General features: G+C 35.2%; 1 protein-coding gene across 2 annotated transcripts; it reads left to right on the top strand.

Annotated features, from left to right (window-relative positions):
* Positions 1–859: 859 nt before the first annotated feature.
* On the top strand, positions 860–59,730 carry LOC121422709 (rhomboid-related protein 3-like). 2 transcript variants are annotated; one of them, XM_041617879.1, is made up of 12 exons: positions 860–1,239; positions 5,574–5,721; positions 6,586–6,740; positions 8,517–8,633; positions 35,781–35,804; positions 47,310–47,474; positions 48,602–48,853; positions 50,878–51,050; positions 51,940–52,052; positions 54,958–55,058; positions 56,061–56,115; positions 57,985–59,730. In XM_041617879.1, exons 2-12 carry the CDS (start codon positions 5,637–5,639, stop codon positions 58,224–58,226), a joined length of 1,482 nt encoding a protein of 493 aa, XP_041473813.1. In that variant the 5' UTR covers positions 860–1,239; positions 5,574–5,636; the 3' UTR covers positions 58,227–59,730. The 2 variants fall into 2 exon arrangements, with proteins under 2 accessions (XP_041473813.1, XP_041473814.1); XM_041617880.1 differs by lacking the exon at positions 860–1,239 and adding an exon at positions 1,247–1,345.
* The last annotated feature ends 301 nt before the right edge of the window (positions 59,731–60,031 follow it).

Raw genomic sequence — 60,031 nt, 5'->3', positions numbered from 1 at the left:
TCGAATGGTTATTAGTGTGTATGTTAGTATCAAGCATTAAAGCGCCTATTCTGCCTTTAAGTATTTGAAATTTGTTTAATGAAAGGGGCAAGAGATGCAGAATAATATGTCTGAAGTTCTTTCTTGAATAACATATTTTTCCCGATATTTTTTTAATCTCCCTCTTGAAAAATATTTACATAAAACTAAATATAGGCATAAAATGAAGTCCCAATTGCTTCAAAATGGGTTTGAACGACACTGCTTCGCATAATCTAAGGGACAGAGTTCATAAGTATAATGAAAGTAATAGTTTACCCCCAAATGCGAAGGTTGAGATACGCAACACGAAACAAATATAGGCGGTTTCAAACCGCCTCGATCACAAGAATCCCCGTTAAATTACGAGAACTTTTTAAGGCTAAAAAATACCCGTTAATTATTCCTGCATTCACACCGCCCCGAAACACATCCTTCGGGATAAGTTCCCGAAGTTACGAGCATGCGCAGTGTGGTCTGATAAGCAGGCAAGGCGGGAGATTCAAAATCTCTAGCCCAGCAGCCACCCACGCCGCCGCGCCCAACGACACGCTGGGATAAAAGTTCCCGTAATTTGCTTTCACATCGCCAAAATACCTGCGACCTTGGAAAAATCCCCACGAAAGTTCTCGTAATTTCGCCAAGTACCTACTATTTAGCGGGTATTTTCTTTCGGGGAGATTACGCGTAGTTTGCTTTCACATTACCAAAATACCTGGTATTTTCTGATCGGGGTAAATTTCCCGATCAGAGAATACCTGGAACTGGCGAACTTCGAGGCGGTCTGAAACCACCTATTGAAACATATTCGAAGTGTCGCATTCGAAATCACTTCGAAACAAGCTGGACGAGTCCATTTCATCGCTAGTAACGGTGATGATGCGAGTGGCAGAATAGGCGTTTGGTGTTCGATGGAGGAATGATGATCAGGTGCCTATTTTCGGTTCAAGTTGACCCGCAAGTTGCCGAAAACTATCGTAACGCTTAATTTTTGCTCTACGCCTGCATACTCAATAACATGTGATTTCGTGTTACTCAGTTTGGACTTGTACTTTTGTTTATTCGCAGATGGTTTTGATATTACATGGTAGTCTTTTTATAAGTTACTAATCGATAAAACATCTGCGTGGACCAATATTTGAGCATGAGTCGTCTGCATCCGTGTGTTTTGTACGAGATCGTGTATCCAGTGGAATAAACCTGGAGGAAGGAGAGAATCAGGTGAGCACGTACCTGGCTTGGTAGACTTAACGCCCGGGAAAGTCCCCCGTGGGGACCATCGCGGTGCATGGGTCGATTTGGCTGGCAGGAGCTCGGGCCACTTGGGGTGAGGGATTCTCGATTGCTATTTGATGGATTTATGCAATATGCATGATTTCTCTTTACCCATTCTCCCTTTTTAGCTACTGTGATGCTGCTACTGCCATGTGTGTGTCTGTACTTGAACAATCTGCTGATGTGGGAATATCTAGGCATAAATAGCGCTGTAGTGCATAGTGCAAAATATTACTGAGAAAGTTTATGGACAAGATTATAAACCTTCAAGGAGTTATCAATTTTATTTTCATTTCATTCTTCATTTCCTCTTATTCTGTTAGATGAAAGCTGTTTGGTTTGTTTTGCTGGCTTATTGATGCATTGTTTTGTGGATTATGAGAACATTGAACAGTCAACAGTTCTAAAAAAATCCCAGAAAGTAAGAAACACATTGAGGGTGTGCATGCATATAGTAGACGGCCTATATAATATACCCAAAATAATTATTGATTTCAGATCTCATTGTGTGATCAGGCTGCATAAATTGACCAACTGTTTCTTTCTCATGACTTGATACCAAAATGATTTGAGAAGATTTAGTTCAGTTAGGGTTTCATATTAATTATCTGTTCTTGGTCTGAAAAATAAGATTTAATTGATTGTACAATCTATTTTTTATTAGTAAACCAACAAAAATATAAGTTTTTATAAATTTGCAATACTGCATCTACAATCAATCAATTTTGAAATCTTTTTATCTGTCATATAATTATGAAAAATATATACTTCATTTTAACAATTCATTTTGTAATTGATTGTCATATCTTTGATTGTAGAGTCTACGAATATCCTGTTACATTGAGAAACACTCGGTCAATAGATAACCCATTGTCCTATATTTCACTTTATTGGTCAACATGGTTTAATATTAACATTGATACATGTGCAAATTGATTGATTGTATAGCCTATATATGCTACTTGTTGCAGTATGTTCTCATAATGGAGACTATTTTTTTAAAAAGAAAATATAGATAACACCGTCTACAGCCTAGGCCTACTAAGCTTTCTCAATATTTAATGTTTTTGAAAATTCAGATGGCAAAGGAAGTTCAGAGCTGAAACAGAGACCTGCTGATAAAATCATGAAATCAATAATTCACAAATTTGGTGATGTTCAGATTCCAACTAGATATCAGAAGAGCAAAATAATTTGGTCGTAGAATAATGGTATGTGTCTTGATACTAATGTTATTTTGATTGCCCCCTTCTCATTATGTGGGCATATATTTGATACGGTATATTAATGGTTGAATAACTCCTTGACTGAGGTAGCAAAAATATATATAACAAAGGCTATTCAATAATTTATATGAATCACAGCTTGAAGTAACATGTTTGAAAATTTTTGCTTATATTATAATGATCTACTTGACTTAGTACCTCAATGAATACACATGGGCAGAATTTATGACTTTGTACATTCTATGTTTGGTATATTTGTACATTATTCCAATAAAGATAAAGATCTTTAACCTCTTCACATTAAATCACTTCTGAATTCTCTATTTCCCATGAACTTTTTGCAGGGATCACCAAGTTCCAGAAGGCTAGGGTTAAACATTCAGTAACAAAAGTGAAAAAAATATTGTCACACTCTCATTGCCATTCATTCCTGATTTTTTAATTTTTTTTGGTGCTTTTTTGAATGAATTCTAATATTTCATACATTTCTGAACCAATGTTTCCCTCATGAATGTCTGTATTTGAAGATTGGAATTGAAGATTATCTGATCTGTTTTATAAATGCTGAAAAAATGTTAATTAGTTGGAACACTTCTATATTGCTCATGGTGTATAGAAGCTTGGAGTATTTATTTCCAATTCGTCTTATGCCTATTCGTCCAAATGCCAACTTGTCTACTATCATTTGATCCAGCCGTTTGATCTATCATCAGTTCGTCTACTCACCACATGGTCTACTTTCATTTAGTCTAATGCCATTTTGTCTAATAACCAGTTGGTCCAATACCCGGTCCAATAGCCATTTAGTCCATATACCTTTTGGTCTAATGAAACTAAAGTGTTAATTGTGTGAAATGAATTAAAAGAAAAGGGGTATTAGACCAACTGGTTTTGAGACGAAATGGTCATAGACAAATGATGATTAGACAAAGTGATGATTGGACCAAATGGTTATTGGACCAATTGGTTGTTACATGAAATGTTGATGGATGGAATAGCATTAGACTAAATGAAGGTAGACCATGTGGTGAGTGGACAAGTTGGCAGTGGACAAATTGGCAATTTACCGCTTGGAGAGAACATGCACTGTAAAAAATGATGTGCTAACTTAGCACTTACAGTGCTTGTGTAGTGACTGCACTACGAGTGCTGATTTTCTAGTTTACACTCGTAGTGTAGTCACTATACAAGCACTGTAAGTGCTAAATTAGCACATTACATTGTTGGAGTGTTTCATGGAGCATCTCATCCAGTCATGTTTCACAGACTTAATTTGTTCTGCACCAGTCCGATGCAGAGATTTCAGTAGCTTATAACAGATGGCTGACTTTTGTGTTTCATGAACTGCTCCCCTGTGATGTATGCCTTGCTCAAAGAAGGTTGAACACATACTCCTTGCAATGGAAAGTGATTTATTGGCAATTATATTATGCAAACAGTGGATAAACAGATCCATCATCAGCTTCTTCACTGGATCATGTTGCCATGGTTCAACTGGGAGTCATATTTCAGAAGATTTGAGGGAGAGAGAGAAACAGAATATATAAACATTGCAGGAAATATATACAGTTAATGTTGATTGTTTTCTTTGTATGTCAGTAAGCAATGAAGGGCAAATGAATCATTGTATTTCTTTTGTTCACTTAAAAAAAGGAGAGAAGATAGGAGAAGAGAAGAGAAGAGAAGAGAAGAGGAAAAGAGAAGAGAGACAAAGAGACAGAGAGCCTTGAGCATGTTGCCGGTATTTTTATTCAATTAAATTCAGTTTCATTCAAACCTCTTTCTGCAAAGGGGCTAGACACTTTCTAAAAAAAAAATTTAAAAAATACTTTCATAATTCAAAAAAATAAAAGATCAACATTAAAATTGCTTTTAAGTTATAAATGGAGAAACAATCTTCCAAGAAATGCCAATGAGTTCAATGATTGCAAGTGGCAAAACAGGGTGAACCCAAATATGGATGGAATACTGCTTGTGGATACAGCTCACACAAGCCTTATATTTCATTATATACATCTCTTTAAACTTTAAAGAGAGAATTCTGAATTTGTATTCATGCAATGTGCACATTTTGAATGCCAGAGCTTTATCCTTTGAAAAAAAGTCTGTGTAGTCTGATATTGTTTCATGAGCCATGACACTGGAGTATTATTTATCTGAGACAATCTCATGCAGTCGCTCCCCACACTTTGAAAATTTACATTTTTTTACTGATTTTTTTTTACAAATTTCACCAAAAGTATGCACCAAATCCTACTATTTCTTTTGCTCCCTTGATTTCAATTTTTTTTTGAAAAAGTTTATTTGTGCTGTCTCCCAGCGAAAAATTTCTGCCCTGATCTTATAGACATAAAGTTCTATTAAAGACAGAAATATAATGAGGTAAATAGATGATATAGACAGATATATATACATGAAGCCCATAGTTGGATAGATACACATAGATGTATTCTTTCGCGCAGATATTAAAGGAGAGAGGATGGGGTATGGTTTCTTAAGCTTCATATTTTATGAAAAAATGTAAGAAAAAATAAAATTCAAACACATTCATAATCAAAACATTTCTGTTGTACTGACTTTGGAGAGGGGAAAAGAAGGCAGAAAGTACATGTATAGGGAAGAAAATAGAAAGAAGGATATGGAATATGAACGAGATAAAAAAATAACTTGTAAGGCATGAGAATAATGATAATAATAATAACGTAGTCTTGTATAGCGCATATCACATTTTGTCATGACGTCCCTATGCGCTTCAAAAGGACTTGGATATTGTCCTGGCTTTAGCCCTGCAGCCTTATACAGCGCGGTGGCATTTCAAGGAATAAATTCCTGCCAGGTACCCATTCACCTCACCTGGGTTGAGTGCAGCACAAGGTGGATGAATTCCTTGCTGAAGGAAATTACGCCATGGCTGGGATTCGAACCCACGACCCTCTGTTTCAAAGTCAGAAGACTAATCCACTGGGCCACAATGCTCCAAAAAGAAGATGAAGTTGTAAGATTAAGTTTGATTATTGGGGTAAGGTTTCGTGAATTTCTTTTTTTTTTTTTCAGATCACATTTTGAGCGGAGACTTACCTCATCCATGACAATGTCAGCATCTGGCTGCAAGTTGGTATGAAGTTAATTGATAAGATGGCCAGCTGCAGCGTCACTCTGGAACAAAACCATCCAAGAAGCCCTTGCATTAAAATAACAAAAGGTACCCCAGTATTCTTTTATTTCTTCTGATGGTTGTTTGATAAGTTGTAAATATTGTTATTGTTTTGGATTTGTTATTTTCTGTTTATATGTTGCTTAAGGTCAACAGTCTTTTTTTTGCATGGAGAGTAAACCCTGTGGACTAGATTAAATTAATGAATTAGACCTTTATATTGTATTTGAGTATTTTACTGGATGAATCAAAATGTGCATCATTTATTAAATTTTACAAATGAAGTATTTGGTTAAGTGATTCTGACTTGCCTATGAGTTACAATGTCAGGGAACAGTTGTGCTGCTCTTGGCCCATATAAAATAAATAGATACTAAGAAATAGCTGTATAAAGGTTGTTGGAGCAACATTTGATATTGAGTGATAAGAAAATCAAGCACTTCTGAATATGATGCACAAAGAGATTTGATATCATAATGTAATGCATCATATATTCAACAATTGCATTTCATTTAGTTTACTTACAACACTGTAACATTGACAAGGCTACTTATTATATAGAGAAATCAAGAGATTCCTTTCTGCTGGTACCAATTCATACCTTGGTTTGAATTCCTTGAGACTGATAGGATGTAAATTATATTCTAATTTTTTTGGGTTTTGCTACCAACTTTCCTGAGGATGATTAAGGGGCAGCAATGAGCATGTTTGGAAAATATGCTGGTTTTCAGACAGTGTGATGTGAACAGAGAATAAATATTCTCAGAAATAGATGTAGGTTTGGAGTGAAAGAGATTACAAAATATACAAACATGTTGCATTCTGGGTAAAGAACTGTGAACTGAAGATGCTAGCTGATATGTTGTTCAATGTAGCCGTCACGTAATGCCTTTTATCGTTTAATCATTCCAGCACCGAATAAGCCATCCTCACCTATACGCCATATCTGTGATCAGTCTCATTGTACTCCCCCTGATGCGATACGAACAGAGACGATAGAAACCATGGTTTGTCAGAAAACAGAGTCTGATCAGCTCCTGGATACCATCCCAGAAGAAACAACAGAGGTAAGCCTTAATGATAGTAATGATCATAATAGGCATTTATTAAGCGCCATCTATCTAGAAATATTCTATTCTGAGGCGCGATGTTATTGTTATTATTATTAATACCCCGGCTTTAGCTTGAGCTGCCTTTCAGCGCTCATGCATTCAAGGAATAAATCCTGCTGGGTACCCATTCACCTCACCTGTGTTGAGTGCAGCACAATGTGGATAAATTTCTTGCTGAAGGAAATTACGCCATATTTTTATGATTAGATCAGTTTGAAATCATTTGAAACTGAGCCTTGATAAAGCTTTGGAAAAGGGATAGTGATGTGAATTAAATAGTCAAATGGCATCCACCATGCCAATCCTATAGAAGCATAGTAGCATCAAATATTTTTTGAATTCTGAAAATCAAAATTACAAAATATATAAAATAAAATAAATTTTTCATTTCATATTCTTCACATCTCAACTGTTTAGGGCATCACATTAATGAAATCTATAATAATAGAAGTTGAATTGCAACATTCACTTTTCTTTTGTATTTGGGGGGGGGTGTACCAAAACTAAAATTGGGCTTCAAAGATGCTTTCACACCAATCCAATTATAAAATTTATAACCTGGTATTTGCCTGAAGGTGAGCCAACATCATTACCTTGTATTTTGCTAGTGTTGTTTCAAGAAAAATTCTCATAGCATTGAAAAACAAAATATCAGCGATTTAGTAAGTGCACAAATTTTCAAAAGTATTATCAAATTGCAGATGTTTCTCTTAAGTTACAGGGATTTTTATTGTGGGAGAGCAAATTGCAAGAACTTTTGGTTTAATGTGATGCAAGCAGAATATTCATCCTGCTTTAAGGAATGGAAGAGTCTTGTTGGCTTGAAACAACAGGAAATTTGTTTGGTTGAGAACAGAAGTAATGAGGTAGTAAGGGCCTGAATAAGTTCGTTTGTTAACGAGCTGGTGAGAAATCACCAATTGATGAGTAATATATGGCTCCAGAGGTGCATGACCAAATAATTTTAGGCTTCGATCCATTTTAGGATATCATGAATATCAATAAACTGTGATTGGCGTTATGACTAAAAAACATTACTTTGGTCCTTATCAATCGTAGCCATGTGAATTGTGATATGATAATAATAATTTTCAGGCTTTTCCCTTTCCTTGTTCATATTGACACACTATTTTATCTGAATTATCCCATTATATCAATATGTAAGTGCAAAATCTTAACTCTTTACCAGTTTAATTTTGATATATTATTATTATAAGCTGCAAAAGATTAAAACAAATATGTTGCCAATAATTACTGCTTCAGTTCTTGTACCCATACGATATCAATTATTTACTTGTGAAATGAAATCAAAGTTGATTTAATCTAATTATCATTTCAATTGTGATTTGTGAAGATTTTTCAAAGAGCTCAAGTAGAAGAGAATCTGAAAAAGTTAGTTTAATTGGATTTTAAACAGTAGTGGATCTTTTGCTGTATTAAAGAGTAAAAGATGCCTGTATATGGACCTGTTAGAGTTCTTTATTGCTGTAAATTGTCAGAACTATTTAGTTGAAATCTTCCATACCAGTATCTCTTAAATTTTGTTTGCGAAAACCTGTGATGTTTCAGCATCAAAAATAATTTTTTCATTTTTTCATTATTTTAGTATACTTTGTAGCCCTTAGCCTTCAGTAGTATGAGTTGAGATTGACAACATTTGAGCTTCTTTTACAGTGTTGCAGCATTGTTTTCAATATTTGTTTCATCATTGTATTTTTTTTCTAATTCCAGTCATCTGCAGCAAAAGAAGGCAATGATAATCAGAGCCTTGTGGTCTCCGATGCTGTTATTTGTACCAAAACAGAATCAGATCACCTTCTTGATCCACTCCCAGAAGGCATTGCAGATGTAAGTTATCTAGTTTTCTTTAATTTTTAGCATATTCACCACCTTTGCATGTTAAAGGGATGGTCTGAGCTGAGAATATTTATAGCTAAATAAATAGAGTAAAATTCACAGAGCAAAATGCTGAAAATTTGATCAAAATCGGGTAACAAATAACAAAGTTATTGAGTTTTAAATATTTGCATTATTCCGGTGAAAAAGTTCTAGGCATGTCTTCATGAATATTCATTAAGTGGACTGATGATGTCATATCCCCACTTGTTCTTTTGTATTTTATTATATGATATTAGGTTAATTATTAGTTTTTTTTTAACAAGAACGAAAACCAGTTGATTGACAACTGATTAAGTGCATTAGTTATTTATTGCTGCAATTTATTTCATCATAATGGAGACACATCATTTACACATGTATGAAAAAACGAAACAATTATGATTTCATGTAATAAAATAAGAAAAGGAATGTGGGGATGTGACATCAACAGCCCACCTAATGAATATTCATGACATGCATAAAACTGTTTTCACAAAATATTGCTCAATAACTTTGTTATTTGTTACCCGATTTTGATCAAATTTTCAGCATTTTGCTCTATGAATTTTATTCTATTTATTTAGATACAAATATTTTCAGCCTGGACCATCCCTTTAAGAACCCACTTCAGGATTCATAATAGAGTAGGGGGAGACCCTGGTGTAGTGGTGCTCCTGTACTATCTGGTATACATGTATCTTGAGGAGAGACCTGTAGGTCATAGCGATTCAGTTCGCTTTCACCTCTCAAGCAAAGGTGACGGCAAACAAAAAGATAATAATAATATTAATAATGATATTTTCATTCCCATTATTTCCTTACAGATATATAATGGTATGCTATTTCTATATAAAATGAAAATAATGATGAATAAAATCCTTGAATAAATCTGTCTTAAAAATTAAGATTACCTATCACTAGCCTTCCAAAGGCCCCATTTTTATCATGGAGTAAAATATCCTTATTTCTCATTGGTACTGCAGTTGCTTGAGCAGGCAAAAGATAATGAAAAGACAGGTTTAAAAAAAGAGTAGATAACAAGACATTAAAAAGAAAAACTGACCATACTTACACTTAATGCTGTTACATAGTTGAGAAATACTGCTAGTTAATTTTTTTTGGCACAATTTAATTATTTTTTTACCTGAACAAACTATTTTTAATTGAAATAATTTATTTTACAAATCTTAATGCACTACGTGTATGAGTAAGACCATGATTTTCTTTCATGTATATGTCCACTGCCCATTTCCGTGATGTTATTTTTCACCTAGTAATTGTTAGACCTATTAATGTGTACTAATATTGCACTCACTGGTGATGATTCAGAATGGGGAATTAAAGAAAAGTGGTGTTTGAAATGATTCCCGTGGTCTCATCTTCCGGTGTTAGTCATCAAATAAACCCTTAATAATAAATCAATTATAACTTTGTTTCTTGGAAGCCAAGGTCTTACAACAGCAAAAGAAAAACAAAATCAAGAAAAATATAAAAGAAAGAGAAAAAAATGCAAGGAAGATGAAGAGGATGGTTCATGAATGAAATTCAATTTCCTCGAACAGAATACTCCTACTGCAATGTGAGAAGTTGTATCATCAGTTCAGAAGTAGAAAGACGATAAGTTTTTTATTCATTACTAGAAACATAACCCCTTCTGCTTCTCAGCAAAGAAGATATTGAATTCTAAACAAATCAGTAAGCCAGGATCTGTCTATTAGATTCTACATCATGGCCTGGTAACACAAAGTTTAGTGATCAGTTGTGGGTGAATTTCTGCAACTGATTGCATTGGTTATTGTGGATGATTTTCCTAAAAATCGTCTCTACGATCGATTGCTAAGCTCTGTGTTGCAGGGGTCGTGGTGATTCAAGGAGGTAGAGGTGTGATATATTACAAACTTAGCACCTAGGAGGAAGCGTGCTGGAAAATGAGAAATGTGCAGGCAGCGTGTAGACCAGTCATCCCCAGTATTCATCCCTAGAATCTGGGAGCTTAGGATTTGTTCACATTGACATACACATAGTAGGCCTATTCAAGTTCACCAGCTCAGCATTTGGAAGTTAGATTGCTTTTCTTTAATAATGCAAGGAGTATGTGTACATGTAGGCATCCTGGTTTTGAAAGTCAAAGGGCCACGTTTGAGCCCCCTTCTCCCATCCGAAAAATCAGAGTTGGAATGTCAGGTTTTCGGCTGGATTCCTCCAGGTCAGATTGAGATTAAAGAATGGCTATTAAAGCTCTTAGTTGTAAAGTTGTAGAATAGGTGTTATTTCTTCTCATGTGATTTAGGCCTACTGTATTAAGCATCTCAACAACTTATTTTCATTGCTTAGACAGCATGTGAACACAGCATAAATCTTGATGAATTGTGAGGTCAAGGTCTTGGTTGGCTATTACTCTCAAGGAAAACACGTTCTTAGACATGTTCACACAGAACAGTTGAGTATTTAATTCACAAGATCTCCGAAGTCAAACATCTAGAAAATATATTTCATATTTCAAAAGGTTTATAATTAACCTGAACCTGACATCACACAACACAGTGGAGTAAAATTGTGTGAACCTAGCACATGCATCAACTATGAATGTCATTTTGAACTATTGCCTTCCCCAAGACTATATTATTGCAAACATAGTATTTGTGAATTGCAAGATATTTTATCTTATAATCTAAAATTGCAAGATCTAAAAATGAGAAATTGGCATCAACTTGTTTCTCACATGTATGCTAGGGTGACTGAACAGTATCATTGTTACCCTACACCTTCATGACCATAAAATGCATACAAAGGGTAGCTTTTCCTGGTGTTTGGGTTGTCAAAAACACCAGAAAAGGGGAAAAAGGAATATTTTGAAAATTGATGTAATGAAAACATTCTTTTTTCAATATTTATTGCTGTCTTTAAAGGACAAGTCTACCCCAACAAAAACTTTATTTGAATAAAAAGAGAAAAAATCAACAGCATAACACTGAAAATTTCATCAAAATCGGATGTAAAATTAAAAAGGTATGGCATTTTAAAGTTTCGCTTATTTTCAACAAAATAGTTATATGAACGAGCCAGTTACATCCAAATGAGAGAGATGATGACATCACTCACTCACTATTTCTTTTGTATTTTATTATATGAAATATGAAATATTTTTATTTTCTCGTCATTGTCATGGGAAATGAAGTTTCATTCCTCCCTGAACACGTGGAATTCCATTATTTTAGCATTTTGTGCTTCAGGCAAGGAGGTCCTAATCATCAAATTCGTAAAAATTGAAATATTGTATAATTCAAACAATAAAAAACAAAAGAAATAGTGAGTGACGTCATCGACTCATTTGGATGTAACTGGCTCATTCATATAACTATTTTGTTAAAAATAAGCGAAACTTTGAAATGTCATAACTTTCTTATTTTACATCCGATTTTGATGAAATTTTCAGCATTGTGCTTGTCTGATTTTTCTTTATTGATTTAAATGAACATTTTTCTGAGGTGGACTTGACCTTTAATGTATAATTCCCTGATAATGTGCAAGATATTCAGAGTTTACAATTACCTTATGTTTTAGGGGTATTTTTGAAAACATAAGGTCACATTTGTGTACAGCAGTAGAGTTCAGTAGTCTCCCTGGTTGCTTGTGTGAACCTTGCTATTGGAAACTAATGTAAGCTCACTCTTGAAATATTTACCCAAATTGTTTAACAATTTACAGCATAAAATTGCTCTTCAAATTTTTGGAGCCCTGCATGGATGGGGGATGGTATATAATTGATGTTCTGAGGAAGGTCACTGTACACATGAGCATTGAATTTCTAAATGTTGAAAGGCTGTCTGACATGCAAGCTAATATAATTGCCCTTTCCATGTTTCTTTTTTAATCAGATCTTTTCATACTTACCTTATCCCATGTAATATCTTAAATTGTCTTTGTATTTCACATCAAGATTGTTTGCATCTCTCCTGTGACAGTCTCTTGAGTTTTCCTTTCTATTTTCTCTCACATTCTTCCACATCAAGTCTTGACATTACCTTTAGGATGTAGGGTATCCCCAATATCCATTTTCCTGTACTTGTGCAGGCCTAAACCTTACTCTTTATACATCACAGTAAATCCTTAGAAAATATACTCCAAATGAAGGTCACACAAAGACATGACAGAAAGGGATAGTAATATCTCCATCGATCCCACTGCTGTCACCATAAGTTATGGATCATGACCCAAAACAAATAATTTAGGCATATCATGATAAATTCTTAATATATAGAGCTATATAGAGCTCGATAAATATAACACTTTCTTAATATTTGAGATTTGGATTTATTGGCATGTAATCATCTAACTTTAACATAAAAAACACCAATTTGGGTAGCAATTTATACAGCAATGTAGTTGAGTCCACCACCCCTATTATATAAATTTATTTATCAAATTATTAACTAGTTTCTGCCTGTCCATCAGGTTTTGATTTCAATTATCTTCAATAATTTTTGTTTGATTGTTTTTTGGTCAGCCTGAAAGACATTTCTGTTGCACTTCTTATTTCAGTTAGAAGCTCTATGGTATAAGAATGGGCCGATATGTGTTTTGATTTTGCATGTCTGGAGGTAGTTGGCTCATCTGTTTGGTGTTAAAGGTCTCAGCCATTTTGCACGACACCCAGGTACAACAAAATATTTCTAAAGTCAGGCTTATGTCTGAATTGATTTTGTTCTCAGCAGCAAAAAGGTCTTATCACAGGGTTTCTTTGATGAACAATCCCGACCGGAGGCAAGCCTTTGTCATTGATTGGCCTAGTGATTGACTTCGTTCTTTCCCTTGAAGGCTTCTATGATGTGTGGTTCCAATATCATGCATACACAAAAATCAATAGCTTGGACTGCTGGGGCTGCTCGCCTCATAGACCGACAGATGAACTGTGTAATTGGCTGCAGGAGGACCTATTAATCAATAACAATCATGCTTTTAACATTCAAGTGCCACAACATTGGATAATGTTCAAGTTTGATACAGAGTGAAATCTGAGAGACCTGAAGTAATGTCCAGCTTTGGCAGAGCAGCTAGATTTCAAAATTGAGAAACCCAAAATTCCCAGAATATTTTGGTTCATTCTAAATCTAACACCAAATTTGTGTGAAATTTTTATTATAAGTAAGGAAATTCAGTTCTTAAACCAGTTTAGGGTTCACATTCATTTTTTCATGATTACACCTGGTCCTGATTGGAGCAGTGCCCTCACACCTCGACTTGGTATGCAAAACAGACAGTGATGACGGAGGATTTATTTGAAACTGAAAACTTATGAAAAGTGATTAGAGGCCATTCTGTTTCATGATTGCAGATGCATTCAGACATGCAATATCATGTCTACTACAAACACAATATTATTGGTATATTTGTCAACGACAATAAGATCGAGATATTGGTCTAACCTTTATAAATGCACCATATCATTTTTTTTCACAGCATTTTGTGATAACCCCTTTAACTTAGGTTAATTGGTTTACCCCAAATTCTTACAAGAATACTAAGAAATGTAGGGATTGGAGCCTGGATTAGGAATTGTGTTTTTGCAGTCTATTCAATGATGAGAGATGGATTTGAGAGTTAAAGCTGATCCAGGTAATGAGAGGTTATTACAAGCAACAATACTCAATTACATTGTTATTTCCAGGACTGTTTACATAGGCTATCATGATTAGAATCTTAACCTTCTCTTTTATTCCTGTTTTCACGCCCATGGTGTATACTGATCCTCATTGGGTCCCCTTGCCCCCTTCTTTTGTCACCCCTCCTTTGTCTCCCTCTCTTTGCTCTCCCTGTCCTTCTGTGTTTCCTTATTTGTAAGTTTTCCTATTCCTGCAGCCCTCCTGCGACGAGTGAGTCACTTTTCTATCCACATGTTATTCTTTCTCACATTCCTCCTATTTCTTTCTCTTTCTTTCCTGTTTTGTCATTCCTTCTCTATTTGATTTTCCCTTTTGTCAATAAAGTCCCTGTCTGCTCTCCAGATAGTGTCAACTTGATGTCTCTACTATTTTTTTTTATCTTTGCCACCTCTTTTCTCTTTTAAAAATGTATTTTGCATTTTCTGAATCAGACTGATTGAAATTTAGATTCTGTTGATGAAAATATGAGATTATCTTTGCTCAAGTTTCCCTCTGATGGACTAAAGTGGTTCTTTTTTGGAAAATCACTTTATTTAAAGAATTTAAAGATGCACACTAAAGGAATAGATACAATCTCCAAGGATATATCAGTTTTAAAGGACACACTGGGTATCATGTAAAAATGAAACAAACAATGCAACATGAGGCAAAGTAGCCTCAAATCTAAGAGGTTGCAGCTTTTGTCTTTGCCTTGATGAGTCTGATGCAGTTATGTGAAAGGTCAGTCATACATCTGATTCGGACGATTGTAGCACAGCCTCTGCCTATACACCATGATTCGGCGGCGTTAGTTTTTTCACTGGCAGCGGACATTTTTTCACAATGATAATGACAACAGACTACCAAATTTGTTATTACGACAAATTAGAATCTAGTTATTATTATTGTTGCTACTATCATTATGTTAGTAATAATTCTGTTGTTGTTGGTATTATTATTTATCTTTTCAATGTGTACTACTTGATCAATATTGAGGAAATATGTTTCAAGTGGCAAGTTTTTACTGTAAGATACGTTCAAACATGACTAATTGCCACATCCAATGAGAGAGAGAGAGAGAGAGAGTGTGCATAAGGAAGATAAAGAGTGAGTGTGTGAGCTAGTAAAAAGGGATGGGGATAAAGCCTATTGTCCAGGTCAGTGGTTTTGGGGTCCCTGCTGATCGTTGAACCCTAGGCCTACTGAATAAGTACAGGCACTGGGGACCGTGCAACCCATCAAATATTTATCTCCTCTTTAAAAGCTGCTCGCCTGCCATCATAATGGACACTCGCCAGCAATAACACAGAGCTTCTAAAAGAATTATCAACTTCCTCTTCATGGTGCTTTATCATTGCTGGCTTGCCAGTGAAGTGAGTAATGGTAAACACACGCTGAGTGTAGTCAAGAATAACAGAGTGGAGGTAACTTCTAGAAGGCATAGAAGAGCCATGGATTCTGGAAAAACACTTAAAATGCATTTATTATCTAAACTATTAAAATAATCACATTTTATTAATCCTGACCTTTACCTAAAAGGCATAATTAATTCAACCAGAACATCGTTATCTCACATTGTAGTGTAATTATTTAGTTGGTGGCTGTATCAGTATGTAATGGTTATGTTAAATCTGTAGATTTATGAGCATACTTTTGTAAATAAACTGCAAAGTTGCATCCATACTATTTCAAAAATTAATGTGTGTGTGTGTGTATTTGAGTTTTGTCAGACGTGTATCAATCAGATGTGATTATTTATGTCTGGGACCAACCTTTAACGTCACCATCCGAAAGACGTGACCAGGGCTCGAACCTCGAACCCCAATTTGTAACTTCCCCACATAGCTTGGATTACAGACGCACGTCACAACGCCCAGTTAATTAATATTACCCCCCTCCCCCACTTATTTGTCTGGATTGGTCTTAACATTAGAGTTAACAATGGACCTGCATGTACTAGAGATGACTTTTAAAGCAAAATGATATGTTGCGTTAGCTGAAAGAAGAGCACTCATAGAGCTGTAGGCGTGTACACATGATGATATCCCTACAAATGCTACACCGAAAAAAAGTGAGATATCTGGTATTGTCATAAAGCATGCGTAATGGGAGCATTAAAAGTCGTATTCAAACATGGACCTTCACGATTTCATGAAGGCTTAAATACAATAATCTTGCTTTTTACAATCACCACCTGGTTGTCATGGTAACACCACAGCTCTTCATGCATCAAATTGAAGTAAGGGATCCATTTCTTATGACTTAATGACAACAGAAGACTGCCAGATGATGTTCATATACCCTTTTTCCTCATTTAATTCTTGTAGCTACAGTAATAACAGTATGTTATAAGTTTTAAAAAATGCATTATAGGTGTTGAGAGAGATTTTGAAAGCATTTTAGGTTATGTTTTTGTTATTGAATTTTATTTTTGTTTTTTTGTTTAGGGAAGGTTTTTTAGGCCCTAATTGAATTGTATGTTGTCATAGATGAATATCTAAAGTGATTGAGTAACTTTGCAAAATATGAGTTGCATGTCTACAATATGCTATTAGCATGACATGTTTTCATCATACACTCTCAAATAGTCTAAAGGGGTGTTGCAAGAAAATATTGTGCAATCAATCGCAAATATTCTGTTGCAATTTTACAATTGATTGATCACTTTTAACTTCAGCAAATCAGATTACAGTCCTTGTTTCAAGAACACAGCAAAAACTGTAGTGTTAACCGGTGTACATAGAGGACCACATCAGTTATTTTACACCGGTGTTAAATTGGTGGTGTTAGTTTTACACCTATAGGTGTTATTACAACACCTTTGGTTGTTACATTTACACTCTTTGGTGTTATGTTCAATCTTTAGGGCGTAATTTTAACACCTCAGGGTGTGGTCCTCTATTAACAACAATTGGTGTCAGTTTTGATACCACAGTTTTTACCGTGAAGCAGATTAGCAGTCAAACACAAATTTATAATTAATTGCATGGCACATGCTTGATTTCGGGAAGAAATATAGACTTGCAATTGATTGTAAGTTTCTTGCAATGCCCCATTAGAGTATTGTCTGGGGGGGTCAGTCTGCAGGTTCAGACCCTGATTAAGACTTTAATCAACAAGACATGAGACAAGTCTACTACAACTACAATAGCGAGAGGGTACTACAGTTTACAAGTACAAGTAATGGCCTGTAGTGTAGGCTGCAAATTCAGACCACCTTCGTCACATGGTTAGGTTTTCGCTGCAAGCTATGCCCAGAAATAATCGAAAAGGGCAAATGTTCGGGAGAGTGAAAGCAAAGCTGCTGTATCACCATACTCAATGGATATTCTTTCTTCATCTTTTCTTAAAGAGATTCTAAATTTAGATGGAAACTCAGAGCGACTAATTCATTGCAATTTATGTTGATGATTTTCATTGTTAAGGGGAGAATATCATAAGAAAGATGGTCCACTTCATAAAGGCTGCACTTCAAGTTCAAATATCTTACATTAATACATGATTAAAAATCTGCTATAACATTAGGGCAGACTACTTTTGTGGGTATTCCCATGCTTTCATTTCAGTGCAGAGTTTGTTGCTTACTGCAAAATGTTATCATTATGCTGACTTAATTTCTTAAAAAAACAACAACATTGCTTTATTGCAATATATAGGCCTACATTATTTCAAATTCCTTTCTTTAACAACTCAAACCAATGGACAGAACCTATCAATGTTTTTAAAACAACAAACAATTATTCCACGACATTTGAGATTTGGGTTGTTAGTGTTACTGTGTATCATCGTACCCTTGCCATGGGATGCTTCTGATGCATAAATGTCCACCAGTATGGAAGTAAATCTGAGTATATACTGCTTGCTTTTCATCCAAGCCATTTGTATTCTGGTTGGATAGATCCAGGTCATCATTAAATCTTACCATCTCATCTCTCTGAGTTGGATGATATGGTGTCCCATATGATCGGCAAGACACATCAAATATTCAGCATTCTCTTAGCCCTCTTTTGTATACAGAGCAGATTGCTGCTCTCAGTATCAAGTAATTTATTATGGCACCCTCTAATCATTATCAAGTTCTAATATAGTTTATTAGCAGGACGAAATTGTCTGCATGAAGTCTATTTCATTTCATTTATTTACCATGTATCTCTTACATTTTGTGTTGAATCTGAAATTTTGTTTTGCAAGATATATTTTTTGGACATTTTCCTTAGCTTGAATCACAAATCATAATGCAAATATATCGGGTTATTGTATCTCATCAAGTCAACAGCTGAAACGATGACATAAGACTAATAGATTAAGATTACTCAACTTGCCATTATCATCCATGTACCTTTTCATAAGTCAACTTGTCAATGAGCACTAGCATAACGTATCTCACAATGTCAACAAATATTGCGTTTTTGCGCCTCAACACAAAATAAATCCTTCAATGCAGCAAATGCATTGAAAAGGCAAGTCAAATCACAATGAAGTCTTTGTCCAGGGTCGATGAGTTTGAACAGCAGTTTCGTCCAATGTTCCAGAGCTGACAAAAATGGCAAATATGTTGTTTGTTTAGATTCACAAATTGTCTTCTCATGTTTGCATGAGACTTGTGCCTTCATGTCAAGGAGATGGCACTTTTAAGCTTCTGTAGATATCACCTACGATCTTACAATAAGAGTCCAATGTGACCGGTTTTCACATTATCGCATCTTTATAAAAAACTTGGGGTTTAAGGAACTCAAAGACTGAAATTTCATATTCAAGTGAGAGATGTAGTCGGACAACATATAAGAAAAGTAAGGAAAGGCTAATCTTTTGCTTTCAACGCAGACAAAAAATCTGAAGGATTACCTTGAAATTTTTGGCTGCTAACTGGAGCCTTCCTCAGCGATGACCGAAGTTACCCGATTTGACGTAGCGATGGAAAAGTGTTTAGTAGATGACCGTCAAAAGGAATAAAATATTTGATTTTGAGCTGAGGATTAATTGCTTGTTAAGGTGCCTGATGAATCATTGATTTTAATGATGCCGTCCATGCTTTAAAGAATTGCCCTGTCCAGTGTGCTAAAGTATTAAAGGTCCCAGGGAGCGATATTCAACACCCAGATATTTTATCAACAAACACCAGCTGATAAATCAATTGGTCCAATCATACTCTACTGATTGAGAGTTTGAATCTGAGCACATCGTGAAGTGTCATATTTGAAAGGGATGGGGCAAATAGGCAAGTTAGTTCACTTGACACCACTTTCAGGAGGGGGTTGGTGTGTAGAAAAGGCAAATGTAACCTTAAAATGTCAATAATTAGCAAATGCACTGACCTGAAAAGATTCAATGGGCATGATTGTAGTGCAGTAAAGTACGCAGGATTTTTGAAAGGGGGGGGGGTTCAAGCTGAATGAAATGTTTCATACCTTAAAAATAATTGACAAGCAAAACAAGTCTTCCCCGCAAATTTTACATTGTTTCGTACCCTAAAAAAATTGACAAGCCCCCCCCAAAAAAGGTCTTTAACTTTTTTTTTTTTTTGGGGGGGGTGTTTGAACACCTGTAACATCCCCCCTGTGTACACTACTGTTGTTGTGCATCTCAGCATCAGAATGTTGAAGAGGAATTTCAGCTTTGTCCAAGGTGCAGAGCGAGACTGGAGCTGCTTTAAGACGGCATCGTCAACATTGAAGTCCTTAAAAAAAGGTTAAGTTTTTGAAATCTTATCATAACTAAGAAAGTATATGAACCGAGTTCATGAAACTTGGACATAAGAGTAATCAAGTATCACTGAACATCCTTGCGAGTTTCAGGTCACATGACCAAGGTAAATGGTCATTTAACGTCAATGAACTTTGGCCATGTTGGGAACTTGAGGTATTTGTTGGATTACCATCATAACTTTGAGTTTTATGAACTCTAGTTCATAAAACTTGAACATAGGAGTAAGCAGATATCACTGAACATCCTGTGCGAGTTTCAACTTTCAAGTCACATGACCAAGATCACAGGCCATTTTAGGTCAATGAACTTGGGCCATGTTTGGGGTATTTGTTGAATTATCATCATAACTTTGAAAGTTTATGGATCTAGTTCATAAAATGAGGATATAAGAGTAATCAAGTATCACTGAACATCTCGTGCGAGTTTTGGGTCACATGACCAAGGTCAAAAGTCATTTTAAGTCCAATGAACATCGGCCATGTTGGGGGTTATTGTTGAATTTCCATCATAACTTTGAAAGTTTATGGATATAGTTCATGAAATGTTAACATTGGGGTAATCAAGTGTAGTATCACTGATCATCTTGCACAAGTCATGGTAAAATGTCATTTAGGGTCAATTAATGTGTATTATATATGAATAGTGTTTTCTGTGAATAATTATTTCATAGTCATTTTCAAAGTCATTGCGTAATGCAGGCGAGACTGCCAGAGGCACTCCACTTGTGTAAGATTGTCATTACATCACACTGGCAAATCCTTATCTTTTTCATCATCTGTATGTTGTCAGGTATCAATATTTTGTCATTTTCATTGAAAAGAATATAAGGAATAACAATGATTTCAAACAGAACTCAGGAAAGTTGTAATAAAAATGTTTTTGTTCTAAGAAGATGATATAAAGAAATGAAATGAAACAAAACAAAAACCCAAAGTGCAATTAGATGAAAATGAAATAATGAGAAAAAAGGAATAATGAAAAAAATGAACAAAATAGAATAGAAGAATGAAGTGCAGTGCATTAGAATAACAGGAAACAAAACAAAGAAACAAAATAAAATGATAAAAAGTGATATAAAGTAAACTTGAAAATTGTGACAGATATAAATAGTTTTATCAGACATCTAGAGATGTTGTTCAGACAGTAAATTAAATTGAAACTCTCATTTAAATGTCCAAATTTGGATTTTGGACATTGCCTGGAACAGTTATACCCAGTATTTTCAACATCTCAAACAATGAAAATATGCCTAATTGAACATGAGATTGATTGTTGATGAAAACATCATATGATATTCTGAAATTGGGCATCGATCAACAAAACTTGAAAGCACCTCTTTCGTCTTCTTTTCCTTGCCATTATCACCCAGGGAATTCAATAATATTTGAATATCGTTGTAATCTTTCAGGAGGAAAGAAATATGAAGGATCATTTCCTGACACCTTAATCTCCACACCAGCTCCAAATTGATAGTGTATCAACATAATACTGAAGATATATCATAAAAAACTCAAATGATATACATCACATTTGCCTGCAGTCATTGTCTAAGGTATTACCTATGGACCACAGTGCGACATGAAAGATCAGTTGCTTTCATGTTTTGACATTTTGAATGCTAGCTTGATGTTTTCTGAACATTCCATGAGATTAAGTGAAGAAAATCCAATGTGCGTTTGGTCTGAAGGACTACGTCTACATCTAAGGAAGATAAAAATCCCATTTTAACAGACAAATCAGTGTTTGTCCATTTAGCTTTTATTCATTGATAGACATTTTACTATAATATATTTAACAACAAACATGCATTGTAATAACACTAGTAGAATTTTTTAGATGTATAAAATAAATTTCTGTTGGTGTGTGGTCCTCTGTTATAATGAAGATGAATTCTTAACAGTCATCATGATGAGTGAAAACTTAACATATATAAAAAATAGGTTTGTTTGAAAATATGTATGTATTTAAATATGTATATATATGTATTTCATTCTTCCAAATAATTTCAGATCTATCACAAAAACTTCCATATCAACTGTCAAAGCCGTTCTTGAGCAACATAATGAGTGTTATTATGATGATGTTTGTTATTCCTGTGGAAGCGTGCAGGCATGGTGGCTCGCTGTTCCCTCCTCTCATACAATATTCACATCATCTCACACTTCCAGATGAACCTATATGTCTGTGGTCTATTCAAGAATGGACGAGTTCAATCAAATACCTAAACTAGAATAACAAACAAATATCATAAATCAAAACGCCCTAAGCATGGTCATTTCGGGAGAGTATGCAATAGCACTGTCTTCCCTCCTTTTAAAGCCCACCCACCATTCATCACACAACAGATTAGTGAGTGTTTGATCCAGGAAGTACACAGTTAAAATGCCGTTCGAACTGTTTATATGAATTTAACAGTAGTTGTATAACAACTTAAACAAGTGATCAAAATCATAAACAACAAAAAATTTTCAATATGTAATCTTCAATTAATTAACCTCCTATAAAAATTCTCTTAATTTACTAATTAACTGTGGTTTGTTAAAAGTACTGAAGGTCAGTACTAAACAGCATTCTATGGGAGGATGTTTATTCTACAGCCAATGAAAATTCCATTGAATGCCTCTGTGGTTTGAAGTCAATGTTATTGGAAACCGTTTTTAAATGTCGCTTGAACACAGATGAAGTCAATATCCTCACTCAGAATTGACAGATCTGGAGCTTCCTCATGTACCCAATTATGTTTTCTAATTTGACACCATTTTCCAACGAAGTTGCCGATTGTCATTTGTCTTTTTCCTCATTCAGGTTATCCATGTTTGATAACATTGGTAGTTTATCTTTTGACCATTAAGCTTGCCTGATCATTTCTGAATATGGGAATCCATTATTGGTCTTTGGAAAATGAATTTTGCCTTTTCCCTCAGTATCCCATTTTACATGTAATAGAATTCCCCATAACAGCCTTTTACGTAGAATGTAGGCCTACCTATCAAAATTTATATATATATATATCAAGTTACCCCCTAAACTACTAGCTCTGCATCTCATAACCAGTTTCAAAATAAATGTGATTTGTTAGTACCTGTCTTTCTAGCATTTCCATCAGTTTCTCTTTGCAACCGCTGAAGATTTTTGCTCTTCCATATTGCAAATTTGTCGCTAATTCATGGATATGAAATTTGTTATTCGTGTTGAGAAAGTGAAATTTATCTCTTATTCATGAATATGCATTTCTCACATGTCTTTTCATCTTTCAGTAATTTTATCAGTTGTAGGGGAGAGGGGGGCTAATCCGCCCCCGGGGCAAGTCCGCCCACCTCTTGATTTTCCACTTTGCTGTGACTGGATGTAGGTTTTGTTGATGGTGTAATGTTAACCTGCCCAAGGTAGCAACATACCTTGGCAAGAGGTCATCTGCTCAGAATTCTAGAAAATTACGGTGACTTGTCCATTTCGAGGCCATTTTGTACAAAATAAATTGTTCAAATTTCTTGTATTTTTTTTATAGACACTCATGAATGCAGTTATAATATTTTTATGTAAGAAAGAAAATTTTATTTTTGGCTCGTTTTTGTCAAAACCATGTGCATGTCTTCGCGAAAATAAGATATTAGGTAGATATTACCTTGACCTTTAGATATCCTAAAACACAAGATTCTTGCTACAGAAATGACGATTCTAGAAGAGCGTGAAAAATGGAGCGGAGTCGCCCTGCTCTCCCTATTCCTGAAATTAGCGATTTTATTTTATCAACTTTTAGGAAGTCCTCTTGTTATTCAAATTCCTATGCATGGAATACTTGATTTAATGTGGAATACTATAAGTATTCGTCCAATCTTTTAGTTTTTCGAACCATATTTTCTGTGATGGAACAGGGTTTTTTTGTGAATAGTGTAAATGTCAATTTATTCATATATTGAAAATTGTTGAATCTATTTATGCTAAATACAAAATATGAACAAATACTGGCAAGTTCTATGTGGCAAGGGAATAAGAGGAAAGTATTTTTTCTTGTTTGTTCAGACACCATTTTGATTAGAGCATTTTGATTAGAGTGATACAGTGATACAGACTCTCGCCTTGTAACAGAGGGTCGTGTGTTCGAATCCCACCGCGGTCTAGCATCCTTTGGCAAGGCGTTAATCCTGACTTTGCCACTCTCGACCCAGGTGTTAAATGGGTACCCGGTAGGATGCAAAAGCTATTGTATGTTTATACATTATACATTATGAGGCTGCGATGAATGCAAGGAATGCTCCTCAGGGAGTGGAAATTGTGCACTTTTCATGCGGGAATGAATGCAATTACCGGGGTAATAATATGATGTACCGCGCTTTGAGCCATTCTTGGAAAAGCACTTTATAAAAATTGGCTATTATTATTATTAATACACTTGTGTAAATAATCAGAATTTGTCAGAAGGAGCAGACAACTGAGAAAGCATATTGTATCCTTGATGAAAATTTGTTGCTCTTTGATTGGTCAAGAGCTCTTCATTTGGCTGATAATTATTTCACCAGTAAACTCCAAAATTCAATCACTTCAAATCACTTTGTTATTTGTAGTCTGATTGTGATTAATTTTTCAAATTTTTTTCTATGTATAATTTTGTGCTCATTGTGTTCTTTTTAATGAATCTGAAAATGAATACTTGAATTAAAATATTGAATTAAATTTCTTGGGTGAGTTTTACCCTATTTCTGATTTTATTATATTTATTTAGACATAATTATCTTCAGCCCGGCATACCCTTTAAAGGGAATATTCACCCTGACAAAATTTGGTCAAAGCAAAAAAAAAAGGTTTAAAGCGTGAAAATTCAAATATCGGTGGAGGTTTGACAGAAATCCATTGCGGGGAGCAAAGTTTTCGTAGAAACATCTGTTCCAGAAAAATCAATTTCCTTTATTAGTATGGATGAGGTTAAAGCCTGCAGGTAAATAATTGGTGATACCCTTCAGTCTCTCTGTAGTATTTGGAATGAGCCCCATAATGCCTGAAAGGTTGAGAAAATTGGTGTATAATTAGATTTTTGGATGCATAATTGAGTGGAATATGTTAAAAACACGCTTTCTACCTACCTGAATGACTAACCAATGGTGTATATATTTTTCAGTCATTTTGTGGTGATTTTCGAAATGTATCTACTGTGGTACTGTGGAGTCGATTATGTCACGCACTCACTCTTTTTTTTGCATAGGAATAAAAGAAAATTAATTGGTTATATTCATGATGATGTTAAGGGACACCATGTTCTGCAGTTCATTTAAGATGCTTCATCATTGTAATGATTCAATTTAGTTGAGTTTTTATTATGAAATCCAATAAAGTTGACATGTTTATATTTCTTACCAAAATGCAAGATATTAGCCTGTAGAGTAGACTGTGCCATGTAATTCTTGAGAAAAAAATAATGTACTTTTCACTATTTACTTCTAATTTTGATGAAAGTTTCATTGTTGTGATTGTTTTAGTTTCTTATCTTCAAATGAACTTTTCACAGGGGGGGGGGTAGATTTGATCTTTAAGGTGGATTAAGATGATTCACTTTTTAATGTTTACTTTATTGTATACATTAATTCTAAAACTGTACTATAAATCACTGATTGATTGCCAAGAGTAAATCTGTTTAGAAGAGCACCTACAATGCTCAGGTATTTTAATGCAGTATGACCTATGGATGGAATTATTTGACAGAGGCTCTTTTCATTTACATTTTCTATTTGAAGAATTTCAGGGTCTAATTGCCCTGAGAACCCATTCTTGTGTTTGATGTGATACCTATTTCTAACAATTCAATTAGGATGACATACCACTTCTAGATTTTTGAATTTGTGCAGTTCTTCCTGCATGCTTGAATTGATAAAATCTATGGATTTTTTGCCATGTTTTGATTTTATGTTTTTTGGGTGAGCTTACCAACTCTATCTGCATTCAGAGTTAGATTATTTATCATTTCCTGACAGAGCAATGTAGGCCAAATAAGAGCGATCAGAGAAATTACAAAAAAAACTTACTTGAGGAGTTGTAGGTCTTTATCTACTTAAGCTCTGAATAATTGTCATTGCCATTTTCCTCTAATTTGAAAAAAGAGGAAAATCTTTTGTATGGAAAAACCCCTTTACATCACAACCCTCCTGACAGGATGTGTCATTAAGCAATCCTGGGGTGGTATTCTGGAACTTTTTCATAACTTTTGTCATAAATTTTGTCATTTCTCTCTGAGATATGACACCGCTATGATTGTCACAAATCGGTATTCTGAACATTGTCTTTTCCCTGTCATATCTCTCAAAGTTCCCACCCATCTTTTCGGAAGCGAACCAATCAAAATCATTGTTAGTTCCCAGTTGGAGCCCTTCTAGCCAATAGGAAAGCCCCGTGGCAGGTAGGGCGTATCCCCAAAACAGTTTCTGGCATTGCGCAACTACGCGTATATTGATGCGCTTAATTACAAAGAGAGACAAGGAGCTGTGAAGGATTTTAGAGGAGAAGTAGAAAGTAAGGAAAACAGAGAAAAAAGGAGGAATAAATATGTAGGGCCTAACTAATTGTAGCATGAAAAAATAATTTTGAAAATTGTCATGGAAGGAGAGTGAAATTAATACCACAATCTAATCTAAATAATATAATTATTTGCTTGACATTCAGTCGGCAGGGTATCGGGATATTTGGTACTAAAGATATGACAAAATTTATGACTGCTACCCCCTGTCATAACTTTTGTCATATCTTTTGCTTGTATAAAAGGATTACGTGCATTTAAAGCCGCGTTTGGTGCGCGCTAAAAAGAGACAAATTTTATGACAATTTTTGTGACAAAAGTTATGACAATGACATCCACCAGAATACCGATGTTGTCATATCTCTGAGATAAGATAAAATACGAAGAAAAGACAATGTTCAGAATACCGCCCCAGGCCATTAAGAATGTCAACAAGGCCTATTGTCAACACCTGAGAGTTTTTTGTAAAAAGATAAGTTATCAGTCAAGCACAAAACTTGCACTGTTGTACTATATACATAGCTTATTTGTGAACTTTCCCTTTTAGCTTCAGTCTGGATCTTTTCTTAAAAAATAAACTTTTGTATGTTGGTTCCTATCCGAGTGACCATCTGTGGATGAACTGTATGAACAGCTTTGGATAGGGAGTATATCAAATAGATAGGTTCTTCATCTTGGCCACTTCATTATAGATTTGTGTTTCTAGTTGCAAAGATGGAAATGACATGTGACTAACCGTAGGTTGGCATGGCAATGCATACATGTATCTGTCTGTGGTATTTTCTCATCTTTATATTGATATTGTGAGACTTTCAGGTACCCAGGCCATATGCAGTTGAATACTTTTCAGTTATTTGTAACTTATGTACTCCTCACCATCATGTTTTCTTATTTACATACTTGTATGGGTGTTATCACTCATAGTTTTATGATAGATTTTTAATTATCCAATAAGTCTGTAAAAATCTAGAAAACCAGCCGATCAAAATATTTCCATCTAAAATTGAAAAAATATAAAAAAACCCCACATTTTCATATTTTGTATCCTCGACATCGCAATTGTATTAAGGGATACATTTATGTAAAGAATTTTAATGTTTACATTCACTTTTGGGCAATAAATAAAATGTAATATGTTTAAAAGTAAGTAAAGTTGAATCCTTTGTAAGCAGGAAGGATTATATTGATGGACCAAAACAATAAAAATGCACAAATTTATTTAGAGGACTTGATGTGAAAAGGCATAGATGTCTACTCAAAGGCCTTCCATAGTTGAGATTAATGGTATCAATCAAACCTTTGTAAGACTGCCCTACTGGAAAGAACACAGTGTTCCACAGTGTGGAACATGATGTGAAATCACCTTCACAGTGTTGAATTTGAGCATTGCAACAGCCAGTGTGAATCACATATTCACATAGTGTATCATGTGAACATGTTGAACAGTCATACTGTTGAGGTGTCCACAGTGTGAAAATATCTTCACTGTTGAATTCGACCATTTTGATAGTGTGAATGATATTTTCGCCTGACTACTATGTGAACACACTGTGCACACTCACAGTGACGAGGTGTCCAAAGTGTTAAAAATATCCCCACACTGTTCATTTTGAGCATTTTAACATTGTGAATAATATTTAAACATAGACTACTATTTGAAGACACTGTGTTCACTCACACTGTTGAGTTGTCCAAAGTGGAAAAATATCCCCACACTGTTCATTTTGAGCATTTTAACATTGTGAATAATATCTTCACATAGACTGTTATGTGAACACACACTAACATCTGTGACACATACCATTAAGGTGTCCAAAGTGTAAAAATATCTTCACACTGTTGAATTTGAGCATTTTAACAGTGTGAATGATATTTTCACATAGACTACTATGTGAACACACTGTAACCACTGTGACACACACCATCAATGTGTCTAAAGTGTAAATACATCCTCACACTGTTCATTTTGAGCATTTTAACAGTGTGACCAATATTTTCACATAGACTACTATGTGAACACACTGTAACCACTGTGACACACACCATCAATGTGTCCAAAGTGTAAATACATCCTCACACTGTTCATTTTGAGCATTTTAACAGTGTGAATAATATTTTCACATAGACTACTATGTGAACACACTGTGTTCACTCACACCATCAATGTGCCCAAAGTGTAAAAATGTCCTCACACTGTTCATTTTGAGCATTTTAACAGGGTGAATAATATTTTCACATAGACTACTATGTGAACACACTGTGTTCACCCACACTGTTGAGTTGTCCAAAGCGTAAAAATATCTTCACACTGTTTAATATAAGCATTTTAACTGTGTGAATAATATTTTCACATTGACTACTATGTGAACACACTGTGACCACACTGTGTCACACTTTGCTCTTCCCAGTAGGGTTGGCCAAATAGACACCTTGTAAACCTTTCATATTAATCATATATCATAAAAATGCATTGTATTCCATACTAATTGAAATATTATTACTCAGTATTCTCATTTTCCTGTGTGCATTGCGGGAGATGGGGACCTGGGAATTCCATGATGCTTGGATTCCATGGAAATAGGTACAAACGTTTTCACCCGCATTCTTTGCGACCTTTTTAGGAAGTATAGTAGTAGATTACATTGAATGCATGTTTAATCGCAGTTCTTCTGGGAAACGGAATACCATTAATACTTTAGGTTATAGAAAATAGGCTGCGCAGATGATAGTGCCTTAACATCTGACAAAAAGTATAGGTATTCACATTGTCAGCCTTTCTTTGCAATAAGATGCTTTTAATTTGAGAATTCTGCATGCATGCATTTATTGATGCAGATTTCTCAGATGTCTCTGAGCAGGAGGCTTAATCAATATATCCTCATTGATGAATGCTTATCAAATATATTCACCCATTTATATTTTCTCCACGCGTTTGGATTTTCAACCCATTCTATTATGTTTAAACTAATTTTTAATCCAGTGGCCCTACCATCAATACAATCAGGGGTAGTGAATGCCACTTACTAGGCCTTGTGAAGAGGTGTTAAAATACATGATATAAATGTATTTATATATTCATTAATTGCTTAATTCATTATTTTTTATTAATTTATTTTTCAAGATTTATGATAGCAAATTTAGAACCCCTGCTCCAGGAATTGTACTGGTTGATGTCCTCTAACATTCTATGATATCCTATACCGTTAGTGATCACATTGAATTATTAGTTATACATGCTATATCAACCAGAAGCCAGTCTCTTTAATACATGCACAAATTATATCCATATCCATCCTTGTATTAAAAACATCCTGAAGTGGATGATATTGTTGTGTGTTATTGGCTAAAGGTACGTTGAACCAACCAGGCCGAGAAGCTCCTGCTTCAAGTCGAACAATATCCACCTCCTTGCAGCTGAAATGCGATTAAGTCTGGAGTACTGCTGCGAGGCACAGCTGTAATCAAGCGTTTATTAGGCTCAACTGCTGCAGGAGGTGGACTGTGATTCACCCAATTTACCTTGCTCAAAATGTAATCTAGCCGACTCTTACGAGAGGCATTTTTTTCCAAATATATACCCTGGAAGAGAGGGGGAGATGAATGTATTAAGTGGAGAAGAAAGATAAGCAATAAATCAATAGACATACAGAAGACAGAGTAAGAGATTTCAGGTCCTTTTTGTAATTTGGAGTGCTTTGATTGTAATTATGGAGAACGTGATTTAAGGATTTCGGAGGAAATGTTTTACTGGGGTTAATCAAGTTGAGCTTGTCAAAATATGATGATGGGAAAATTGCTCAAGTATAATGTACTTAGCTGAAATTTATGTAGTGAAATATATTTTAGTCAAAATGGCATGGATCTGAATAATCTTTTGATATAGATTTTATTTGAATAATAAATGGACCTTAAATCTTCCTCATTCATCTTTTTAATACATTTTGAGACTTGTAGTTTTATTTGAATATTGTTTATTTCTTCGTGAAGAGAAAACTACAAGATGAAAATGGAGAATGATCAATTTCCAGATGATAACAAATGAGCGATTTGTGATACCTTGGCTGTTGTCTCATAGAACCTTGCGATGATGCTTGGCACCACCCTTTTTGAGACCCTTTCTTGTATCAAGATAGATGCAGTTATGTAGAGCAGAATATGCTTTAAAAGAGCGTAATACCTAACAGCAATAATTTTTTTTTAATCCAGTCTTTATGTCTACAATCAATCCATTTCCATGATATTTGCTTCGGTGATTATTTTTCTGATGGAAAAACTGTACGTTTTGCCAAATGTAAAACATAACCTCCAAAACTGAATAAACCCTAATCTTTACATTATTCTGAACCTAAAGCTCTATTTCAATCCTATACCCTCTGAGATATTAGACCAGAGCAAATGTTGTGTCACCTATAATCCATGTATACCACACAGAATCCATCGTCTTGCAAACAATTCTCTCTGACCAGCAATTGTTTTCTCATATTTTTTTAAAATAAAGGTTTTTAATAATATATAAAAAACACTGCTCACATTCCTACCTAAAAGAGACACTGTTATAGATCTCCATGTTTAATGGTGAATTCTCCTTGTGTGAATGGGTTGTTATATTTTACTGATTCATTTGAATACCTCAGGAAAGTCAAGGAATGGAAGAAAGTGGAACAGCAAATCTTTTTTTTTCCCGGAAATTATTTTTCATTACCTTCACCTGAAAGAGATTTGATGCTGAGTCTTCAAATTGGCAACATAATCAATGAGAAATTGATTTTAATCTATTGTATTATCTTTGAGATTTTGACTCAATAAATTTACCCTGGGAACTATTGATGAAATGATATTGTTTCCATGAAGAACATACCCTACAGCTTTTGAACTAATCTAAAAACTGAAATCAATTGAGAAGGAAATCAATGTTCTTTATTTGTTAATATGACTTTCTTTGACTAAAGGGCATGCTGCCTCAAACTAATAATGTGCCAAAAATAGTTTGTATTTTTGCGTAGATTTTCCCCTGAACAAATGTTGAAGTTAACGTAATCTATTACGAGAATTGTCCTGGATATGACATTAAATGATCTCATTTTAGTTAAGGATGCCTGGTAATCAATATTGTTTATTTAATTCATGAAGGCATCTGATAACTGAAATAGATTGAGTGTGTTTGTGTGTGGGGGGGGGGGGATTTTATCATAAGAGCATGTTTTATGATCAAAGTGAGAGCATTGTGTAGTGAATTGTTAGATGAAAGAACCTATTACACTTGAAGGTGTTTCAGATTTAGATAATTGAGACACAATTAAGGGACATTATTTGTTGCCCTTGAATAGTGATGATGATGGAACAAATGCTTCTGTGAAGCAAGAATATTCACTTTTTAAAAGTTTACTGTTAATTAGAAATAGCTTCAATTATATAAACTAATTTATTTTAGTGTACAATATGACATTCAATAAAAATGGAAAAGACGCTATATAAATCATATGTATTATTATTTATATTATTATCATTTATTTATCCAATATCATTTTTTTTAAAGTGCATAGTTTATTGTGTTAGTCTTTTCTTTCAGTTATCAATTTCCCCATAAATAAAGAATGATAGAAAGATTTTTGCTTTTATTTTCAAATTATTTTGCTCTTTGCTCCAGGCCTGCTTTGCTCTAATGCACAAATTTTGACCAACGCGAGTATGTGACATCGCTATATTGCTTAAAAAATGCTTATTGATTATGTTCTTTTGTTGATAGTTATCGAGATATTTTTAGCATGATATCGACAGAGAATTTTCTCTACGATAACAGCCCCAGTCAGTACACAATGATAATGAAGTCAATATCATTTCTACAAAGCTTTACAGATCACACAGTTGCTTCAAAAGGTATCTATGATGTAGATCAAATATGTAAGATGAAACAGGTTAATGTGATTGTTTTTGTTCTGGTACTTTGAAGTTTTGCCAAAATGGAAGTCAGATCTATTGACACAATCATGAGGTTGTGTCTCAATTACACTTCTTTGAGATCACATCGTTGGGTTTAAAATTTGGTCCCTTTTTTTCTGTCACAACAAGAAAGGGTAAATCACAAATTTATAAAAAACAGATTTAATTGGCTAGTGCTTAGTCTTGTGGTTGACATGAATATGAAGCTGACTGCTTTAAACTCTTGAAGAGAAACTGAATAAAAATTATTTCATTAATATCTATTAAATTCATTCAGTTGAAATTATAAAAGCAATATAACACAAAGCACAGTGTATCATTATGAGTTAACAAAGTAATGAAGGCAGATCATCATTAGACAGTGTATACCCCAAATATACAATAACCATTGGTATCAAATTAAATTTTAGAAAGACATGTATGTAAAATTATTCATGGTATGCAGAAGGTTGTACAATAATAATTTTGATATAAGATGCTGAATGAATAAATTGGTAGAAAGTAAAAGAAGAGGAGAATCAATACTAGGATTCCCCTCCGCCCACAGGCATAAAACAAAACGAAAAACAAATCAATATAGGACACATGCACAGATACAAACACAAAACGGATAGGCAATATGAACACCCAATTCACAAGAGAGGAAAAGAGAGTAAATGAAAAAAAGTATAGATAACATTACAATGAATCAATAAAGTGTTCTTCTCTGTATGATCTTTCAGTATGCCTGTTATAGGTATATTAAAGGTATTATTTAACTTTGTGAGCAGCCGATTTAAAAAATTCTCAAACCAAGATGAAACATGTGTACAAGTGCATGTATTTGAACTAATAAACCCTGAAAACAACCATTATTGAGAATGAAAAGCTAAAACTACAAGGCAAACCCCGATTTTGTAAATAGGCGTCTTATAGACACCTAAATAGTAGACATAAGTGTATGGGATGAAATTAAGATGGTGTTTCCGGTCACTTTATATTTCAATTTTTGAAGCACTAAGTAATCATTTTCGAACGCAATTTTTTCTGGGCTTCATTTTTGGAACATATCACAGACACAGGTGACAAGAGTGACCTTCTAGCTCAGATTTTTTAAAAGTCAAACCAATGTTAACCAATCACTTTAATGGTATTTTTTATCTTTATTGTATACAAGCTATCTAGTATCTACTTTTGATGTGAATATGTTATTGAGTAACTTCTTTTTTAATTGAATATTGGAAAAAAAGACATGTCATATGTTTGAAGAAGATCTCACATTGATGAGCACTGGCATTAGAATTTCCATAGGAGGGAGAGGGGCGATTTTAGAGCTATCACACACTCATGCCGAATGTAATTATCAAAATGCACCATGAAAATAAAATGCCAGTGAAACAGGTCTGTACCAAACATATCATCTATAAACAGAACAAGGGGGTCTGGTTTCATTTGCTGATAATATCTGATCTGACGATTGCCTGAATTTCCTGAAATTACTGGGACAGATGTAGTAAAGACATCATTTTAAATTTAATTTGATTATTCCCCATTTTCCATGTACATCAGTAAATGAAAAGACAGTATGGGCAATTACTTAACAAATTCTAGGATAATGTGACGTCAAAGCAGATTATCTTACAGCTGTTACCTTACTTAATGAATCTATTCTCAAGAAATGATGATAACTATTGTATGATTGTGTGCTTAAGCAATATCCCACGTTCTGACTTCAAGACAGGGGAAAAAAGTTTTCTGTATTTCTTTTTGACCGATTGTTGACAGAATCACCTAATGTCGCAGGTTGTTTTGTTTGCCTTTCGTTCAACAGATGTGCGACAAGAAGCCAAAGTCATATTCTCCCGAATCCTTCCTCTATGCAAATAAGTATGATCCCAAGATAATAAGCTATTATAATATCATTATCCTCCCTACCATCTTCCCTTTATTTAACGACCCTGCGTATCACATCACTGCCCATCCCTACAGATTGCAGAGCTGATGTACTGAACATCCGCCACTAAGTCGTCATCTACATAAGACAGCACAGCCCTGAGCTGCCGTATTACTTTGAAAATTGCTGTTTGGTATTCCTCCCTCAAAACTTGACACTCGCCTGCTCCGGTTTCATATTGCAACCCATCTCTCTACTTGTGGTCGCTCTCCGCAGCTTCACGCCTGGCAGGGCAGTGCTGGTTTTGAGCATCCGAGTTTGCATTTTAAGTGCCCTCCTCGAGCCATCGCTGATTGGGTCGTAATTCTTTCCGTCCACGTCCTCTTAACCCAAAGCTCTTCCCCTCTGCGGTCATTTGTCCGAATTCAGATTGACTTATTAGGATTAGCGTGGACATTCGGATGAAGATTGGGTAAAGACTATCCAGTCTGTTGATGTTGTTGACAAAACCGATGGAAACACTTCTCTTAATCTGAAAGCCTCGCTTATCTAAGATAGGGTACTTCTTTAAGTATCAAGCAGAATTTGTGCATTCATCATACCATTTCCCTGTGGTTCTATGCCATTTCTATCATGGATGAATTGGGATTAATGTGATTTTGGATCTTCCACGTCTGGAGGGTAGTAACGGAGCATGATGTCATGCACTGTTTCAAGATGCATTTCTCACATGATAGCAGCCGGCCACGATGTTGCTGATCCAAACTACTGTCTGAATCATCACACTTCTGATATATAAACCAAAATAAAATTGGTCTTTCTCACATTTTGCATCTTTGTCTGCTGCACTACAGATCAAATGAAAATTAAAGAAATATCTTCAAATGTTGAGAACTCAATTGTAAGACTGCTGTATCCAAGTTGATTAAAAATGAGCTTGAGCTTTGAATGTCATTTAACATTTTGCAGCTGTGGATGATATATAAAATGTTCTTTCTATTTAATTTATTCATCAATAACTATTTGACTGCTCTGAATTTTTGGAAAGTGTAAACACTTGAATATGACATTTGCAACTGGAGTGATTGACAAACAAAATATGGATGTAAGAACTGACTGAGAAAGTTTAACAAGCCAAGACACAGAGTAACTTTTGCTACTGGAGATTTGAAGTGTTTCTTTCCATCTTCTACCTGTAGATATACACCACCTCTTGCTGCCAAATGTAAAAATTAACCAAGGGACTTATTGTATTTCTCTCCTTTTATTTGTATCTTTCTCCATCGACTTACATTCTGTGAACTGGACATTCATTCACTGGATCATTGATGACACGCTTGACCATCATGCCCGCCCACGATTCCTTTGCGATGCATGACACTCGGACACGGCTCCTGGACGCCACATCCAACCACATTGACCACACCGATGAAACGCTCTTGTGTTTACAGAAATGGAAGCCGCTCTTCGATAAGGTAAGATTAGAAAGGAAATAGCTAAATCCTCATGGAAAAACAATTTTGATAAAAATAGAATATTCAGAGAAGCATGTAAAAATATTTAATAAAAATCAGTTACCAAATAAGAGAGTATGAATATTTAAAAATCTTTGATTTGCTTTTATATAGTTAAAAATGTGCCCATTTTTCGTACCAATAAAACCAAAAGCGTTCTCATTAATATGATGTAGACCCATGTCCATAAAGCATTGGCTTACTCAAGGGCATGAGTTCCATGCTGGGAATTGAACCCTTGACTGCCATGTGTATAATCAGGTGTCTAGCTAGACTATTTGACCACAGTGCCTCCGTGAGTTCATTTTATACTTCATGTTGCTTTTATTTTGCATTCTAAATTTCAAAATAAATGCTTGTGGACAGGTCATCACATTAGTTACATTATACAATATTAAGAGATAATTGATAAAATCTGAAGCTTAATGCACAAAATGAACACCTTTTAGAGACTTTTCCACTATATTGTTCACTATATTTACATGAAATTCAAATATTTGCAATAGAAGTATAAAAAGATTTTCTTTCACAATTATTTCATTTGGTAAAATATCAAATTATAACTATCTCCTCTGATAGAAATTGATCACCTACACTATAGGTTTGGTGTTACTCAAAGATGTTTTCTTCAGTATCAGACTTTTCTGCCAAGAAGAACAGTGTCACACAGTATTTCCAATATCGTGCTCACAGTGTGGAACACATTGCAAAATCATCTTCACACTGATTGAGTATTTGAACAGTGTCAATCACATCGTTTACTATGTGAACACACTTTACTATGTGAACACACTTTGAGCAACAACATTATAGAGGTGTCCACAGTCTTAAGCGATATTTACACTGAGAAATTAGAGCATTTAATGGGGGAGATTCCGCACACCACACATATGGTGCAAACTCACTTGGAAACCACGGAAATGACTGCACATAAACCGCTGCTGAGCATGCCAGTTTGAAAGGAGGTGAAATGTCGGTCCGCTGTAGAAACTTGTCAACTCAATTTGTAGTTACTCCGGAGTAACTCCACTTCGCCTTTAGTGTGAAAACACCCTATGTGGACACACTGTGGACCCTCATGCTCTAGAACTAAACACAGTGTGGAATTGTATGGGTAGGTTAGGGAAGCAAGGTAGTGCATTTTGAACAGTGTTTTATGCTTGTTATTAGACCTTAAGACCAAAGTTTCATCCATGCTATAATTTTGAAGTCCATCAATATGTACAATACATATTTCAAGAGTGGTGCATAATCTCTGCAGGATATTCATAAAATCCAGATGTGAATGGCAAGGGAATCAAGTTCACAGACAGGATTTTTAAAAATTCTATGAATTAGTTTTCCTTGCATGCTGGTGTCATGCTGTGGGGATCTGGATCATGCTGTTAGTAGAAATCTTCAATTTCCTACTTTCTCTAATCACTTCCTACTTGTCATATAACCTCATTATTAAAATGATTTGATATAACCAAGTAGATGAGTTTGAATTCATTCGTAGAAATGTAGGAAAAGTCATAAATCAGGGCATTTTTAGGGAGTTAAGGCATTCAAAATATGGTAATCAACAGTGATGGTGATAGTTACTGTTTGATGCTTCATGCGATTCTTGTCACTTCATAGTATTCCCTAAGAATTACCTTGTTGTTTTGTAGCCAGATGCAAGTTCAGGATTTCATAGTCTGAGAGGATTCACAGAAACTCTGAAAATTAGTAGTCTTGTTTTTAACTGCATTATATTCACTCAAATTTTCTTACTGAAAGGAAATAAGGAGACAATTACTTTAAAAATGATATAATTAAAAGATAAAATAGTCATCACTTTATTAGGTGGGATGGAGGGGGGGGGGGGGAGGGGGCAGGGGATTATGTCAACTTTGGGGCCAGATGGGGGGATGTGCCTTTTTTACCTCACATGGATCTGGACCTGTTTATTCCTACACCCAGGTGTAAATTAAAGCAGCCAAAACTACATTTTTTGGCTGTCAGAGCCACAGTTGAGAGCTCTCTATTTTCATGTCTTACTGCCTTTGTTAGTCAGAAAATTATTTCTTGATGGGGGGGGGGGGTAATTCCAAATGTATGGAAACACCGATCAGTAGCAGACCTGCTATTTCATAATTCATGTTTGTCTCGCCTGCATAGCAGAGTGAGACGATAGGCGCCAACATTGAAATCTTTACTAAGGTTAAGTTTTTGAAATGTCATCATAACTTAGAGAGTATATTGACCTATTTCATGAAACTTAGACATATGGGTAATCCAGTATTATTGCACATCCTGCATGAGTTTCAAGTCACATGACCAAGGTCAAAGGTCATTTAGGGTCAATGAACTTAGACCATGTTGGCGGAATCAATATTGAAATCTTAACCAATGTAAATTTCTGAAATGTCATCATATGTTAGAAAGTATATGGACCTAGTTCATGAAATAGAGACATAAGGTAATAGTGTATCACTGAAGATCCTGCCTGAGTTTCAGGTCACATGACCAAGGTCAAATGTCACCTAGGGTCAACAAACTTTGGCCATGTTGGTTTTTGTGTGGAATTGTCATCATAACTTTGAAATTTTATGGATCTAGTTCATGAAACTTAGACATAGGAGCAATCAAGTATTCCTGAATATCTTTTGCAAGCTTCAGGTCATATGACCGAGGTCAAAGGTCATTTAGGGTCAACAAACATTAATAATTCTAGGGGTGTTTGTGTGGAATTGTCATAACTTTAAAAGTTTATGTATCTAGTTCATGACATAGGATAGCCCTGTATCCCTGAATATCCTTTGTGCATTTTAGGTCACATGACTAAGATCAAAGGTCATTTAAAGTCAATGAACTTTGGCTGTGTTGAGGGTATTTGTTGTATTGGCATCATAACCTAGAAAATTACTAATCTACACATGTAGTTCATGAAACATATAAGGGTAATCAAGTATAAATGACTGTTTTGCACAGGTCACATGATCATGGTCAGAGGTCATTTTGGGTCAGTGGATATATCATGTGTTTTCTTTTGTTAAGAATTAATCAATAACTGTTTTGAAAGTCAGCACTGCTGCAGTATCTAATCGGGTAATGCAGGCGAGACAGCCAGAGGCGTTCCACTTGTTACACTTTATTTTTAACCTTTTTATTCTCAACCCCGGGATATTGGTGGGGTTAAGTGGAGGGGGGGGTCTTAGCCCCACCAATTTCCCAGGGTTAAGCTTAGCCCACTTCAATTTCACACTATGTTTTAGCAAAGCGGGCTAGCACGGTAAATAGTATGGTACTATCTGGCCCTGCAAAAAAGCAGGGTTAGCCGGCTTATTGTTTTGCTAGCACCACAATTGCGGTGCCACGAGATGCATTGTGAAACGAAACCAGGCTAAGGAAAAGTGGGGCTAAATATTAGCCAATCACAGAAGTCAAAATTGCATGTTAATCACGCTCTGTGTGGCAATATCTTCAATGAGCTGTACGATAGTCTGGGGTTTAAGGCATTGACCCTTGGTAAGCAAATAGTATGGGGTTAAGAAAGATGGTGTGAAACCGAAAAAAAGATAGTATGGGGTTAAGGATAGTCAGGGGTTAAGGAAATGTAGTGTGAAGAGCATATATGTGAACAAACCCATGAGTAGTGTGGGTGTCCCTGTAAAGTGTGACTCGCATAACAATATCATACACCTTCTATTGGGTGATACCTTAACACGTGGGAGTGAAAAATCCATCGCATTTAGTGTCTTGATTTGGTAGTGAATTATATTTCATAGATTTCAATTGTACTGTCTAAATAGCAATTAATTCAGTGTCAAATGAAGAACAATCATTGAATGAAGGTCTTTTCAAGATTTATATTGGTTTTTGGTTAAATGAGTGACCTCGTAACATCTCCATAATGTTAAATTTCAGATTTTCACTTTTTCATATAAATGATATACAAGAGGTAGTACAGTATGTCACTTTACCCTTTAAAATGCCTTGTAACAAGTTTGCACTTTTTATAGAGTGTCCTACTTGGCAGATGGAAGCTGTAATTAAAACCCATTTGAAAGTCAATCATCATCCCCATTTGTAAGATCTCTAGAGATACGAGCACTATCTTTTTCAAGATACAGTCTTAGCATATCAGAATAGGTAATGGTGTGTCTTTATCATGGCTCCTCATCATCCTCATGTATGCCATTTGGTAAATTGCCAAAATTTGGTCTACAGTTGCTTCACCTACTTTTGTTTGGTGCCATTCCATAAAGTCTAATCTTAGCAGGTTTGGCAATTTTTTTTTAATTTAAAAACAAAATTAAAAAAAAAATAGGATTTATTTGATTTGGATCATATTTTAAAACTCAAATGAGATTTTTAGCTCAAAGAAAATATGAACATCACGAAGATCCTGCTCCTTGTTCTTTGAGCAAAAGTTGGAACTCTCTGACTCACTGTTCAAAGCATTGACTTGCAAAGTTCTGACCAATTAGGAATTAAAGAAGCAAGTTGATTTTAATTTTTACCAGCTTTGCTAAAAATTACTAGAGTGTATGCATTTAAACTAGGGGTTACCAGGGACAAAGCAGATTTTACGTATTATTGCACTAAATTTAACACATTCATTGAGAAATGTACAAAAACAATGCTCACTTTTGGCATCGGGCACCTAATGTAGGGTTGTTGTCATGATCTAGTGTTATGCATTTACTAAGACCATGCATACATTTCTTTATACACCCATCTAGATGGGACGAATTATGGTGTCCGTCCGTCTGTCTGTCCATCCATCCGACTGTCCGTTAACTTTTCCTTGTAAACGTGATAACTTCAGTTTAACTTAACCTAGGCTCATATAATTTGGTGTGTATGATAGGCCCTACTAGCGTGTATCCCAGGAAGCCTATCTATTTTTAGGTCAAAGGTTAAGTTGCCACTTTTCACTTTTCTTGCTTGACAAATAACCCTATTTTCTGTGTTACCGGCAGGCAGGCGTATTATGTGCTTGCCCTAGCAACACTTGTGCTCTGTTCTGGAATCCGCTGGTGTTGTGCCAGTCAGTATGAATTCATGAACGGGAATTACAGAGAAATCTTTGATTATACAATATTGATTTCATTATTAAACGAGCATTCATAAAAAAAACAAGAAAAATATTACAAGACTAGAAAAGCTAAGCTACGAGATGCATATTGAGTCTGCCGCCCTCTATATGTATCTCATAGCTTAGCTTAGCTACTGACAAAGGGATCAGGATGGCCACAAAAACATCAACAAGTTTTTTTCCGCCGTCTCTTCAACATATTTTTCTGGGTGGTCACATGGTCACATTTGTTATGTAATACATTGTTTTTTGGGAATACCGGAATGGAAAAAAAACAACTGAATCTCCACACATCAGACGGATTCCGTCCATTCCCACCCGGTCCTATCAGAAACAAACCTAAATATTTGAACTATCTCATGGTATTACTTTCATAGAAAAAAACTGTTGATTATCCAAAAATCTTCACTCTCCTCATCTTCTTCAATGGCACACTGTACTGTATAGTGTTATCAGGGTGTGATGGAGACTTGAGTAAATGAAATCTCCCAGATGTGACTCCCACAGGACAACACCCACAGAAAGAAGGATGTAGGTTTTTCATTCACAAGAAAAAACTCACAAGATTCCAGACCCATTGACCTCATTTGAGTGCTGAGGAATTGGTGTCACATCAGCTTTACCCAGCTTCCATCCCCTGGTGTGGATGCCATCTTTGTTTGATTAATGAGATGACCAACTTCAGCAGCTTGGCAGGTGATGGAACACACGTAGACCCTGTTCATATTTCAATTATAACCGGACCAGATCTGGGTTGGTTGGTTTTTTAAAGAGAAGTACATGTATCCCAGGTGTTGATAGTATAGATCATGATCATACAAAATGTGTTGGCCTATATAGAGGTAAGGCACTTTATCACTGTATAGAATCATGGCTACCCTTTTCAAAATCATCCAAAGCGCATATTTTTCATTTGTAAAATGTTTTGTTTGAAGGTAAAGTCCAACCTAGAAAAATGTTGCTTTGAATAAATATTGAAAAATCAAACAAGCATAATGCTGAAAATCTTATCTAAATTAGATTAAGAATAAAAAAGTAATTACATTTTTAAGTTGGTGTTATGCAAGCGAGAGAGTCGATGTTGTCCCTTACTTTTTCTTTTGATTTTTAATGTTTGAAATATACAATATTTAATATTTTTTTTGACAGATTTTGCCAATGAGTACAGCTTGTCTGAACTAAAAACTTAAAGTTGGTGAAAATCGTCAGTCCTCTCATTTGCATACCGACAAGGATGTGGATATAAGTGATTTGTGAAATAAAGCAAAACTTCAATTGTTTTAACTTTCTTATTTTACATCCAATTTTGATGAAATTTTCAGTGTTTTCCTTGTTGGATTTGTCTCTTTTTACTCAAATCAACATTTTGTTGGGAATTTGGGATGCACTTGTCCTTTAATTAAACTCTTCCTTGCAAAACTTTATTCATCCAATTTTAACATTTTCGACACCCTAAAATAGTCACACCCATATCATATAAAAAAAAAAAGGCTAGGCCTACCCTTTTTGGTTATGTATATGCATACTGTATGTATAATGATATTGTTGAGTGGCCCCTCCAGTCCCTTGATAATACAGATAATGTTGCAATATCTCTGTTATTCATTTAAAGTAAATCATGATTGTTGACATTGTTCGGATCTGATAAGATACACAGATTGATTCATTGATAAGTCACCATTATCGTTAGAAACTATTAATGACAGAGTTCAGAATTCAGAGTTTCTCTTGTTCTTTTTGGCTCTTATTCAAACCAAGAATGTTGAGGGTTTACCCATTGTGCGATATCATTTTTGTCTCACCTGCGAAGCAAAGTGAGACTACAGGCGCCGCTTTTCCGACGGCGGCGGCGGCGTCAACATCAAATCTTAACCTGAGGTTAAGTTTTTGAAATGATGTCATAACTTACAAAATATATGGACCTAGTTCATGAAACTTGGACATAAGGTTAATCAAGTATCACTGAACATCCTGCATGAGTTTCACGTCACATGACCAAGGTCAAAGGTCATTTAGGGTCAATGAACTTTGGCCGAATTGGGGATATCTGTTGAATTCCCATCATAACTTTGAAAGTTTATGGATCTGATTCATGAAACTTGGACATAATAGTAATCAAGCATCACTGAAAATTTTGTGCAAGTTTCAGGTCTCATGATTAAGGTCAAAGGTCATTTAAGGTCAAAGGTCATTTAGGGTCAATGAACTTTGGCCGAATCGGGGGTATCTGTTGAATTACCATCATAACTTTGAAAGTTTATTGGTCTAGTTCATTAAACTTGGACATTAGAGTAATCAAGTATCACTGAATATCCTGTGCGCGTTTCAGGTCACACGACCAGGGTCAAAGGTCAATGAACTTTGGCCGAATTGGGTGTATCTGTTGAATTACCATCATAACTTTGCAAGTTTATTGATCTGACTTTTGAAACTTGGACATAAGAGTAATCAAGTATCACTGAATATCCTGTGCAAGTTTCAGGTCACGTGATCAAGGTCAAAGGTCATGTGAGGTCAATGAATTTTGGCCACATTGGGAGTATTTGTTGAATTACCATCCTATCTCTGTAAATGTATTGGTCTAGTTCATAAAACGTGGAAATAAGAGTAACCAAGTATCACTGAATATCTTGTGCGAGTTATAGAAGTTTTCAAAGTCAGCACTGCTGCTATTTTGAATCGCGTGATGCAGGTGAGACGGCCAGAGGCATTCCACTTGTCATGGTAAGGTTTCTCCTTTCATCGCACTTAAAGGTAAATGCCAGTTGTGGTAACGATATCAAAATGAGTTCATACAGAATCCAATGAAATGACCAACAAAGTGTCTGTTTGTATAAATAAAACATATGTGCCAAAGGATTCGGGAAGAAATTGCTGAGAAATCAGCAAATAAGCACAGGATTCGGGTGAAGCGTCGGGGCCCGACATTCAAAGCAATAATTGTACACTGTCCCACGTGCGCTTATCTGTGTTCGTGATCTTCAGTGTGAACATTTTTCAGTGTAGATTTCAAGATTTCAGGAAGTTCAGTTTATGTAACTGTACCAGATCTAGATCCTCAATGATATACTGACAATTAAGCCTGGTTTTACAGACTTTCTCATGAAATCAGTGTTTACTGCAACTACTAGCATTTCTCTTTAACCTGTTAAATACTACGTGTATGTTCTGAAATTCCCAAGAACTTTCTACATGGACTACATAGTTCTAGTAGGCAATGAAGTTACTACTACATCAGTAAGACATTGATTTACAAGACAGGTTTATATTATGAATGTGAATGGGTTCTTGTAGAACGGAAGACATAGCATGCAAGAGTAATGAAAGAGAAGGCAGATCGGACAGGGAAAGCCAAGCTAAGGTGACGAAACTCAAGTGCAGAGAGAATGTGATAGATAGGTAGGAGAGGATAGGTGCCCAATTACCAATCAATTAATAATCACTATACCACTTGTGGGTATAGGCTACTGAAGATAGAGATGACAGGCATGGGGACGAGTGATGGGAAGATGGGTATGATGGCAGAATACAGGGGACAAGCATATTATAGGAAAGAATACGGTAATTGGTATGGTATAAATCATAAAATCATGCATCGCAGTTACAATACTGAATTGCATGTGAATATAGAATATAATATTGAAAAGTGTAGAGTTTCATAACAGTTGTATGTACATAATTAAAAAGGTATGTATAGATATCACGTTTAACTGAAAGCAATAAATGCTCAATATGTTTAAAGAAATGAATGTTGTAAATTAAGTTATTTCAAATTTTCTATGATCTCTCAGGAATCACACAGTCGCCATATCCAACCCCATCCAGGAGGACCGTTCTTTAAAATTATTTTTTATAGAACTTTTGCATGACATTACAAGCTACTGTTCAGCGGCATTTAGAATCTTTGTCTTGTAGAAAAATTGAATATCAAAGCATTATGAAGATTTTATCCAGAAATTTATTTTATCATCCATGAAAAAAATAGACAATCAAAGTTTCAAAATGAATGTTAGATTGACAAAACTTAAAGACAAGCTTCAACCCAACCCTATCAGCCAATAGGCTCTGCCAAGAAAGGGAATTACGCTAAATTTTGTTTATATCAGATACATGTAGTCATTTGATCTTCTAGAACCAGTAGGTTTAATTAATAGAATTGAACTACCTTGTAACATAACATCCTCACAGTAATTTGCTGGGGGTGTTTATGAAACTGTTTCGTGGTCACAAAAGACTTTATAAAAATTACTGATAATGAAGTTCCACAAATGTTAGCCTTAGCCAAAATGTTGTTCAAAAGTGTAATAGTTAGATAGCATATGAGAGCTTTGTTATAAGATTGTGCCAAAGAAGTCTATTTCTACAAAATTATGTTAAATAATGATAATAATTGATCATTATGAAAGTAAATCAACATTCTTATATTTCATATTTTGCCAGTGTGATTGAAAAAATAATAACTGAGAAACTGCCTTGGCTTGCCTTTCTTCCATTCTTCTGGTACAAAGATTTCTAAAGCTTGTTTGCAGTAATAGAAATTGGAGTTCTGTGAAAGATTTTGACAGATTTGCTCTTGGTGAATCAGCACTTTGACTATGACAGCTTGTACTGGAGCTTTTAACTTGTACATTTACATGTCTATGTACCACAACCTGTCTCTTTATTGGGGGGGGGTGCTTTATATTCATGGATAACATTTATATAGCAAATACTTTTGAGGAAGTTTAAAGTAAAAAAAAGAAATTTCAGTATCATGATTTTAGAAGAATTGTTCCATCCCTTATTCCCTATAAAAATGCTATGAATGGATAGCCACCTTATGGCGTCATCAGTGTTCTCCATTTCCTTTTCAAAGAAAGGTCAGCAACACATGCGTTGTGAATAAATGACGATTTCTTGTCAAATGATGTCATCGAGTGAGGTAAAGATAGAAAAAGGTGTTATATTGTATAATGACTGTTTTGGAACACTTCAAATACGCACAGAACTGAATTTTTGATGAGCTTAAAAGGGCAGAGGAGGACGGTAATGAGTTTGTAAGGACATGGTCGCCAAATTGGCCATCTCTTTGCGTTTGCTTGTTTAACAGATCTTTGTGATGTCACTGAGAGTTGCGAAATCCCAATTCACTTTGCGGTGCCGATCGGTCGCTCGTTAGGGGAGTGGCCTTTCTTTGGAGCCAGGTATAGATTCTGAACGTCAGAGGTTGGCAAGAATGTCTAAATTTAGACTTCCGCTCTGCCTACTGAGACGCGGGACGACGTCACGCCCGGTGCCGTGATGTCATTTGCGATCCTGTGTAAAACTTAGCTCCTATAATAGAACCATACGAACCAGGGAAGATAAACATATTTGATATTCGTGGTGGGTTTGCCCAGGGTACATCTATTATTCAGAATGGTTATTTGAGGCCTGCCTAGCATGAATTATGAGCACATACAGCATTATAAACACATTTGTCGGGTTTTTTTGTATCGTGTATAAGGAATGTGAAAGCACAGGTTTTTCCTATGTACCGTATGTAGTACCACTAAATTGCATTGCGTGAATTAAAGCCAAAATCTTATGCATACCAATTAATGAGTTTCTCCTTGCCTCCTCTCCCATGAATCATATGTGGAATGCCTTAATTTAAATTGATATCCAGTTGAAGATTATATATATTGTTCAATAATGATACCTGGGGAAATCAACTGACATGTCAGTACAACATTTCCAATTCGTCATTCAAAATAAACAAGAAAATTAAGTAAGGTATCTAACATTTGACAAACAGTTGTACTATTTCTTTTCTAAAACTGTCTTACACAAATGATTACACTCGAGTTCTGATATACCATTTTATTCATGAATATTTTCACTTCTCTTGAAAGAAATTTACACTAGGTTTGGTCTTTGATACGCTATTAATAACTGGAAAATGTGCTTACTTAACCATAAATGATATGATCTATGTAAACACGCATCTTTGTGCAACATTTATTATTTATGAAAAAAATGATTATGTAGGAAAGTTACTCCAATTTTTATGAGACACCAAGGAAAACTTCACTTATCTCGTCTCCTTCAAGAACATATCACCAGTTGTGCGTAAAGTTGTCATGCGTAACTTGTGGCTCTTAGAAAAAAAATCAGTAAGAATGTATTTACATGTATGAATGGTGACAGCAGTACATATTTTTGTTTGTACATTATGAATGGAATTGGTGATTATTAGATGCATCATATCTTAAGGATGGTGGTGATATGTTTGGGATCTTCATCATCTGTGGTATTAAATAATTTGTGTTGATTGGTTTGTATAAATTGAATTATGTTACTACTTGATCTAGATGATATGACTAAACCTATTTAATGTTTAACTATGGGTATTTTATCTCATTTATTATTTTGCTCTGCAGTTTGATGTGGATGGGAACGGTGTGATCAGCATGGAAGCTTTCCAGGTAATCCTTTACAAGTATGGTCTTCGGGAGGATCTAGATCCGCACAAGAGAGAAGTCTTGGAAACAACCATAGAAGAGAACACTGGTGGTGTCATCAGCTATCAGGAGTTTGTTAACATTGTGAGAACTTTATACTTTGTAAAGATTCAATGATATCAAACATATATTACATATAAACTTTTAAAAATGTGTTTAGATCATTACTGGCCATTCAAACACTTGATGATAATGATAGTATTCTGTTATTATATCGCCCATATAACTTACATTATCGTGTATAGGCTACCAAGGGTACCCTACTTTTATCCCGGCAGCCTTTACCCCCTTAATTTTTTCATGTGCAAAAGCATTTCAGGTCTAGATTGTTTCCCATCAGTTTTCATCTGATAGATTTGATTGAGAGTAGTAATGAGAAAAATGATAGGTGCATATAAGTAGACAAAGTAGTGATACACGCTTCTGATCATCAGGCAAGACCATAAGCCCAAGTTGTCATTAGACGAAGTAAATAATGATAGGACCAAATGTCATATCCATAATAGATCTTAAGGCCACCGCACACCTTACGACCCGACCGGTCGCCGACTGGCTTGCGACTGGGTGAGGGGAGATGTGACGTCACAGCTCTTGTCAGCTTGAGAGTCGCAGACCAGTCAGAGACAAGTCGCGAGGAAAATCAGAAGGATTTGACATGTCAAATCCTTATGACTGGATCGCAAGCTCAATCCAACCTCCAGCCAATCAGACAGCAGAGTTGCATAATGCATATTATGATAAACAACGCGCATACGCAGTAGTAAGCGCAATTTCTCAGATGCTATGCCAAAAGTAAAAAGCGGTGCGGTGTCGAGGCTTATGACTGCGGTGCGATTCATCTCCCCTCACTCAGTCGCCGACCAGTCGGGTCGTATGGTGTGCGGTGGCCTTTAAAGATGTGTGAACTGAATAATGCTAGAGTGCCAATTTGCAATTTTCATTGATAAATAGTTAGTTTTTGAGCATCCTTGTCATCTGTCCAGGGTGATGATGTGTTCAATATCTATCGCAAATTAGAAATTGAATTTAAATCACACTTAACCTTCAGCTACTCAGCCTTATAATGAGCCTAGCCATTATTGGAATTGGAGCATATTCCATTCTTTTGAGGTATGAATATCTCACTTTTCATTACAATTTGTATTTGTAGTTGATTTACGTTATTTGATATTGATTCATCTTTCCTTTTTTTATCAATACCATTTTTTTAGATGAGTGATAAGAGATCACTCAGTTTTTCCATTGCCGTCCGGTCACGCTACGAAGAATGTGAGAGCGATTGCATCGATGGTAGCAAGGTTGGTTTTAAGAAAGAGGACTACCGCACCCTGACCTATCAACAGCGATTTCTCAAGATGGTCGCCGACGAGATCCTCACCAACGAGACCGACCGCAATTACTTTCGATGCAACTTTTCCTGGTGTCTTCCGCCTATCCTAATCTTCTTGGTCACGTGGATTGAGGTGATAAATGCTCTGAAAAAGAACTAGATCTAGCTCCCCCATTTTCCTGGAGAATAATCCCCAAATGGCAATTTCATCCACAACATTTTTTCCCAAGATACGATGCTACATTGATCAATAGGATCATTATGGACATCATATTTCATTATGCATATTCATTTCTCAGAGGAGTCATCAGGAGATTATGTCTACTCATTTTAATGATTAAAGGAAAGCTATTCATAATGTATGTTGCAGTAATCTGTCTAATAGTATAGTGTGCACAAGAAAAACTAAATTACTGAAAAATTGTGAGTGCTTTGAAGAGTTTCTTTTGTCTTATTTCATGATTTTAATTTGACAGTAGTATGTAAAACATGTGTGGCTTAGATTATGTTTTACATGGTAGCACTCTTAATATGACAGAGAAACATTTTGCTTAAGTAATTTTTCACCAGTGTGGTATATAAAAAAAAGCACATCGTTATTGCGAAAATATCAACTTTTTAAAAGGATGACATTTTAGTCATTTTGAGTATATTTTTATACATTAACTTAACATCACAGTGACATGACCTACTTATGTGGCCTATTTCAACCACCATGTGTGGAGTTTGAAATTCATAACTTTCATATTGTTTGTCAAATTTTGATCAAAATTTTGTTTATCAATTTCTCTGTTTGTTTTTTCCCTAATAAAATCAGTTTGTACTTGACTTGGATTCCCCCTTGATAGAAAAATTAAGGAAAACCTCTGTATGGTTAGTTCTTTATGTCGCTACAAGTTGACATGTCTGTATGTCTTAGGAAAACCAATTATGTATATTGTTTTCAGCTTTTGTTATATACACTGTCTCTATGATCACCTGATATATCTCAATATTACGATGAAAAATCAAACCTTTTTTTCAATCCAATTCAATTTACTTCCAAATATTCCAAACTAAAATTTACAATGGATAAAAAGTAGATGCATATCAGCTTGCAGACTGAGCTTGAATTATCAGGGGAAATGATTAATTCTGAATCTCATCAAAATTAGGCTAGAATCTATTCAATTGGTTCCAATCCATCAGTTTTTCTATCTTTTGTCTAATGAGCCGTTCTTCGCTGAATTCAGATCATTAGCTATTGCCATTTTGAGGTCGACTACTCTCTGTGATTTTTGTAAAATATCCATTCAGATTTTCTTCACCTACATTCATCTGACCTGAGAGACAGTGAGAGAGAGGGAGAGAGAGAGATAGAAAGAAAGAAAGACCGTGGAGAGAGGGGGAAAAAACCTGTGTGTCATTGCTTAGATGCCACTCTATGGGGAGAAAATCAATAAAATTTTAAATTAGGTTATTTGCCAATTTATTGTTTCGTACTGTAAGCGTATGGCATCATCAAAAGATCATTTAGCATTTCATTTGAAAAGGTCGTTATTTTTGCCATTCGTTTTCTTTGAATCGTAACTGTTAACATGTAAAAAGGAATTAATGTATATATATAGAGTATTTCAAGTATTTCCCTTGATAAAAGTGTTATAATGCTGGCTATTTATGAATATAAAATCAAACTATACATTCCTCCTTGGCTTTGCCCAAATGTATATCCTGTGTAATTGAAATCCTATGAATTTTCTGTGGCATTGTCTTAGTTTTCCATGAAAGTTTTTTAGACACAGTCTTGAGGATTCAGCAACATCATGACCTTATTTTGATTATTTACTTACTTGGTAGTTTTGACTTGAAGCATAAATCTTTTTCCCTTTTGACATTCAATGGGGGAGATGAATGAGGGATAGCTAGTGAAAAAAAAGAAATATCGGTAAAAAACACTGCAAAATGTGAGAGGGCGTGAAAAAGATTGAATGAATGGCATAATACAAATACTGGAATGCAAACAATTATGTTTTTGATAATGATAATTTATATCCTTGCTGAAGTGTCCTGTGGCCTTGCATGTTAATTTTATACATGTACATGTATTGTGTTTCTCATTTTTTACTTTCAGAAATAATAGTCTTCTCTTTTTCCCCTCCCTAATCCTTCCTTCCGTAGCTAGGTTTCTACATAGGAGTAACAATGAATGCAACTCGAGCTGACACTAACTCATCCACGAGGGCAGCAGATATCTGGACGGGGCCACTACCAAAGAACAGCTGGCTAGTATTTGATCCAGACAAGAGAATACAGTTTTGGAGATTTTTTTCATATATTCTTTTACATGGAGGGTAGGTATGCGCAAGAATACTTCACATGTTCAGAACTTACTTTCGCTGTTTTTCTAATTGTTAGTGAATGATTTTCTAATAATTTTCTCAGATCTTTATACTGATGATAGTATGTTGTTGTGTAATATTTAATTTTACTCATGGAAAAATATCTATTGTACCTACTGCAATTTAGATTGTTTGTGTAAGTTTCATTTGCAAATGTAAATGTCATTGTAATTATATATGACCATTTTATTCTGTTCTGTCGGAAATGAATTGAACTAAAATTTGAAGACAATTAGACAATTCAGTTTAATTTTTATTGAACTACTTCATTCATTTATTAATGAATGTAGTTACTTTTTTAAACTGTACAATACACAGACTTGTTTGAATGAAAGAAAATTATTCTAGAAATTCTGTTACAAGAAATAGACCATCACCCAATTGCAAATTTGCAATCATTTGCTGAACAAGCTTGGTGCATCTTATGGCACTTTATGAAAATTAGTCAGTGTGTCATGTAGGTAAGGTCCTGTTTTTATTGACTTGTCGGTTAAAAAGACTGCATTGGAAGAAATCAAATTCATAGAAAATGTTAGTAGAAAAAAGCCATTTGATTTATAATTAAGAGATTTATTCACATTGAAGTTGTGATGCCTGAATATTTTCCAACCTATTTGCACTGCACCACGACAATAATAGAAATAAAAGGAATTAAATAGACAAGTTCAGGTTACGTGAGGTGTTTTTATTGATCATCACGGCCAAGAGGTCGATAGCATGCAAGTATCGATATCACATGAAATACAATATAATTACTAAAACATTGTAACACATTGGTGCTCTTAGAGCCACAAATCTTAATATAACTAATTACACTTCTGCTTTCTGTTTATTCCTTTAGCATAGAACATATAATCTTCAACTTTTCTGTCCAAATGTTATTGGGAGTACCCTTAGAAATGGTCCATGGGACCAGGAGAATCGGAACCCTCTACCTCATAAGCATAGCCGCTGGTAAGATTACAACTTTACTATTATATTTTTCCCAGTGTTTGTTGTTGGTAGGTGACAAAATAATATAGATATTTTTTATTTCATATATCACAATGCATCATACTTTCTTTATAGCAATGTTCTAAAGCTTTCCATTTCTCTTGTACTAACCCCCAGCCAATGGCAGGTTCAGGTAGGGGCACATTTGGCCCCCCTCCCCCCCATTTTAGAGAGGCACAAAAAATAATTTTTAGTGGAATATGTTATGCAAAGGCAAGAGAGACCAGTTTTTAATTGCTTGTCAAAATTTTTCCTGGAACAGAATGACCTCAATTTGATAGTGAAGATCTTTTTTAAATATCAAAATTATCCTGTATAAAATGCCCCCCCCCTTTGGAAAATCCTAGATCAGCCTCTGCCCAAAGCCAGAATAGTGAGTGAAAAAGGCTAAATGAATTACCCAGCAGTGTAGTAAAATCACGCGAAATCGTCATTACGCAAACATGTAATAAAATGAGGTCACCACAGTGAATCGATAACAGCGAGAGCGCTGCACATTGCCAGCGGTTCACAGAGATTTGCACGCAAACCTATGAGAAACAAGCGAGAGCGAACGATTCCACGAGCTCTTCCCCCTTCTTTCCCTTCCCGGCGATTTGTCCCAAAACAAAAGGATTTCCGCAAACTACGATACTTTGTTTTTCAACTTTATTAGCATTCGATCTATCCGCGCCGATTAGATTTTTACCGTGGCATTTTGTTATAAATTAGCAAAAGAACATGTACATCAGTTTTGCCGAGCTGAATAAAACGACTGATAGGCGTTTATGACAGCCGTCATTCACGTAAACTTTTGTATCCGATATGTGAACTTTCATTCTACACGTAGTGTACTGATATGCACACAACGTCGTACTTGAAGGTTCGTTATATTCAGAGGTGATAGCAACGGGGAACATAAGATTGACATGTACAATAAAAACCAGTAAAAACTATTAAAAAATGATGAGTCCTTGATGCAGTTCACCGACACAGTGAAGGATCAGGATCATCAATTACAAAACAGATGAACATGATGAAATTATAAAACTTACATGACTTGTCCAATATCGCATGAATCATTAATATCCCTTATTTTTCCTTTGGCTTTATAATGACTGTTAAGTGCAGAAAAGGGGGAAACGGTGAATAATTTGGTACTGGCTGTATGATCCCGTGGTCAGTTAGCATGCACGTTTGTAGGCCTACATTCACAATGATCACGATGCATGGTCAGAGAACAATTTCCCTCATTCATCTCAATTCTCTCTTATCATGCTTATCATTACATGTATCATGTGTGTGTTGGAAGCTCCTTGGTATACCAGGGAGATGGGGTTTGGTGTGTGCATGGAGCTAACTGGTGTGTGCATGCAAGGAGAGATACCCGAGGTATAGGCATTAGTTTGTGTGTAAGTTCATTGGGCATGCTGGGTCGGCTCTTCGGTCAAGAGCGCGGGTGCTGTGTGCATCATCGCACGGTGCAAGCTTGTGTGTCAAATACGCGCAAAACGACTAATAACAGGCTACAAAAATCACTCGACCATGCTGCCGCTATGCGAATTCGGTGTGTGAAGATTACGTAACTTTCACCGAAATTAACGCTACACCGTAATGACGATTTCGCGTTATTTTACTACACTGCCCAAACTTTCACACTGGATAGGATCGTACTGAAATAAGATTAATTTGAGATGTGGAAAAAGTTTTCTAAGCTGATGGCAGCGGTGGGATAAAGTTCCTTTCTTTTACTTCGTAACACAAAAGAGCTTAGGACATATTGGTTGTTTCCCACAAAGTCTTTTATCAAACATTTACCACAGTAACAAATAGGAACAAGTGGATACTTTTGATTCTCCAATTAAATTCCAAAATTCCTTATTTAAACAAATATTCCATTATTGTATTGCATTGTATTTATTTTCCATTCATAAACATGCAAAATTCAAACAAAATCCATTAGATATAATTACAAAATAAAATAAATACATATAAATGGCTGGATCTCCCATTCAGAGGTAATTATTACCACTTTGTTCTGCCTAGGGGTCCAGAACATAATAAAATAGATCAAATTGTATTATAAACATCATTAACAACAGAAAAGAATGTTGTTAAACAAAATATAAAGTAATGAAAACTAGACAATAGACATAAAACAAAATTTAAAGTTATGAGTTCAAGCTACAAGAAAATACATTATTAAAGGACAAGTCCACCCCAACAAAAAGTTGATTTGAATAAAAAGAGAAAAATCCAACAAGCATAACACTGAAAATTTTATCAAAATTGGATGTAAAATAAAAAAAGTTATGACATTTAGAAGTTTTGCTTAATTTCACAAAACAGTTATATGCACATCCTGGCTGGTATGCAAATGAGGAGACTATGATGCCATCCACTCTCTATTTCTTTTGTATTTTATAATATGAAATATTCGAATTTTCTCCTCATTGTCAAGTGATACAACGATTAATTCCTCCCTGAACATGTGGAATCAGCATTGTTTAATGCTTAATGGTTCAGTCAAGTTGGTCCTTATTGTCAAATCTATAAAAACTGAAATATTGTATAATTGAAACAATAAAAAACAAAAGAAATAGTGAGTGATGGACATAATCGACTCACTCACCTCGTTGTGCATACACTGTTTTGTAAAAAATAAGCGAAACTTTAAAATGTCATAACTTTCTTATTTTGCATCCGATTTTGATGAAATTTTCAGCACTGTGCTTGTTTGATTTATCTCTATTTATTCAAGTCAGCATTTTCTTGGGGTAGACTTGATCTTGAAGAAAGTTGTAAGATATGTTATGCCAACAGAGGGCAGTAAACAGCTAAAATAGGCAGTTGAAATTGTTTCAGTTTTGATTTGTTTCCCTTGCAGGTTCAATGGGTACATCAGTATTTGACAGAAGAAGTTTTCTTATGGGGGCATCGGCTGGTTCCTATGCCCTCTTATCAGCTCACCTTGCCAATGTAGCCCTTGTAAGTTGATTTTCTCTATCATTACAGTGTTGTATATGGAGGTCCATAGCCAGAAACAAAATATAAGTGATTTTCACTGCTGCCACATTTGGAAAATGATTAAACTTACTGGGTTTGAAACTGGGTTTAAAAAATTGTATCAAAATGTAGCTCATGACTTCAAGAGTGGGGCTTAAGAAAATTAGAAAACAAGTTTCACTAGAGAAATGGCATTATTTCAATTCTATACCGTTTTAAGTAATGCAAGATGTTTAAATCAGGTGGTTTCAATACTGCTTAATTAACTGTATTATTCCAATGAATTTGTATTTGTGCCAAATCAAAGCTAAATCAAGTAGTACTTGTACTTTCTGTACCTCCCATGTTGAAACTATTGCACATTTGTTCTTTGAATGTCACTTAGTTAGGAAAGTATGGGAATACTTTGAAAAGAGATTGTTTGAAAGATGCAAATTAGTATTAAAATTAACTATGGAAAATGTTATTTTTGGAATTACTCCCATTAAGTATAATAGAGCCTTAGATACACTTATTATTTGGGTAAAATGGATCATATGTAAAATTATGCCACAGAAAATCCTCAACAAGGTAAAGAATTCTTTTTTGTACAAAAAAACATTTTATGTGAAAATATGAAGCAAGTATCTTTTGAAAAATGTCGTTCAAATTTCATTAATCTTTTTGACTAATGTTGAAAAGATATTTAATCAGTTTGCTAGGTACAGTTTTGCATCTTTATCTCTGGTTCCCTACATCAATTATAATTGTGTTTTTGTTTTTGGTACTGAAAATGATTTAATTCATGACAAGATTGTATATTATCAGTTATTGTTGTATTACTGTTAAACACTCGGTAGCTGATTGTTTTTGTACATTGAATGTGAAAGCAAATGTAAACTGAAGCTCTAAGATTCTGTATGAAATTATTTGGAAATCAATGCTGCAACTCAACTGACATTTATCTTCAATTATTTTTTTTCATCATTACTTTTATATTTTCAGCATTTTTCAGATTCAAAATTGAGTCCTCAAAGAATAGCAGTTGTTATAGTATGTGGTAAGTGAGTGGGATCTATTACTAATCATCTAATTATTGCCTTTGACAGTTCAAATTTAATTTATATGCTTCTTTATAAACAAATAGCAAACTTTCATTATATGTTTGATGAGCATATCGTCAATATAATGTCAAGATCATGTAAAAGCCTTCATCTAAAGACTATTAGATTACATTAGATTCATTAGAAAGCAATTCAAAACCTAATGTTTGTGAAGTATTTGACAGGAAGCCTCATCATCTATCTGGGGAAAAAAAGGGATGGTATTCAAGTACTCTAGAGAAATATATATTCACCCTGTAACTTCTTTTACCATACACTCCTTGGTCCTGTGAAAATGGTGATTATGACTATGATAAATTTATATGTTAACCCTAAATAGACTGGGGGGGCTGATTCAGCCCCCCCCTCGACATTTTTCGCGATAAATCCGCTGCGCAAAATTTTTTGACCGCGTCGCTCGCTGACTTTTTACTTTCAAGTCTCGCGCAACTTTTGAGACCAAAATTGTGACCCCCGGGTACGCGTTTCCAAAATTACGCAACATTTCGTAAGTGCATGCAGACCCAAAATTACTCAAAAACGTGAATTTGTGTACAAATCCAATGCAAATAGTGTTCTTAGCCAAAATTCATAAATGTTTCATTATTTTTCCTTTTACTGCTTAAATTCAATTAATTTTATCTTGTTTATGGTCAAAATAAAGTCCCCGACAATTTCCATTGAAAAAACAATAAAAAACAAAAAGTCGAAAAACAAGGAAATACATAAGAAATTTAGAAAACAATAGAATACATAAGAAAATAAATTTGATTTTGAAATTTTTTTAAAATCAACTTGATCAGATGCCTATCTAGAGTATGTGAAACAAAAATTAGCATTTCAGGGGCATTATTTTATTAATTAGAGCAAACTTATGATTTTACGCATAAATTAGCATAATTAATGAGACATGAGATTTTTTGCCGAATTTGATGTTATAGTTTTGTAGATAATGCCATGGGTAATGCATGTGCCAATTTTCGTCGCGATCGCGCGATCAACGGCCGAGATCATAAGGGGGGCTGAATCAGCCCCCCCCCCCCCAGTCTTTTTAGGCGTCGAAATAGCCCAGTCTATTTAGGGTTAAACATACAATTTGTCTTGAGACTTTGTGGTTAAACTGCATTGGGTTGAATCAGAAAAATGTGACACCAAAAGAGTGAAGTCACCATTCTGACGTCTTCACCCATCCCTAGAGGATTTATGAATGGAGACTTTGTAATCCAGAAACATTAATATGCTATCAGTGTATCAGTATGAAAGAATTCCCAACTTACAATAATTTGTTTCTATTGCTCTCTTGGATTAACTTTGGGTAAATTCTGTAAAAAAAAAGTGCACTTTTTTTGTACATCAGACCCTCATTTTGGTCAATTTTTACTTTATGAACTATCCAAGCCACGGTGATAAGAGAACATTATTACAAGATTTCATACCAAGCACAATGCAGAAACAAGTCATTTTCGAGGGTCCCGAGTATATGGGGATGGATTTATCTGTACGTATTCAATGGGATATCCCTTTGGCATATATAAGATGTTCTACTTGTTTGATGTCATTGATTCGTTTGATGGAGATCCTGGATTTGGCCACAATATCTTTAGATTGATTACTAAAGATTTTGTCATCAAAGCAAAGTGAGCTACCAAAATTAAGGCACAAGTTCCTATTTAGTTACAGGGTTGACAATTTACAACATTTGTGAATGTCTGAATTGATACATAGTGGCGGAAAAGAGATGTCATTTTCAGGATGAAAATCAGAATGATAATTACATGATATGTAATATTAAGGTTTTGTAATTTTTGTCTTTCTCTTCTCCGCAGTAAGCGCTGACTTCGGCCTTGCTGTTTATCGGAGATACTCTGGTTTACGCACAGCTGCTTCTTTCGTTGCGCATCTCATGGGGATCACGATTGGTCTTACGATAGGCCTATTTATTCTTAAAAACTATGAACAGCGCTTGCATGAACGACTCGGTATGTGGCTGGCTATGGTAGTCTATATCCTCTTCATTCTCTTTGTCGTGTTTTGGAACATTTTTTACAAGCCTGGTCCAGCCGTATAGCCAAGGGATAACAACGATGATTAGGAAAGTAAGGACCAAAAACACTTAAGTCTGGTTGTCTCTGAGCTTCTCTGGGGAGGATTTTTGCAGACGTCTTCAGACTAGATGCAAGGCTTGTCTGTTCATCATGCTGTCTCTTCTTTTATTTGCAAGTATTGATATGAGATATAGAAGGTAGATATTTCAGTACACTCTTGTGACCAAAAAGTACATTTATAAGTGTTTGTGTCAGGAACGACTTTATTCATGCAAGACCAAAGTACTAGTTCAGTATCTAGTCTTAAAGAATGCTTTTTGTTAAGTGGTGTGTGGATTATCTTGCAACTGACTGAACATTTTGCTTGAAAATTTTCAATAAGATACCACTAAGTTGCTAATGTGATGAAAACAAAAGTGCACAGAAAAAGTTTGTTTTCAACATTTTGTTGAAGGACCAAATAGTGTTTAACTTAAGGTGAACAAGGTTCAAAGAAATAGACCTGTTTCTGTTTTGTATAATGAATCTCTCATCATCCAAAGGTTTTCTACCAAATCATGAATTATTGAAAAAAGGTATGATTCATTCACTATTAAGCACAAGGTTCTGGACAATTAAAAGAAAGCACATGAGCATCTTGAAAGGGATTTTTTGCTGGTCATAGTTCGAGACACATATTTTCTCTCATCTGTGATGAAGAGTCTATTTATTCATTAATTTATTGATTTACACATTTATATTTGATATATGTGCTGTATGCCTGTATATTTATTTATTGTAACCCCAAGGCTCTTATGAGGAGTTGAAGCCAATTTGGACAGAGTGAATTCTTCAAGGTGTTCCATTCTTTACCCAAGCTTGTAATGCTATAGGATGGGACAGCACCAATGGAAATCACTGTACTAGCTTTGGGATTGGTCGCTTGAAGCCATTCTATCTCTGATACTTTGCCTATCTTTTGCGAGTAAAAGTGTTGTGCTTATGCACCTTAACAATATCATGAGTTATATGCAGCATTTACCAGGAATCCTGCTCACCATATTCTGCCCAATCCTGGAATGTCTGTACAGACAAAAACAATTGGAGTGGAGGTGCACAGTATCGGCATTAAGTGGGAAGTTTTCCCTTTTGACATGTGAATAGGGAGATGGCAATGTACATATGATTCAAGAAAAAAAAATCCATTATGAAATGATAATGGATATACCTAAAAATTCTTTGTGTCAATTAACGAATAGGAACATTATTTTCATCCTAGATGAGGGGAGGATACAAGTTACCTTGAGATAACCTTAAAAGCCACACCTTTCCATCCGATCGAGGTATACACATATACAGTTGAAAGTATGGTGTGGTAGGGTTCAGGAGGTCACATAGGACCCATTTAAAAACCCAGGTTGGACAGTTCTTTATCGAAATTGAGGAGTTTGGGAGCATCAATGGCAGACTGGGGAAGCTTATTCCATCTGTTTATTACACTTTTGGTTAGTTTATCTGCTGTGAAACTGGATCGAAGTTTAAAATGATATAGCCTGTCATTCTGATTCCTCAGTGTTTATGCCCCCGCAGACAAAGTCCGGAGGGGGCATTAAACGTTGCCCCTGTCCGTCCTTCCTTCCGTCCGTCCGCCCCCCCACTTGGTTTCCGCGCAATAACTCGAAAAATATTTAATGGATTTTAAAAAATTTTGGTGTGTAGGTAGATGACACCAAAATACAGGCCAAGTTCGAATTCGGAGTCCAAAGGTCAAAGGTCACAGCTCAGTAAATATGCAAGTTGGATTCCGCATAATAACTCGGAAAATATTTAATGCATTTTGAGAATTTGT

This window comes from Lytechinus variegatus, chromosome 10 (assembly GCF_018143015.1).
Source record: "Lytechinus variegatus isolate NC3 chromosome 10, Lvar_3.0, whole genome shotgun sequence".
NCBI classification, from domain to species: domain Eukaryota; kingdom Metazoa; phylum Echinodermata; class Echinoidea; order Temnopleuroida; family Toxopneustidae; genus Lytechinus; species Lytechinus variegatus.
This window is presented reverse-complemented; position numbering and strand designations above follow the sequence as displayed.

Excerpts from the sequence above, each read along its gene's own strand:
- LOC121422709 (XM_041617879.1), top strand. The coding sequence starts at position 5,637 with ATGAAGTTAATTGATAAGATGGCCAGCTGCAGCGTCACTCTGGAACAA. Across the intron at positions 6,741-8,516 it reads TCCCAGAAGAAACAACAGAG|TCATCTGCAGCAAAAGAAGG; the intron begins GTAAGCCTTAAT and ends TTCTAATTCCAG. Across the intron at positions 48,854-50,877 it reads TCTTGGTCACGTGGATTGAG|CTAGGTTTCTACATAGGAGT; the intron begins GTGATAAATGCT and ends TTCCTTCCGTAG.